This window comes from Quercus robur, chromosome 2 (genome assembly GCF_932294415.1).
Source record: "Quercus robur chromosome 2, dhQueRobu3.1, whole genome shotgun sequence".
Lineage (NCBI taxonomy): Eukaryota > Viridiplantae > Streptophyta > Magnoliopsida > Fagales > Fagaceae > Quercus > Quercus robur.
The window spans coordinates 27,994,868-28,060,306 of record NC_065535.1 but is presented as its reverse complement, the minus strand read 5'-3'; the positions used below and the strand labels follow the sequence as shown (position 1 = coordinate 28,060,306).

Below are 65,439 nucleotides of genomic sequence, written 5' to 3'. Positions count from 1 at the left end.
TTTTTGAGATAGATTCTGCTGTCTGTTCATAGTGATGCCACGTTTCGTATTTAATTTGTTTGTACTGTTTGTTCAATTCTAGATCTTACTGGTAGTTACACATGCTCGCAAGTCGCACCGATAGATCACAAGAAATATTTATTAGTTAGTGTTGGTAACTTTTTGGGATGTAAAAACTATTAGGATATTTATTTAGTGTTGGTAAATTTTTATGTATTTTGGGGTTTTACATGTACCAAGTTTTGGGTAATGAATGCGACAATTGGAACTGGAGAAAGAGCGCTAATCAAGCTTCCAAAGTAAGATTTGTGCAAATCTTTAGCTCAAACCCTATTTGTATTAAAACCATACCTTAATTATAATCTCTAGAGAAGGAAGATGGCATCTAGAATCGAATGAAAACACTGTTTTACCCTAGTGTGTCTTCCAACCCTCACTAAATCGATAAAACCATTGAGATAATAATCAAATCACTCAAAACACAAAGATCATTGTTCGTGTTGTTGGAGCGAGACATTGAAATCATAAAGACTACTAAAAATCTTCAAGTGCCCTTAAAGTAACTGAGAGCTTGATTTAATGGTCAACATCTTAACTTAAGATGACAAATCACTATGAAGACAAAGTATGAGGAAGCGGTTGCAATAAGAAGCTGGAAGCTTATATACAAGTCAGGTTATATGTATTGGAGGTCATGTAAGTCTCAATTGTATCACAATCTATTCATAGTAGATTTGACGAGATTGGGCTAGGTCACAGTGTTTATTTTTTGGGGTTTGATTTTCACTTCATGAACAATTCCTCTTCTTTTTCTTTTTTCTTTGTGTGTTTGTGTGGTTGTTCTTCTTGTGCTTATTCATTGTTTATCGGTATTAATGAATCCAACTAATTAACTACTTGGACTTAATTAGATGAATTGGTAGCAAGTTGTACTTGGGTAGAATATTACTAACAAAAAGTATAATTGTATTAAAAATAAACTATAAAAAATTTTAAACAAATAAATATCTTAATTTTTTTTAGAAAAAAAAAAAAATCCAAACCAACCTTAGACTTAATTAACCCAAACCAACCTTATTTCAACTCTTTAAATTAGCTTAATCATCCATCACACTAATGGAGGTACGATTGATCAACACACAAGGGAACGTTGTTTAAGTAACAATAAGTATGGGAAATAAATTAACAATTTTCATATTTTATTATTCTTGATTTCTTTCTTGCAAGCAATTATGGGCGTTGCCTCAAAATTTGTTACAAATTTATCCATTAAAATTTTGGGTTCTCGAAAATAAGAGGTTTCCTTAAATCCCCTTCCCCTCAAAAGAGATTTGATGATTTAGGTCATTGACTATAGAGGTAAGGAACCTTCTTTTAAAAAAAAAAAAAAATTATTATGGCATTTTTATTTGGTAAACACGTGTTGTTTTACTTTGATTCCATTGAAATGTTTTATTTGTTTTTGATAGACAATTTAGTCATCTATAGAGAAAATGATGGTGTAGTCCATTGACTATGAAGGCAAGGAATTTTTTTTTTTTATTGGCATATGTTGAATTTAATTTTCTTTGAAAATTTCATTATTCTATTGAGATTAAATGTTTTATCTATTTTTGATGACAATTTGGTCATTTATAGAGAAAAATAAAAATTTTCAAAATATTACTATATAGACAATAATAAAGCAATTTTATTATGAGAAAAATTGCCGTCAAGTATAACATAAATGAAACATGCTATTTGGATATTTGTTTGTACATGTATATACTATAGAGTAAACTTGTCACCTTGTATACTTTCAAAAATTGGAATACAATTTTTCTTCAAAATTCATCTTTTATGTATGAAGAGTTGATAAATTTTCATAAAATGTATTTACAATTGATGGTTTACTACAATACAAGATCCATAATAATTTTCACAAATTTTTTAATAGTTTTTTTTTTTTTTTTGAGATGGAATTTTTTAATAGTTATCAATGTTATAAATTATCATTGGACCAACATCACTTATATAAAGAAATTACTTATATCATTTTAATTATGTCAACCATTACAAAAAAAAAATAAAAAATCTATCAAATGGAAAAAAAATTAAAAATAAAAACCATTACAAAAAAATATAAATAAAAATAAAATGTAAAAACTGTCATATTCCAAAACTTATTGAATGTATATTATTATGATTCCCGTGTGAATGATGAAAAACTTGTTGATTCTACAAATAAATGTGATACTTACTAAAAAGATATGCTTACGTAATAATGCAAGAAAAGAGAATACCTACATCCCCATCCATCAAATCCAACACATGGGTAGTATTAGTGGGGCATCGTAAGATAAGGTGCATTAAGAAATTGTTTTATGTTATATCATTTTGTTTTATATCAAAATTTTTCCTAGCTTTACTTTATGTTACATTAATTTTGTTTTATATCAAAAATTTTACTAGATTTATATGGTGTAGAGCCAATGAAACTAACTTTTTGAATTCCACTTACTATTTCAGTAATATTTCAATCCCCTCATCAATTTATACCAATTTTTTATTAGTTGGACCTTATAATAAATCATCCTTAACGAACGTCTTACGATACCCGTTAATATTTCCTTTTCAAGAATACAAAAGGTGGGGGTTTTTCAGTCCCCTCATTAATTTATACCAATTTTTATTAGCTGAATCTCATAATAAATCATCCTTAATGAACATCTTATGATACCTGTTAACCTTTCCCCTTCAAAACTACAAAAAGTGGGGTTGGGATAGGATTGAGAATTAATATCATAGTGGTAAACATTACCAATATATGCTTTTCATAAGGTTTAGGACAAGTAAACACAATCTAAACTTTGGTCCCCCCGTTAACCTTTCCCTTTCAAGAATACAAAAAGTGGGGTTGGAGTAGGATTGAGAATTAAAATCACAGTGGCAAAAATGGCCAATATACGCTTTCGTTAAGGTTTAGGGTACGTAAAGACAATCTAAATCTTTGGCCCCCCTTAACCTTTCCCTTTCAAGAATACAAAAAGTGGGATTATTGTAGGACTAACAATTAAAATCACAATGGCATACATGGCCAATTTATGCTTTCCGCAAAGTTCAGGGCATGTAAACACAATCTAAATCTTTGGCACCCAAAAAAAAAGGGTAAATTACACTAAACTATCCTGAGGTTTGGGCTAATACCAATTAAGTCCACAACTTTTAAAAAGTGACCAACTTAGTCCTTGAACACCATTTAGTCCCTAGATGCTGTTTAAACCCATTAGTTATTCTTAGCATCTCCTCTCTCTTACCTCTTCTCTCCCATTCTCTCTCTCCTTTACTGAATGCCTAGCTCATGCTAAGATCTTTAAGTTTGTAAGAATCACACTACATGGCTACATCGTGTCATAGAACACAAACATACACACATAGCCATATAAAACTTGAAACCCCCAAAAATCTCATATTACAAACACAAATTCATGATCATACATACCAAAAAAAAAAAAAAAAACACTATATTAGACCCATTTTGATACAAAACTTAAATCAGAAAATACCCACAGATTCACAAATGATCATACCCAAAACCCTCATTTAAAACCCAAATGAAAAAAAAGAAAACTCAATCCTAAATTCACCAAAACCCAAACCAATGAAGAATAAGGAGAAAGACTTGCAACCACTAGTGGTGGCCTTGCTGGTGTGATTTTTCACATGTGGCAGTGGTAGGGCTCATGGGTCTCCACCAATTTTTTGACGTTTGGCGCAGAAACCCAAGCCCAAACAAAAGCACAAATACAAACTTTTTTCTTATATTGCTTAGGAACACCAAAGCTAGTGTTGGTAGCACTCAATCAAAGCCTTCAACGAGGAACAATAGCAATAGTGGTAAGGAGAAGCTCGAAAATCCTTAGCCAACTGTCTTCATGGCACTGATGAGAGAGAGAGAGAGAGAGAGAGAGAGAGAGAGAGTACAAGATCTTAATAGCAAAACATGAGTTCGGCCATGGCCAAAGGTTAAGAGAGGAAGTCTTCAGCCGCTTACCGTTGTGGGTGAGAGAAAGAAGAGAGAGTCAGAGAGGGATGAGAGAGAAGAGAGAAGTGGAAAGAGAGAGGAGAGACTGAGAACAACTAACGGGTTTAAACGACGTCTAGAGACTAAATGGTGTTCAAGGACCAAGTTGGTCACTTTTTAAAAGTTGTGGACTTGAGTGGTATTAACCCAAATCTTCGGGTAGTTTAGTAAAATTTACCCAAAAAAAAAAAAAAAAAAAACAATTGCAAATGCAAGTATAGAAGACAATGAATAAATAGGGTAAATAGCTTGATTTTTTTTTTTTTTTTTAAGTAAGCCTTTAAATTAATTATTAAAAGCTTAAGACGTATTGTCATTTGAAGATTTTGATTATTAAGTGGAATGATTTAGCAATTGTTAAATTAATTAAGGAGTCATGTGGTTTTGTATTATTTATTAGTTCTTTATTGGATCAAGCTCTCGCTGGCATATGTTCCTAAAGTTCCTTGCCGGCCAATTTAAATTTATTATTGAGTAAGTCTACTACCACAATCATTTTTAAAATTTTTGCTGCAATTTGTCTACCTGATGAGGTGTAAGTGGTGGAAAAAAAATGGACTCATAATTTCACCACTTATAAGTTGTCACGTGACAAAATTGTAATAAAATTATAAAACTAGTTGTGGTACTGGACTTAATCTTTATAGTATGAAGCAAACTTTCTCGGGATATATTGTTTGTAGAATATAAACAAGAAAACCAATACATGAATTCTAGACGTATGTCTTTGAAATTATATATATATATATATATATATATATATAGAAAGACAAAGGATTTTTTTTATATCTACAAATTATTTTAAATATTTGAAGAATTTTAGATATTTTTACTATAGGTTTTACTATGGCATTTAAGAGCATATTTTAGTAAATTAATTTTACAAAACTTAAAAAAAGAAAAAAAGAATGATCAATCATACATTAACCGAAATCTTTTACTAGAAAAGAGAGAGAGAGGAGAATATATATAAACAAGATGTGATTGAAACCAAATCCAATATTCTATGTACTGTCATATGGTAATCTAGTCATATATATCTCATATCATATGTGTTGTAATGCACCAAAAAAAAAAAAAAAAAATATATATATATATATATATATAACAAATGGTTTTAAAAAAAATGATACGTTTACAACATTTTTATAATAAATTTTAAGTGGCAGATTATTACTGATTATTATTGTTAGAGTAAAAAAATAATTTTAGTGTTAGGTTCAAATTTGAACCAATAATAGGTAACTACTTGTGATTTATTGTAAAAATGTTGTGTTTTTAGTCTACACTATGAGTAGTCGACACGATCGGAAGTCGTGGCAAAATCGGACACGTATCATGTCGGCATAACTCCGTGTGTTATCCACTGGCACTGCTATAAAGATTGATTGGCATTGAGACTTGAGAGAGCCTTAAATATATATATATATATATATATATATATATAGATGTCAGGAGTTGACTGGAGTAATTGGACGGTGCCGTTTCGTTTGAATAAATCGGAGGAGTCGGTACGAGCTGGCCATCCTTCATCAACGACAAGATATATACATAATTATAACGAGTCAGGCTGACACGGATCTAAATTGGATTACAACTACCCAGTAGTCACTAGGCACGTGTTTTAAGAAGAGATGACGTACAGGGAATTCCCTTTTCATGACCTAATCTACATGACATCACTCACCCAAACGTATACCATTTTCCATTTCCTTAAATTCTATAGTGACAAATTATTCCATAAATTTTTTTATAGTTTGTTTGAATAGTTAATCATCATTTATATAAAAATTTATTATTTTTCTTTATTAATCATATTCTGTTATATTACAGTTGTGACAAAAAATTGTAAATTTTTTTTGTAATCCTAGACTTTTTCTTTTATAACCCCTCTAATTTGCCTATTACAAATAATATAATAAGTATCTTCTCCAAATTGCATATTTAAAAGATTCTTTTGTAAAGTATTGACTTTATTATAAGATTTTTGGTATAGACCGTTCTCATCTTAAATCCTTTGTTTAACAATAAGAAGTTTTAACAGTTGAACTAACTTGTTCACCTACTATAATATTATAAATTTGATGTACTTTTTTTTTTATCTAATTTTCTTTTTGGTAAGATTGATGCACCTCATTTTTAAAATTTTCTTATTCAAGGTTCTATTTTAAATTAATATTTAAGGTTCAAATCAGTATCTACCTTTGAAAAATCACTATTCAATTCAATGTCTAAACTCTAAAGTTCACTTTAAAAAAAAGAAAAAAATTCAATGTCTAAAGGGGTAGGTAAAAATCAGAATTTTAGGTCCAACTAACCAGCATTCAGCTAGAAAGAGCAAACTATTTTCAAGGGTGGGGTGGGGGAAAAAAAGAAATGAGTAAGCCAGGTAATGGAAGTCTTTTTTTTGTTTTTTTTTTTCCGATGAACGTAATGGAAGTCTTGTTCACTTGCTATTAATATATTTTATTAACATTATATTGTAGGAACTTCTTTAACTAAGTTTTGACCAATTGTCTAAGTGGCTTTTTGAAAAGTTCCAGTCTCGGATTAATATTTTTAAGAGAACTTTTCCAATGACCAAGTTGGTTTTTAAGCTTAAGGGCACAAAAAGTTATCATGGTTTTCGATAAACGTAACTTCTCAGTTACAACACGTGGAACTTACTCATTTGTGAGATCTATACATTATGTATGTGTATTTTTTTTGGGGTAGAAACATTACATTATGAATGTGTAGATACTTAGGTACACACTCAATTATCAAGTATCAATTATATTGTGATAAGGGGTGGCAATTAGATGGGTTGAGTAAATATTGGGTTGGATCATAAATAGGTTAGATACACAATCACCCATTTATGATCCATATAAATATAAATTAAATATTTATTACCCACCCAAACCATTATAATTTAGATTGGACCCAACCCACCCATATAACTCATTATTAGATTTATATATACTTACAAATACCTAAAACTAGTAAATTACCAAAATATATTCACTAAAAAGGAATTATTACCAAAACACCCACTAATTTTTTTTTTTTAGTAAACCAATATGTTTTCAAAAAATTATGAAAAACAAAAGGAAAATTACCAAAATACCCACAGCTTTTTCACCCACTATTTAGTTTATGAGAAAACTGAGATTCTGAAAGTCTCTTGGTTGGAAAAATGAGAGAGAGAGAGAGAGAGAGAGAGAGAGAGAGAGAGAGAGAGAGAGAGAGAGAGAGAGAGAGAGAGAGAGAGAGAGAGAGAGAGAGAGAGAGAGAGAGAGAAGTTTGGTAGCTAAGAAAATGTGAAGAAAACCCCAAGAAAATCAATGAGAAAGAAGAACAGAGATATTTGACACAAGGGAGTCAATCTTGTACCAGAGGCTGTACCGGTTTGACTAGTGGAACGATATATTTCGATACCGATCAATATCAGTGTACTGTTTCGAGTTTACTGTTATTTTTTATATTTATAAATATATATATATATATATATATGTATGCATGTGTGTGTGTGTACATATATATTATAATAAATATAAAAATTTACCATAAAACATTACTTCAATTCAGAACAAATTATTCATGATTTTAGACTTTAGCATCAATTAAAAGAAAAAAAAAACATAATATAAAAAATAGAAAACTTATTTGTTCATTACATACTAAGAAAACAAATAATACTAATAAGTTTACCATAAAACATTACCTCAATTCAGAACAAATTATTCATGATTTTAGACTTTAGCATCAATTAAAAGAAAAAAAAAAACATAATATAAAAAATAGAAAACTTATTTGTTCATTACATACTAAGAAAACAAATAATACTAATAAGTTAATGCAAGTAAGTTACCATTCTATTCTTACAAAAATTCAAAAATTATAAAACTAAAAAAAAAAAATTTATGTACCGGCCAGTATTACCCGAAATTGACTGATATAGCCAGTACATGGCTGGTACGGCTGGTATTTAAACCGATACAAAATATTGGTGTTTCGATACCGGTATGGTACATACCGGCCAGTATCGGTACGGTATTGACCACATTGGTTTGACGGCTAGGTTTGTAGCTGGGTTAAGTTAGTGTTTTATCTTTTATTTATTTATTTATTTAAATGTGTTAAACTTTAAATTTTACATGGCTTAGTGGGTACCCAATGAATTTAACCATTAAAACTCATTTAAATAATGGGTCTTTTCCCATTTAACCCAAATGTTTAATTGGGTTGAATCAAGACTTATCTAAATTAGACAAGTAATCAATGTGTTAATGGATTTGGATAAAATTTGTCATCCCTTATTTGTGAGTGATGCAAATGGATATTGGGAGCAAGTGTGGGAAAAACCATGGGCAAGTGGCCTCTGTTTTTCTTTTTTATTTTATTTTTATTCGGGGTGCAAATTGATATTGGAACAAAGGCTTTGCTATTAACATTGGAACATCCACAAGCAGACTTAGGGCAGTTAATTAAGAGAATGATTATACACGACTTGGCAGCTGGGTTATAGAAATGTAATTTTGGAAATCGATTCTATTATATTGTGCTAAATGTTATCACCTCTAATAGAAATTGTTTTCTTCCTGTGTTGGCTTTCTTTGATTTTGGATTGTAGTGAATTACTGAGCTGGCCATAGAGGGTGATACCTTGGCACATATACCGTGAGACTAATCAATGTGCCAACGTTTTGATAAAGAGGGAAAGATCACAATCACACACACACTAGTGGAATTGAATAAATTCCAAAGTTTTTTGTTGCAAAATTTTGTATGGGACTTAAGGGGTTAATCTTAGAAGACAGATACATTAACATACCCCCTCCCATGGTTTGTAACAAGTTTAGTTAGTAAATAAAGAATTCCATGTTCAGAGGGCAAAAAAAAAAAGAAAAAGAAAAGAATAATACAGTAGATGTTGTTTTCGAAGTCCATGAGAACGGGTTTTTGTTGTTTATATTTTATTATTTATATATTGAAGAAATTTCAGTGACTTCTATCAAGAAAAGAAAAAAAGAAAAAAGAAAAAAACTTAAAACACGAATCTCCCCTATATAGTTTGTTTTGTGATAGTTACATATCTCTTGTGGTTAACTTGGGTATATTTTAGTGCTAAAAATATAGCATGAGTGAGATGCCTATGATGAATATAACAACAATGAGATATAAAATAAGGGTATAGTACTTCTAATTCTATTAATGTTACTTAAAATCATAGTTATTTTCTCATTTTCTTTAATTACAAAAGTGTCTCAAGGTTTCGGAGCTCTGTATAAAGGCAAATCATACGGAAATATAATTTATCCGTTTTTTTGTTTGAGTACATTTTAAGCTTTCAATTTTTTTTTTTTAATATATAAAAAGAGAGCAACTACTTTTATAGGATAAATTCTTTCAACCAAGAACAAACGATAGGAACTTCACCACACAACACACTTCACGTTTAGGGTTAATTGTACCATATACTAATTTTAATATGATTGATGTTTCTAGAAAAGAAAGGGATCGCATTTCAATTAAAAGAGAGAGAAAGAGAAAGGAATCACATGAATCAAAAACTTTTTGGGTTTATGTCATGTGATATATTCAAAGTTGATTAGCTTAATGTAGAAAAAGAGATTAGAATAAAATTTATACTCGGAAGAAGAGAATTAAAAAAAAAAAGTTGCAACATGATTCACAACTGGAACAAATCATTGCCGTTATATTATTATTATTATTATTATTATTTGTTAAATGATCAAATTGCGAATCAAGTCTGAATTCTGATTGTCGGTACTCAAGGAATTGAAAAGGATGGCCACCTTTTAAGTGCTATGGAAAGATAGATCAACTAATTAATTAAGTACTTTAATTTAAGTTAAAGCCAACCGTGCAACCTTTTTAGCTGTTGTACACAAATCTATAAGTGGAAAGGTAATATTACCTTTGCTGCCGAATGCAATAATTAGAAAGTGTTCCTTTGGCACTCTGCAATGATGAACGTTAGGTGGTTTGACAGCGCTGAGGAAGAAAGAAAATTTATCATATATCTTATATATGTATTTAGCTTCTCACATAAAAGAGGGTGTGAATCTTATAAGTGTGGAGTCTATCTTCATGTAAAAGAATGAATACATATATTTGATAAGTACTATCTCATTTAGAAGAGTTAATTATTTTTATTTGAAAAATAAATTGAATATAATTATCTCAGAGGAAATTATATTTATAAGCATTATAATTTAGAGGTAATAAATTAAATTATATAGTTTCATTCCAAAGGTAATAAGTTCAATTTTGAAATTTCAAAAAGTAATAAATTAAATCCTATAATTTCAAAATTGTAGTACAAATTATGATGCCATTCCATTTAATTGGGTTGAGATTTATTTTTATTTTTTTGAAACTTCATGATTTAATTTATTACTTTTTGAATTTTAAACATTTATTTGTTACATTCTTAAATTAATTATATGTTTAATTAAAAAAAGTTCTAAAAAATTATATCTATAAAAAAATGAGTTTTTAAAATTTTTTCACGTAAGCTAAATAAATTGCAAAATAAGTTCATTCGATCACAAGTTCTATGCATTAGATACATATAAGCAAGGTTATCAAAATCGGGATCTTACGTGGGATCGTGGGAGGAAGGTGGAATCGTGGATCGTATGATCAAATCATAGATCGTAAGATCCTACATTATTTGAGAAAAAAAAACACATTAGTATGTTAAATAATCACATAAATTATACATTCATTCATAAATTTGCATCCATTTGATGCAGGGACGGACCCAGGATTTTAAACTAGTAGGGGCCAGAGTATAAAGAAAAAAAAAATCTAAATAGACATCCATATAGTATTAAAAAATTATAAATCTATAAAATCATTGTTTTGAAATACAATAAGATGCAAACATCTACTAACAAAGACAAAACGAAAAAACAATAATGTTTAAGGTAAAAACTCCTAACCATTGTTTTTCTGCCAAATTTAAAGATATTAATTTTGAGTATTAATGAAAAACAAAACCAAAATTTATCTCATAATTTTGGACATTAAAGAGGTGGAGTCAAATCTTACTGCCTTTCCAAATTTATAAACCCCAGGTTTAGGCATTAAAACCAGAAGTTATTTGGTTGCATTTTTAGAATTTTGAAATTAAATCTAAGGTTTTCAAAGAAAATTTTGCCTAAAGAAAGGTAGTGAATTTCCTAATGGGCGTTAAGGATCCTCCTATGAATGCTCCTTAGGGCCTTCAGTCAAATTTGTTAAATGTTGTTTTCGGGTCAAAAGATCTAATTATCCATATCACATAAAAAAGGAATGCAAGTTTATGATTGAAAAAATCGTAAATTTTATGCCAATCTATATAAAGATATTTAGAATCAATATCTTGAAATGTTCTACCATAGAATGAACAAAGTTTATTGTTCAAAATTTTCCATGTATATATACATGTTGTTTTGACTTTGAAAATAGAGCACGAAAATTGTTCCATTTATACACAAATCTCACCACACGTATTCATGAAAACTTTGGTGGTATCTATATGCTTATGCATCATACTTTCATAAATTGAGCCATAATTTTAATGCTCAGTACAAAATAAATTACATTTTATGCACATACATATTTGTGTTACGTAAACACACTAAGGGATACTATGCTAAAGACTATGCCATAGATACATCAACATATACCGTCCTTAAGTCACAACAAATTTTATACATTTGTGGTTAATAATATTTGTGAATTTCTTACTTGACAATGCTGCTCCCAGTCTAACACTTTGCACAGTAAAAGTACTAGATTATTTAATGTACCTATATTCTTAAGTTTATAAGCTTTAGAATGAGAACTTGTCAAAAAGAAACAGCCAAGAAAGAGATCAAAAAGTCTTAAGTGGAAAAGGGGAATACAACCAAAGATTGTGAAAATTCCTTTGACATCACAAAATGGCGAATCAAGCCCTAGTAGCTTTGAAGCTAATATCAACCCAACAAAGAAAAACTCGTTGAAGAGGAATCAACTTGAAAGGATACCAAAAGTCCAGTACACACATCCAAGTCACTTGTCATGTACACAAAGTGGTTCCAAGCCAAGCATGAATGTTTTGACATCCTTGCAAAGGTGGGCTCAGATATTCAATTTCTAAAAAAGTCTCTAAGGCCGACAGGTAATTAAAACCTTACTCTTCCTCCTATTAACTTTCTAAAACTTAATTATTAAGTGTAATGTATATAGTTTATATTTAAGGCATTGCATAATCTTTGGCATCATCACTCTAAATACCATAATAATATATGGATGTCAAGAAAGAGAAGCCAAATCCTAAGATGATTGTTGGATGTGCTCAAAAGCGGAAAGTGATGGATTGTGTTATTTAATAATTCATCTCTTTTTTCCTTTTAACATTTGCAATGTTGTGTTATTTTGAAAGTTAAATACCCATTGAGCAAGGTCAAAAAGGAGTATATATATCTACCCTCATATAGATTCAAACAGAACGTGTATCAGGGGTTCAACCAATTGGTTGAATTACTCGAAACACTAGTGGACTACCAAGTTTAATAGTAATCTTATGACAAAGGTCAACTACGTGGAAAATAGCCTTAAAAAGATTGCTAAATGTGAGCCTACCAAAGAAAAAAAAATTGTAAAAACAAAGAGAAACCTGTCAAGAATAGGAGTATCCAAAATAATCGACGATCTCTACTGTAGTCTCGACACTTTAAAGAAGCCTATAGTATAGCTTCATTCTTTATACATCATATAATACTTCTTTGTGATTTATATAGAGTACGCTTTATCGAATGACATCAATTATTGTGCAACATGCAATTGCCTATTTGTATATTGTCATTCCTAACGAAATGCAGCTAACTCTATCGAAGTGAGTTGTCTTAAATGACCATGGTGAAAACACTCCCGTCAAAAATAAGATTAAGCCCAAAGAAAGGAAAATACATGTTCAAACCATGATAGACGATTCCTTTGGTCGTTGTCAGATAAGAATTGCACCTTTCATGTCTGAGTAGGAGGCAAACCCTCTGGATATATCTACATCTTCAAATAGCTAGAACAAAATATAGCAACGATACTGCCCAATTCTTGGGCCTTAAGGTCAGATTTAAAATTTTCTTTTTCCTTTTAGCTCATTTGCAACAACGTTTGAAGTTAAGTTTTAGGCATTATGACAAATATCATTATTGCCATATAAAAAACCAGCTATAAATTTAAAATATGATCATAACTGTTTACCATGATAAATATTTTGACTGTTTATCATAATGGAAAATATCATTAAACACATCGAATTCCAACACTCTTTAAGAAGTTTAAACACTTTGTGCCAAGTATTATTTAGTTGCATGAGAATAGGATAATAATTATGAAAACGATTGTTGGAAAGGTAAATTCCTAAATCACAAGATTAGTACAAATATGCACAATTGACACAAAATTCTAGATAATTTCTTGCTAAAGTTAAAAGGCTTGATTAGTAATATCTACTCTAGATAGTGCGACCTATTTTAGACTTTTGATCTCTAACCGATTACAAATGATCTTAAGTTCGTCCGTTTCTTTTGCTATTCTACTATCGTCAAAACAAAGAAAAAAGTGGAAATAGTTGAATTGCCTATAGAGCATGTGCTTCATACATAAAATAAGACAATTTGGTTTGATTGCATGGCATTAAGTGTGGCTTTAATCCTCACTAAGTTTTCATACTCTTACATGAAATGATATTGTTTGGAGGTAAGCTATATCAATTCACCCAAAATTTTGTATAATATGTAAACTTATAAGAGGTTTGCTAGATTACTAGCTTCAGAAATGCAAAAAACAGATATTCCAAATTTTCTAAGGAGATGTCATAATTTGACGAAGAAAAACCCTTAAGAAGAAAATAAAGATATAGCTAAAAGTTGTGAAAATTCCACCACATCACAAATGCCGAGTTTAACTCTTGTAAATTATGGAGTTGTACAAATCCAACGAGGAAGAGCTCTATAAGTAAGAGTTCAATGACAAAGAGTTCGTCAAGAAGACTACAACAATGAAAAGATCAAGGTATGTACAATATAGTATCGAGATTTAAGGTCTTCTATTGAGGTAATTCATTCCTTTCTTTCTTTTTAATTATCCATGAGATTATTTTATTGAAACTAAATAATATCAAGCTTGCATGATTATTACAAATGTGTATGTGGAACATGTTGAAAATGTTGCTATAAAATTGTTACAATTATCACAATCAATACGACTATATTATTAGTCGCATATGTTTCATTGTCATGAATCTGAGAAGTTTTATTAAGTTTCGTAAACTTAAAATGCTAGATGATTGTGTTCACAATATGCTCATGAGTTTAAGTCTCAATAAATTTTCGCTCACCAAAATCTTTTTAAATTGCTTTAAAAATCATATACGGTGCAAGCGCCTAACAAAGACTAGTTTAAAGAAGCATATAGTCAAATAGCTTCAATTTTTATACTTCTCTTTGATTCGTATAGAATGCACTTCATCTTGTATAGCATGCAATTGCACATTACATTGTCATGCAATTAGCACTATTGAAGTGACTTAAGCGTACAATTAAAGAAGAAGGAAGAGGAAATTGCTATTACAAATGGCAATGACCATAGTCATCAAAGCACACCCAAAAAAAAAAAAAAAAAGTTCCAATCATGATAGACCATTCCTCTAGTCGTCAACAAACGAGAATTGTACTTTTCACATTTGAACGGGGGCAAAAATGTGGCCTAGTTTTTATGCCTTCAAAAAATTGAAGCAAAAGAGATGTAGGCTTTAGACATGAAGTATCATGTTGAGCTTAAAAAAAAAAAAAAAAAACAAAATCTTGAAAAGAGAAAAGCTTGTCATCTTAAAAAGGGAAGAGCCTGTCAAGAAGAAGATCGAGGTATGTGACAAAATAATATTGTCACACATTTATCTCTGTCTCTTTTATATTCGTCTATAAAAATTTACACCTAGTAAAGTTTCATGCAAAAATTTATGCATTACTAGACAGATCTCATAAAAGAGGTAAAACTCTAGGATTACAAGGAAATAAGAAAAAGGACCACCTAAGCTATTGGTAACTTATTATTTATATATGAATTGTTCTAAAATTCTTGTTCAACCAAGTCTTGTCAAGTGCATGTGATACTTAATGCAGATATCAGCATGGCCTCAAGAAGGTCCAAAACGACATAGCGTCAAGCAATCTTTCCAACAACAAGTGACAAGATTCTTTAAATGGATGTAAGTTACCAAAAAATGGCTAAGTGATAAGATTCCACCAAGACGGATGTAAATCATTGACGAAACCTAAGTGACAAGATTCCTAAAATGAATGGAAGTCACCAAAAAATGGCTAAGTGATAAGATTCCGCAAAGATGAATGTAAATCACTGACGAAGCCTAAGTGACAAGATTCCTTAAACGGATATAAGTCAAGATTCCTTAAACGGATGTAAGTCACCAAAAAATGGCTAAGTGATAAGATTCCACCAAGACGGAATCACTGACGAAGTCTAAGTGACAAGATTCCTTAAATGGATGTAAGTCACAAAAAAAAAAAGGGACAAGATTTTGCTAGACCATTGTAAATCGCTGACGAAGCCTAAATGACGAAACTCCATAATTAAATGTAATTCACCTAAAAGTGGCCAAGTGACTAAATACCTTTAGACGAGTGTAAGTAGACAAGGATTCTCACACAAATGCAAGTCACACGCAAATCAAGAATATCAAACGTGACAACCAGAAAATGAATGAAAGAAGAAGCATCGAAGTGATAAAAAATGGTCATCCAAAGAAATCACCTCGCTCCTCAATAGTAATAAAAAATGGTCGTCCAAAGAAATCACCTCACTCCTCAGCAGTGATAAAAAATGGTCATCCAAAGAAATCACATCGTTCTTTAGCAGTGATAAAAAATGGTTGTCTAAAGAAATCACCTCGCTCCTCAACAGTAATAAAAAATGGTTGTCCAAAGAAATTACCTTACTCTTTAGCAGTGATAAAAAAATGATCGTCCAAAGCTCACTTTTAAGATCAAGCTTTGATCCCTCGAATGTTCAAAAAGACCTTCAAAAGGCAGATATCAACAGTGATAAAAAGTGGTCGTCTAAAGAAATCACCTCGCTCCTCAGCAGTAATAAAAAATGGTTGTCCAAAGAAATTACCTTACTCTTCAGTAGTGATAAAAAAATGATCGCCCAAAGCTCACTTTCAAGATCAAGCTATGATCCCTCGAACGTCCAAAAAGACCTTCAAAAGGCAGATACTAAGAAGTCGTTGCAAAAATACTATCATTCTTGAAGAAGAAAGTAGTTGAAGATAAAGAAGTCTGAATCTAAACAAGTCAAGAATATTCCTAAAGCCTGACTAGCACAAAGCAAAATTAGACTTGGGAATGGGGGGCTTACTCTTCAGTAGTGATAAAAAAATGATCGTCCAAAGCTCACTTTCAAGATCAAGCTATGATCCCTCGAACGTCCAAAAAGACCTTCAAAAGGCAGATACTAAGAAGTCGTTGCAAAAATACTATCATTCTTGAAGAAGAAAGTAGTTGAAGATAAAGAAGTCTGAATCTAAACAAGTCAAGAATATTCCTAAAGCCTGACTAGCACAAAGCAAAATTAGACTTGGGAATGGGGGGCAATTGATGAGTCCATGAAAATTATTAAGGTCGTTCATCTTAATGGACGGTCATTGCGTCATTAGTAGGCCATCAAAGATAGATGAGTAACCACCCAATACATTCAATAATGATCATCAAATGCCTTAAACCCTCTTATCAAGAAAAAGAACGTTACAATTAGGGTAATAATCACCCTCATTTATGTCCAATAGCTACCTAAGTCACCTATAAAAGGGACAATCTGTCTCACTTGCTAAGGTACGTCAAAAGTTACAACAAAACACTATCTAAATATGAGAAATATGGGGTGATACTAACTTAAGCATCGGAGGCTCCCTCATCGGGCATAACCCGGTGGTCTCTTCGATCTATCTCTCTTTATCTTGCAGGTCCTACAAGATCGTCTAAAGCTCCGGATTTGACGAGTGACCCAATTGACGATTTTGGCTTCATTAGAAGTGTCCAATTTGGTTCAAAACTTTGGTTTTCTCTTTGTGGTGTATTACTTAATTTTGTATGACAAAATTGTAACTATAGCTGTTGGTAGTGGATTTAAAAACATGAATCGCAATAAGGATTCCAACTAGAATGGAGTTCGAACTACGAACTCCTAAGAGTCCACCAATTTGGAAGATGTAACAAGAGAGAGGCCTACTACTTAGGCTAAAGACAAACTTGTGGGATTGCTTGGAGACACTCCAAAAATCAAATCAAAAAAGGAATTCAGAGAGGAAGTCTTCAGAGAAAAGTTGTAGAGGAACAGCAGCTAAAAATGCATACATTTTCCTTTGAAAATTCAATAGTTGGGAGAAGAGGATTTGACTTTGAACGTATCTATTGAAAATACTAAGAAGTGTCAATTAAGTTACAAAACTGTTAAGAATACATACATTTTTTACAAGTCTTAAGTGATATTTATAGGTTTTGTTGGTGGTGGCATAAAGTCAAGAAGATAGCTTGAAAATATACCATCCCCCCAAGCTGGCTAAAGGAACATGATATTAGAACGTTCTTTCCTAATCTCAAGGGTTTAATTTAGTAATTCGTAAGGCCTTATGATATCTATGAGATCCTAAGTTCGAAATCTCTTACTAGCATCCTAAGGCCACTCCAACAGATTTTTCATTATAATAACTCGGTGTGTGTGGTACAGAAAGGACTGCATACATCTAAATGAATGGTCAAATACTTTAAGACATGGGAAGTAATAAATGCAAACGGTTGTTATGATCTTAGCGGAGTTTGGTCCACCAACCTCCAAGTAGGCTTCTTTGATCCAATTCTATTTCGTAGCCTGGCCCCAGACTTGTAAACTCAACCACTCTCGTCGGTCATAGGGTCGTCTGGGTTACATAGTCTTGGGCCAAACCTAGTTGTGTTGAAAATGGACCCCTCGGGCCCGTCTTTACAGGGCTTAAGCATTCTGGTCCTATGGAGCTTTCCCCTCCCCTCTAGTACCTCCTTTTGTCTCAGTCGTCATACCAAGATACTTAATGAATTTGGTTATGTATCAATTTTCATTGTACTTTGAATTTCATATATGCACGCACGTTGCTACGTGGGATGAAAATGACTGGCTGCTTTCCAAGAACGAATGTGTTGAGGAAGGAAGTGCTCCACCTTGCATTCTGGATATGTTATATATTAATGATCGTTTGACAATATTTGTGCTAAACTACATCTACATGCAATGACCTGTCGTTTGCCTTGATAGCCACGGTGACCGCCATTACATGATTTTCCAACTTTTTACTAAGAGAGCAATTAAGGATATTTAGGCCCGTATAGTACCCCATTCAAACACATGTTTTCAATTTTTAAACAATATTACACATATTTTAACATACTTTTTCCACTCACATGTATTTCTACACATATTTTTAAACATTTTTTTAATTTTTAAATACATATACCAAACAACTCTTAACTTGTTAGGATTGAAAGGTTGAGATTTGAAAAGTACGCCAAAGCTTTGGCATACCATCCTAATTGCCAGCTGGTGCTATTGCAGCTGACTAGATATTGATATTTTAGGGTCTAGGACAAATCCTTGAATTTGGTAACAGTTGGCTATATTAATCTAATCAATTATGGTGATTCTCAAAAAGAAAAAAAATCTAATCAATCATGGAACTGTTATTTTAATGCATGCATCTGATTGACAATTTGCTCAACCATATTATATATAAGAGAATTCATTAGGGGGGGATGGGGGCCAAAATTTATATATAAAACCGACTACATGAACTCTTTATCCACACAGAAAAATTCCAAACCCCATCCCACAAACCTATTTTCGAAATGGAGCACCATATGTGTCATTTAAAGGAACTTAGCAGGGATATCTTGGCAGATATCTTTGTTAGAACTGATGGTTCAACCCTGGCTTCTGCTGCCTGTGCTTGTTGTGAACTCCATGATGTTGCCCGAGACCAAAGCTTATGGAGACAGTTATGTCAGGCCACATGGCCATCTACTGCACTTGAAGAAGCCCAACATGTTATTTCATCTTCACCCATTGGTGGTTTTGACAAGTTCTATGCCTACTCTTATCCCCTAATATTACATGCCAAAGGTACCAAACCTATGCCCTTCAAATGTCCAGAACTAAAAACCCATGTTTCCCCTTCTGAACTTGCATCGCTAGTAGATGTCTACTACAGGAAAGAGTGTGTTCTATCTAAAGTATTAGATGGCATACCTGAAGCTATGAATTTTAGCCATGCCAAAGATAGTGAATACAATTGGAACATGAACTCTAACGACTGTTGGAGATGGTACTCAAATTGCCCATTTAAACTAGAGCTGTTGAGCCTTGATTATGACAAATTCACAGGCTTTTACAATGAACTCAGCTATGCCAACAACGAAAACGACAATCATTGCCATGGCCTTGATGCCAATGATGAAGGAAGAGGCTTTCCATCCACATCAGGGGTTGATGATGAAAATTTGAGACATGATTACAGCATGGAGCTGATGGAGAGCCTCAGGTTAAGTTGGGTGCTGCTCGACAAGAAAAACGGCAGAAGTGTTAATCTCTCAAGCTGGAAGCCATTGTTAGTACAGAAAACCTGGCCTTTTCATGGGGTTTATTTGATTCACTTTGGAAGCATTGTAGCAGTAGAGGAGAGCTTGCTGCCTCACAAGTTGTCCAAGTGCATAATAATTGTTAGATGCAAGATGACAGAAGGTGAAGGGTGTCCAAAATGGATGGAAATCAGCATGCAAATGGAGGACTTGACAGGGGCAAGTGTTAGTGGAAGTAAGGGCTTGATGGTCCTGAATCATGCTCTAAACTGCTTGCAGAGTTCAAATCACCTTGAAGTTGAACAGGGTTTTCATCAGTATGAGAAGAAAAGGAGAGAGATGATGAAGAAAAAACAATTCAGAGAAACATTAATTGACAGTTTTTGTGTAACAATTGAGATTACCGTCTTAGTTGTTTTTTGTTACTATTTTTTTAGTTTCTAACATTTCTCTTCCAAATCCAATGCAATCTTATCAGCTCAAAACATTTGTAAAACATCTAAGCTGCACAACAGTTCTATATGGTTCAAGCATTTAAATCTTTAGACAGCAGCAGCAAAATGCTGAGAGTTATAGAGTTTGCATTGAAAAAAAAAATCAAGTACATAAATCAGTACTTAACGTGAAGAAAATTGTCCCCATGATAAAAATCAGAATTGAGATAGCAATACCACACATAATCTCTACCCGTCTATCTATAGTTTCTTTGAAATGAAGCAACTCTGACGTTCTTCAAGAAATCCTCCACTCCAAAATTTTAGTGTGGTGAGCTAAAGAGAGTACTGGTAATAATACCAGTGGCCTCAATGTAGCGATCCACACACCTAGAGATGCAACTACTCTCACTCCCGCTCATGCTAGACCCTGGTTTTGTAATACACTTGTCAAAGCACTTTGTGCTTATTGTCTGCATGAAAAAAGAAAAAATAATCCAAAAATGTCAAAGAAAGTAAAATATAAACTGCAAAAAGAAATTAAGCTAGAAGCTATTCTCTAGTAAGAAATGTCCACAAGCATTTCTCAAATAAGATTTTAAGCTAGAAATTTGCGATGCAGTCAATAAATTAAACGTAATTAGTTAGCAAAGTCCAAAGTAGTTTTTAATCTCTAGCAAGAGATGTCAATTTTTATGTCTTAAATAAGAATTTAGGATAGTAATGTGTGACAGTCAATAAGGTAAACCTAATTAGGTAGCAAAGTAAAAAATAGTTATTAAGTATCAAATGAAGTTTGCAATACTTTATATATTTTGGAGTATATATTTGGTACTCATGAGAGGTTGGGTCTTGGTGCCATGGCAAGTGCCTTCCACAAAAAGTGAAGGGTTACAGGTTTGGGTTGGGGTTCGAGAATCAACCTCTCACTTTGGGGGGGGTTCAAGTTTACTTACTAAAAACCTCCTATAAACCCCACAAAAAGTAGAAGCTTTGTGCAATGTGAACAACCCTGTAAATTAGGTACCTGCACCCTCCATAGCAGCTAAGGCTTCTATAATATAGGAAATACAATTCATCTAATCGAGGCAACATTATAAGATCAATTTGCTAAACCCACATAATCGTAATTGGCCATCCTGTGCACATAAATATGGATGAAATTTTTTTAATGTACAGCTAACATCAGCTAACTTATCAAGTAAAATGGTTAAAATTATACATGTAATTCCCTATGGCATAAATGGCTAAACATAACAAACACTAGGATTTTTTTTCTTTTTAAATTTGTAAGTTACACTATTACACACGCACCCAGTGGATCTTGAACCCACAACCTCACCCTCCACCAAGCACTTATAAGGGGAGAAGGTGCCAATTGAGCTCGAGCTCATCAACAATAAACACTAGGAATTATAAGCTATGAGCGAAGAATTAAAACTGTAAATGCTTATATTGAGAACCTCAATAACCCCAAATCACCAAGCTATTGGAAGATAAAATAATTTCTTTCATATAAATCCATTAGGACTATTAAAATAACGTTGCAGAGTTTACACACGCAATTTAGTGAGCTCAACTTCAAATACAACCTTGCCTTGGAGACTGTCTTGTAGTCCCATTTGTATCAATAAAAAAATATTTTCTTTACATGTTCCATAGACAAAATCTTAAAAAGGATTTTGGAAATGGCTTAAGGAATGTCTTCCCAGGAAGAAACTTTCATGCATGCCTAATTATTTCATGATCGTTCACTTAAAATAAGTATCAACTTTACTGTCAAAAGGGAAATACACTTATTGCATCATTGGAAAGAACTTAATTTTGAAGCTAATCATAAGCTTTTATTACATTCTTCAACTCAATAGCTTAGGAAGTTCAAAATGGGCACATTGCATCTGAGTGATGAATGTCAAAGTCTATTGATTTCATCACGTCTTGAGATTCATTTAGCCAACCAATATAATCTAAGGTAACTCTTCTAGCACTAGCACCTAAGAATTTGCAGTAGATGAGGCTTTAATTGACCCAAAAAAAAAAAAAAAGCTTCAATTTTTACCCAAAAGAGTACAAGAATAAAACAATTAACAAATACCCAGAAGCCAGATAAGGCGTAAGGCTTTACCAATCAGACTAAAAAAGAAGAAGATGATGAAAAGATGGCATCTTGAAGGATTGATAATGAAAAAAGAAGGGAGGGTTTTAGTTTAGTTTACCTCCATGAACTGCTCAATATAAGCCTGAGCTAATTGGGCCTTGAGCTGGTTCTTCAACTGTTCGGATTGGAATTGAGAGTTGGATCCGCTTGACGGCGATGATGAAAACGAATCCATTGCTCTTCTCTGTGTGTGTGTGTGTCTCTCTCTCTCTCAGCCACGCACTGCCACTACTAAACCCTAGACGGAACAAAACCTAGTATAAGTATGTTTCTATGTAAGTATTTGACTTAAACCCCAACTCTGTCAAAAATAAAAATGTAAAAGCCCAAACGCACCGCGATACAAACAGTACAGCGTTACTAACTTTGCTCGGTGCTGGGCCTGGTTTGTCCAACTTGTTCTGGCCCAACTGCTAGAACTACAATAGATCTTTGTGTTTCTTAGGTTTAGGTTTGAGCCTAATCATAATAGGGAATTTTAGGCTGAAATGGGCCCAACTGGGTTGGGTTTTGGACATGGTGAACATCATTTTTTTATTGGATCTTTCGGTTTCCTAAATCCTAAGCCGTATTTATTAAAAGATATGAGCTGCACTTACCAGGGGAAAAGCTGTTTTTTTTTTTTTTTTTTTTCAATGTGAAAAAGGGAAAACATGGTTATGTGTTTGTATGGGTGTAAAAATTGATTCCTTCAAGCGGTGGGTTTACCTTGGTCGTTGGAATCATAGAATTGATTTTAAACATTTAAAAAAAAAAATTATCAAATAACTAGTTCAAAACTAGACCAAATATATTTCCATTGTTAAAATTATAGTTAAATAATTTAATTCACCCTTTCTTCTAGTTTAAGTTTTCAGAAAAATTGATAATGGATAATTTTTAATTTAGTTAATTAATTGTGTATTCCTTCTAAAAACAAGTTTTAAAATTTATGTTTTTTATATGAAAATTTCCGTAAAAACTAGTTTTAAATTGACACATATATTCTCATAAAATTGGTTCAATTTAAATTAAAAAAAAAAACCAAATTAATTTTGAACTAGCTTTCTTTTTGGTTCAAGTGATATAAAACTAAATTAGTTTTATGATTTCCAAGCAACCCTAGACTTTTTTTTTTCCAAGCATCCGTATATAGAGTTTTTGTACAATAGGATGCATGCTAGGAACATTAACGTATTTTTTACGTGTAAAACATGGGTCCATGTGTGTACATTTGACACAATATATAGAGAATGGAACCAAGACATGTTTACATGGCATCAAAAGGATGGCCGTAATTCTCGAAAGTTATCTTTTGCTGTGTATGTCTCTGAATTTTAGTGTAAAGATTTCAGAGATGGCACAATCCAAGAATCGGATACCTATGTTGCTACAAATCTTAAGTACAGATACAATGCATGTTAATGGTTGAATTATTTGCCAAATGCCAGCTATATAAAGATGAATTTGGTTAGCTTAAACTTGTAATAGGTCATCTTGTCCTATAAGGCTCTAGTTTGGCTGTCTAGTTTTAAAACAATTGCCTTTTTTTCCCAATCCAACAGTGTGAGGAAAAAATTTAAGGATGTTCAAGGGCTACCCTTAAAAAAAAAGAGCATTATCTCATCAAATCTTGTGACTTTTGGTATGGGACATACTGACTTGTTCAAATTTTGCATCACATTATATAAAGTTACAAATGCTAGGGTACCTAGTCTCACTTATCATGTTTTGCATTATATATGTAGGTTCTTGCTTCTTTTTGGCTTCATCATGAAGCGGTTAACTATCTACAAGTCTTGAAAACTAGTAATAAATGCAATTATTTATGGGCCCAAATTAATAATTTTCTAGATCTAGAGCTCCCTGTATTGTATTGTTTATCCCTACTAAGTCACTTTCCTTCTCCCCATTGAAGATTAATGTCATGATTATTCAAGTTGGAGAAAATGATTTGAATTACAACTATATATTTGTATTGTCACACCCGGCACAAAGTGGAAACTAGTCAATAACTAGTAACCTTTTTTCTTTGGATTAGTGTATTACTCGAAGACACCGACACAATATCAATATTATCTCATATATCGGATATATTTATCATCTTTTTCATATCATGGATAGTTGTGTAGGATTTAGACTCTTATTCCTACGCAACCAAGTTACTAAACACACAAGATTTTCGGAAAACAAATGTCCTGTTTGATAAGAGATTTATAATAACATTGTTATTGTTTTGTGAAAATACGCGTAAGTGAAAAAGTATATAGAAATACGTGTAATATTATTTAAATATTGAAAATTGTTGTTTAAACAACAATATACCCCCCACCCAAAGTTACTAACAAAAAAATTTAGGAAACTGTTTAGGGATTTGGGGCTTCGGAAATGTGTTAGGGCCTAGAAAAAGTTGTCGAAACAGGGCCTGTTGCAATCCCTATACTAAGGGACCCGACACAGGCAGAGACAACAGAAATGTAAGATAAGATAGCCGCCAACTGGAGGAGGGTAGGGTGTGCTTGGTGGTCCAATTGAGTTTTGAGGGGTTGTGGTCCTGTGCCTCTACAGTCTGCAACAACATGCACCTAAGCTAAGATCAAAAGTACCATAAATCTTACTTTCTTATCTTTCTTTGATTGTTTTTTCATTATTTCATTTTTTTTTTCCTTCCAAAATTCTGTCGGAACCAGGAGCTATTGACTAATTATATGTTGATAAACTTGAACATATATATATACACTGGATTTATATTTTCTACCTCCTCATCCTTTTCTCTCTCTTGAGCTTTCATTTCATTTGTTTCTTGCATTATTCACATCTGTGGTGTTTTTTCAACTGTTATAGTCTTGATTTTTCATTTCTTTTCAGTACTCCATGTATACAGTCCCATGCTCAACTAAGTGGGTAGAATTTTAATTAGAGAGGGTGAAAGAAAGAGGTCCCCAACTCCTAAAAGCTTCGTGAATACAGGGAAGGCAACTCCACAACCAATTGAGATTTTGACCTAAACTGAGTGATGATAATATATATATATATATATATATATATATATATATATATTTATATATAATTTCAAACTAACCCATTTCATTGTTTAAATTAAATATCATAGCATCTTAAGCTATATCTATTACCATATGGCATTTTGTTTATTGTTAGATAAAAAAATAAAAATAAACTCTCTCTAACAATATACAAAATGGACTCTCTCTACTTCAAATGAAAAGGGAATGATCTTGTACCTCAATTTCACTCATTTCAACCTATTCCATTAAGGATTGTCTTATTTCTTACCACTTAATTTGTATATTATCTCCATGTTGTACCTACCGAAAGGAATAATTAAAAGGATAAAAGAGAATATGACCCTATAGCCACAGAGCCCCATCTAAAACGACCCTATTAATTACCACGCAACCCTAACCCCAACCTTCTTTTTAAAGTGGGGAAAAGAAGAATAGAGGATAAGTACTGGTAAGCTGCAAGAGGCTAGACATGGAATCCTACTAAAACCCTATATATGCATATGCAATGTCAATGAGCTTAGACAGGGGTCCAGTAATTACTCCAATTGGTGAGACATCATAGTCCACCTCTCCCATCCCTCTCCACGTTTTACTTAATCCATCCACGTATGCTTAGCTTTTTTTTTTTTTTTTTGTTTTATTAGGTCAGTTCGAATTAAATTTTTTATTTGACGACAAAATACTTTATGACGCCTACACTTGTTCTTTTCCCCTTATCGTGAGTATCCAAAACTCTTCTAATTAAGCTTAATGAAACTCTCTTAGCTGGTTTATTTCTGTTTTAGTATATAACGAGTGAGTAGATTCTCAAGTCAGAAACTCAATTTTCTCTTAAATTAGTGAAACCCATTTCAGTCCAAAGGGGAATTGGCGTAAGCCCTAACAAAAATATATAGAATATTACAACTCAGTTCAGTTTTAATTAAATAAGTACAAGTTTTTGTTAAAGTATAGAAATGGTGAGGATTATGATAATCCACCTCTCAAAGTGGGAAGATCCCTGAGTATATCCAGGGTGGACTACAGATATAGAAAGTTAGAAACAATGAACTATTTTAGTATTGTATAGTACCGTGGCTTAAGTAGTCTCGTGTGTAGTTTTATATTCCTCCAGCCTAAGAAGATATGGACGTTAAGGAGTCAAACAATAACGCTACAGCTAGATCACTTGCTAATTTTCCTATAATATTTGCCACTTGTTTAATGAAATAATAATTGGTATTTTCTATTTCTCTACGTCAAACGGAAGGAAAAAATAACGTGAAAAACGCAAAGACCATTTAAAAAATATATGGCATGGAGTTACAGTCACGCCATTGAGTATATGGGCATTATTAATTTCACTGTTTTAATTCAACACTATGAACCTAAACCCCCTACCTAGATTATATATAATTAAATGCCTAATGATGTCTAACAACTGTAACTATATATGTAAAGTAATTAAGGGGATTTGACCCTCTAAATTAAACCTCACAAATGGGATGGATGTTGTTAGGTCATAAATTCACTAATCAAAATTAGGGATGACAATTTTGCCCTGTCCCACTTAACTCGTCCCTCTCCGCTTTGCCCTGCGTGGGTTTACCCTGCCCTAAAAAGGTGGTGGGGTGAGGATAGGGTAAGATTTTAGCCCCGCATCACGGGACGGAGCAAGGAAGGGTTTAGACTTTTTAGAATCGCCCCGCCTCGCCCCTGCCCGTTCCCGCTCTATGTTGTTAAGGATTATAATTGTAAATTTTTCATACTCTAAAACCCTACTTTTTTTTGGAGAAAAAAAACCCTATTATTTAAACAAACATATCAATATTAGCTTATTTTATTCTATCTAATATGATTCTCTGTCTTTATTTTGTTATGTGTTATACTATGAGTCAGTGGCGGAGCCAGGAATTTAGGTCAGGAGGGGCAAAATTAAAAGACAAGATTGAAAGTAAAAAATTAATCTAAAAAAATTAATCAATATTAATAACAAAATAAATGAACTACTATATGATAATGTAATTGTCATACAAAATTTAACATAAAATGTAAACTTTAATTTATTTTTTTACACCTAGCTTATTTTACTCAATCGCCTTCGACGATTTTTCATATTTTGAAACCGCTACATGATTTCTTCACACTCAATAGTCTTGAATATATCTTTCTCAATATATGTGACTAAATAATCATTCATCCACTGATCTCCTATTCAATTGCGTAATCGATTTTTAATTATGTTCATTGCCGAAAAAGCTCTTTCAACAATAGCTATTGTAACTAGTAAGATCATTGTCAAAGTCACTAATGGATATGAAACATCTTATTTTTTTTTTTAATCACTACCAAGTGAGACCCATGGTTTTATATTATAGTTGTATGTTTTTTTTTTTTTTTTTTTTTTTTTTTTAAGTCTATCAAGCTACTGTGTAATGTGTTTAGACTTCTATCCTATTCAATTTTGAGATTTTTTTTTTTTAATCATTACTAAGTGGGACCCATTGGTTTTATTATATATTAGAATTGTAGTAGGAGGAGAAGTCTCCTGAGCAAAGGTACGGTGAATTGATAATTTTTTTTTTATTTTTTTATTTTTTTGTCTTTTGTGTAAGGGGGACAAATAAGGCATTTTAGGTCCTTATAATATTATTAGTAAAAAAAATTCAATGTTCAGAGGGGGCACATGCCCCCCCTTCCCTCCGCCCCTGCTATGAGTTTTGTTTTTTTTTTGTTTTTTGTTTTTTTTTATTGTCTTGTTAAACACTTGGATATATTATTTAATTTTTAGAATTTAATTTGATAGGATAAATTTAGTTGTAATTTTAAGTATATTTTTATTAATGAAATAGATTTCATTAAAGAAATTGTACTAGTTGCCGGACAAATTAACAAAAAATAGAGTTTTACAGGGTGGGGCGGGGCTTTGCGAGGCTCCAAGGGGCAGGAATGGGGTGAGAAAGTTTTCCTTGTCATGCGGTGCAGGGATGAAAACCCCATCCTTTGACCTCACCCCGCCCCATTGCTATCCCTAGTCAGAATCACATTCCCAATCTTTTTTCTCTAGTTCTTAATGGGGATTTGTGTGATCATGTTTGAGGTGTAATCAATGCTGAATGAATTACTTACAATAACATCACTCAGCTTTTGGAGTTTTTGAGCTTATTTTGGCCGGATATAATCAATTAATTCTTTTTTTTTTCCCTTTTCTATAAAAGTTTTATAACTCAATTAATTCTTTTTGATATTTTAAACAGAGACGTTCAAGGTTCTAATCCTCCTTCTCCTAACAACATGTTTTTGGATGGAGGGTGAGGAGAAGGGAGCAAATAAAAGGAGAGGGAATAGAGTAGTTTATTAAACTTATTTGGATTTTGGGTATTTTATTAAAAAGGGTGGGAAAGGGATTGAGAGAATTTGGAGGGAGTATCTTAAAAAAGAAACAATGACAATTAATTGTCCTTAGAAAAGATAATACTATAATTAAAAATGGAATGTGATGAAATTGAAATGGAAGAAATAAGATCCACTCCATTTCATCAATTTCACTGGAAATGGAGAAGTACATTTCATGGTTGAAATTAATTTGAATCGTGCAATTGATCTATTTTAAATAGAGAGAATTCTAATACAAAATAATGGGAGTTTATTTTAAAGATAAGATTTTATTTTCTGAATTTAACAATATAAAAGGTGCCGTGTGGTAATGGATATACTTTTAGATTTGGATAATTGTACATAAAAAAAATTACATTATTTATATGTTTCATTAGTCAATACAACCATATAGTTATCTTTTTGGAAGGACAGTTAAATTCAATATAATTATATATTTTAATTTAATTGTAAAATCTAATATACTACACTTGGTGAACTGTAATTAAGTTTTATTTTTGTTGAATAGCTATTAAAAAAAAAAAAAAATCCTTCTGCTATGTTCAAGTTTATTATTAATTTATTTAGCTAAGAAATTTAGACCAAAGCTCATCTTTTGTGATAAATTAGTTACCCTCGGTTTTATGGGTTTCTTTCAAATGTTTACCAAAGAAAATTGAAAAGGAAAGATGACCCCTGGAAACGAATGAGAGATTTATTAAAGGAGTGGGGGACAAAGAGAAAGGCATAGTAAGGCTTTTAGTGTCTCCATAGGGGGAAGATGACTAATTGACTATTAAAGACATGTGATTTTTAAATATAAATAAAAGGCTTGATTGTATAAGATGGGAAACGTGGATTTACTTTATGGGACCTTCTTTTTTTTTTTTTTTTTTCTGTATATATATTATTTGTTTTATTTGGCATGGAGCAAATTTTATGTGTACCGAAGAATCCCTTTATCATATCTACTGGCTGCCAGAGAGTTGGCATAATTAACAACTTCCTCCATTCTATTTGCCTAGCTATGTGTCCCACAGTTACCCACAGCCCTTCTTTTTCTTCTTTTTTGTTTTTTGTTTTTTTTTTCCTCAGAGAGGGAGACTTAGTATTTCATTTTAATAATATCTAGGGCATTAATTTCTAATCATGCCACAGCATCAAATTAAATCCTTGAAAACCCATGTTTGTAAAAACAATGAAAAGAATTTCATTATTGTTTTAAGACACGAATCTGCAATTTCAGATAGTATAGCACGGGTACCTGACAAATTATTGTCACAAAACCATGTAAGTTGAGCCACATTAATTAGTTAGTCTTACAATGTGAGAAACAGTTTGAAGAGAAAGTTAAAATTAATGCAGATATATATATATATATATATATATATATATTATAAATATATGGACTACAGCTAAACTTGAATTAATAATTAATTAATTACTAGAACTAGCTTGATTTTTTACTCATATATATTACTAAAATAAGAGAAGTAACGTGTCGTTCTTCCAGGAAGTTTCTTGTTCCAGGAACCCCTATATGACACTCGGGTCCTAATCATAATAATAGTAGTAATTAAGAAAGTAGAGAGAGTTGAATATATAAAGAGAATAATAACATTGTTGGATGGATGGCTCAATTCTTAAACAAGTGGGGGTGTTGTGTTTCGGGATGCGAAAGTTGCAAGCTGGCTCAGAAATCAGGGGTGTGTACTAAGCCCTTTTTTTTCTTCAAGGTCAAAACAACCATACACACACATATAAAATAATTAAGCAACATTAATGAGTAATTAGAATATGTGATTCCCCTTGTTTGATTAGCTCAATACAAACGTAAACGTCACTGTAATCAGGAGAGATGACGAAAGCCACCTCTTACCTTCTACTGAGGTTGGAAGATAATCACTTACTATTAGTATTAAGTATTAAATTAATTAATTATTTTAAGGATAATGTCGCGTAATCTGTTTATAAGTACAATTGGACTCTCTTATCTTATATATTAATATCAATATTAATATAAACAATTAATAATGACTTTTTAGTGTGGTCTCTCACAATTACTCCAAGTGGAAGAGTTTCGAGTTTCGAATCCCCACCACAAGACAGACATGTTAGCATCACAACATTCAAATTATCTAAACAAATTTAATTCCTATTTGTCACGTTTGCATCTGAGAAGTGAGAACTAAGAAAGAGAAACGGGGTTTTAATTTTTTTTAATATTAAATGAGTCGTAGAAATCACAAACAACCAAAAAAGTTGATGAAGGATCATTAATTAAGCATAACGTGGCATTAATTCTTAAACTCCCCTCAAATCAACACTTAATATTGAAGATGAAGATGATGCTGTATTATGTGTTCCATCCATTGTGGTCACGGGTTTGTCCAGGCAAAGCTTACTAGGTTAGGATCCACCGGCCTAGCTCTGCTGGGATCTCTTTAATTTAAATAAATTAAAATCAGTCTAAAAATTTAAAAAGAATAATAATAATAATATAGAAAAGAATATCAGGCCGGAATATATAATTGAAGAAAGCTGGAGGAAAGTGACTAGAGGGAAACCAAACCCTCACATTTAAGTGTCATGTATTAAGGCATCCCCATCTTTGCAACTTGAGTAGGTGATGTTCATCAATTACCTCCTTTGGGGTGGCTATTCAATAACCCACATTCATGTCTACCATTCAGATGCTGCTGCTTGTCAATTTCATGAACATCATTACCATTTTAAAACCAACTGGAAGCTAGTAGGAATCATTATTAATTTCAGTTTTATATCTAAACCTAATTGTAAACCATTGCCAAATTGTTTCGTACTTTAATCCAGGTGCATTGCCCTACTTTCATAACAACTCATGTTCAATTCATATATAAATAAATTAAATATATATATATATATATATATATATATTTTTTGTGAATAAAAATCTTGTATTTCATACCAAATAATGTTCCACTTTATATTTCATAAATCAAATTTTGCCACACGTTTATTTATTTATTTTTTTCCATTTCTTTTTTCTAACAAAGTGACCAAAATGTAAAATGGACATACTGTGATTCAGTATATATATAAACACTAAGCTAAGAGTGAAATATAGGATTTTTATTCATATATTTCCACACAAACTGATTGATGTTTAGGGACTTGAAATCGCATGAAAAGATTTGTAAAATGGACATACTGTGATTCAGTATATATATAAACACTAAGCTAAGAGTGAAATATAGGATTTTTATTCATATATTTCCACACAAACTGATTGATGTTTAGGGGCTTGAAATCACATGAAAAGATTTGTAATTGTTGGGTTAAAAGTTGACCCCAGTTAAATTAATCAATTACTCAAGTTGATTAATTAATCTAGTTACATGCAATATTCAATCAAGACACAACTGCATTGACAATCTAGAGTTAATATAGTGGAAATTAAATTGACATAGCAATATGGTTACAATGGGACAAACATTCACAGAAAAAACCCTAGCTAGTGATTATCTAGGTCACCACTCATGAAGAATTCACCATAAAAGATTGAGGTTACAAGTACATTGAATCTTACCTTATCCTGAAGTACCTAGCTACTGTAGAACCTACTAATCTATTGAAGCTTAGCTCCAACCCAGTTGGATTTCTCTTTTTAGTAGACTTATTTTGTGCACAAATCTCAAATCCGTGGCTAACTCCTATAGCAATGCTTGATTGATGTAGATTGGTGCAAAATTCTTCATAGCAACACGTTCTAATATGAACTAGTAGCAGTTCGATACAAACCCTAAGTACACAAAGTTGCAGCAGCTTCTTAGTATATGTGTCTCCTTTCTGTGTTATGATGGCTAGAGCAAATGTATCTGTTTAGAAATCTCGTAGCTCGATTGGTCGAGAGGTGTTAACCAATGTATTGAGCTTCAGTAAATTGTGATTAGTAAACAAGTATTAAGAGACCCATTTCAATAGTATTCTCAAGTAAAATTTTGAGCTATTTTCTTGTATCTTCGAATATATTTTCAATATATTTTTGAACACTAAAAACTTAAGACTCAAAATATGTAAAAAGTGTATTTTGGAATGTGTTTGCCAATGTCTAAAATTATGATCCTAATAGTAATTATATTATTATGCTAGATCCAATGGACTAGACGTTAGCAACCCATGACAAAAATGTTAAGTTTTGATAAGGTTTTGATGTATATTTATAAGTCCAAGACGAACCAAGATTTACTAAAGAAAAACAACTTTTTATAATCTTACCTACTAGTTCAACTAATCGAGATAAGTACGACTGATTGAGAATCATAGATTCAGTTCTTCAAATTTGACATGATTTATTTAGTTGGTTGTACATGTGGGTTTTTGTAACCCTAATGGAGGGTCTATATAAAAATCCTTTAAATAGGACTTTAAGAGGTTTGGAAAGGCAAAAACGCTTATGCTATTCAGAGAGAAAAACCTAACCTCCACCTATTCAATCCATGAGTTCAGAAGCATATAGAGATCCATCTTCTACTATGTGGAGCCATCTAGGGTTTACTGTGGAGATCAAATCTTCAAAATGTTCTTAGAGTCACAAAAGCAGGAAGCTTGTGTGACATAGTTCACTAGTAGTTTGTGGATTCAGAGTTGTATGTGATTAGTTAGTAAGTACTACATAAGGTAGAAGTAGATTTAAAGTTATGTCTATTATATAAACTTCTATTCTATTTTGTGAATCTGTTTACTCTGTGATTGATAGGTTAAATCCCTCTTGGGTTTATATTGTGGAATTTCTAATCCATTGGTTTTCCCTAGGTAGCCATATTGCTGTGTTATGTATTTTTCGCTACACTTACTATTTTATTGCTTTATTGGTGACACATTTAATATGTGACAATTAACTTGGAATTAATCTAAATTTATTAATGGTTAATTATTTAAAATAGATTAATTCTGTTGTAAAATCAATCAATGTCTAAAAAGCCTAACAGAGTAATTAACCATAATGCGCAAATATTACAATTAATATGGACAATAAGGATTATCAAATGTCTACTGTGGGGTCCAATAATTTGTGGCCTTGGCCCATTTTTACATTGGGGCCTAAGGCCCGAGCCGAGGAAGGGTATAGCCGAGGATGGGTAATAAAAGTCCAAACAGTCTTGAGACACAGCCGAGGATGATTCTATCCTCGGCATATCCGAGGTCCCCCTAGAAGGAAGGGCAAAAACGGTATAGGAACAGTTTGGGAAAAAATCTAAAATATCTATGTCAATAGAGAAGGAGACACTGGATAGTATAACGACCAAGGACAAAGGGAAAGTTGCCATTACTGCCATTCAATACTTTGCACCTGACAGAGTCAAACTGTTCAGCTTTTACAACCACCCCTAACCACTCTGGGTATGGGCTGATGGGACAAGTATCAGTCCTGGAAAGTTGAACCTACACGTGGACGTTGGGAGGGGAGTGAAATCTACTATAAAAGAAAAAAAACAAGCAGTTTAAGAAAGTGGCTGGGAAAAATGGCCAAAAACCAAAACCTCCCAGCCTGCCTCCTGGAGAAAAACTCCTAGTGCGAACACGATTTAACTATGCATGAACACCACGAAAAATCCACTGTCTTGTGACCAGGGCCTAGCCTTTCAAACCCATGCTCTATAAATGATATTGTTTGGGCCTTTTTACGTGCGAACCCAACATTATTACGGGTCGTTACAAATTGTGTCCTTACAATTGGCGCCGTCTGTGGGAAAGGTTTGTGTCTTGGCACAGGTGGTGGGTTGAGATAATCACTCACATCATTTCCAACAGCCGGGTGTAGTGTTTTAGCACAAAGTTCCACTAGGGGCTACATTTCTTCACTAGGGGTTGCGCTGCGTGGCGTCAGTAGCACGGATGGTTCTAGGGGCTTGGCTGAGGAGCTAATCCCCCTAAACCAAGGTCCCGCGCCATAGACGAGGGGTTAATTCCCCCAGTTACTTAAAAATCAAGTTTTGGACAGAACCAAGGTATTGCATGGTCCTCGGACTCAAACCTATGAGGAAACCAACTACTTAAATATCAAGTTTTGGACAGAACCAAGGTATTGCATGGTCCTCGGACTCAAACCTATGGGGAAACCAACTACTTACAAATCAAGCTTTGGACAGAACCAAGGTATTGCATGGTCCTCAGACTCAAACCTATGGAGAAGTCAGCTACTTAAGAAGAATTCTAAGTCGCTCAATCCTCGGACCAAATACCAGAAAAAGTCAAGGCTATGAAAGTTATTAGGAAGATGGCGAAACGCCTTATTACTCAGCAACCAACAGGGGTTGTACATTTTGGGTTATATATCCTCGGATGATTACTTCCTACATGACATCGAGCATTTAGCCATCACCTCGCTCAAGTTTGGGGTATGCAACCCATTTTCAGGTTGGTCTTATTGTACACGATACCTCTAATAAGTTCATAATAACATCTTTTTTCTTAGTAAGGGATTTCGGCCCTAAGTATTGTTTTCTCAGGTCGGCGTTATTATGCCAGACAGCCCTAATAAGCTCATCATAATATCTTTTCCTTTTCTTCTTAGTAAGGATTTCAGCCCTAAGTATCATTTGTTCAATTCGGTATTATTATGTCGGATAGTTTCAATAAGCACAGAGCAAGATCTTTTTATTAACTGGGATTTCGACCCTAAGCATCGTTCAGAGTATAGAAATAGAAAAGAAGTCACAAAGTAGTACGTCTATTCACGACATAACCATTTCAAAAAGAAGAGATAGATTATACGAAATAAAGCAATGATGACTTTTATTAATATAAAGAGGTATTACAGCGTACAATGAAGGGCTTAAACAAGCCTATATAGAAAATGAGTTACAAAAACAATAAAAAAAAAAGCAACAAACAAACAGCCAGAAATCTTTTTAAGCTCTACTCCCAAGTCTTTCCAAATTCTGCTCCAGTAGCACCCATATTGAGAGGAGGACCTTCCTTGGTGGGAGAGGAGAAGAAGAGGAAGAAGGAAAAGCACCAGGATGGATCTGGTGATGGGAAAGAAGAAGAAGGGGAGGCAAAAGGAGGCACCAGTGAAGGAAGAGAGGAAGAAGTAGGGATACTTTGTCCCTGCGTCAGTCTTGACTCCTAACACGTTGGTGCCATGTTAGCTATGCTCATAAGAGAGTGGCTGGTACTGATAATGGGTGACCCCAGCTCAGTCGCCCCAAAAGTTTGACGCAACGAGCCCCTGCTTCGGATTTTGGCTGAAAGGAGGATGAGAAGTATCTTGAGTCTCTGCCATCCCTGCCCTGACCGAGCCATTTTGAGCTTGACAAGAACGTAGCATTTCTGGGAAGGGAATGGTCTCATCATTCCCGCTCCTCTCTCGAACATATCACAATTCAAGGTGTAAGCGAGCGGATAAGGGAAACTCTGGGGGAGGCTAAGGGTTTTCAGACTTTAAAAGGATTGAAAGGTCTCTGTGTAAGGGAGGTAGCCTCCTGCTTTCCTTCTTATATGAAAGGCAAAACAGGAGGCATTTAATCTGTTCAAATTTCCAGGGAAATCTGTAAACGAAAATATGCCCACTCCACTTCCCCACGCCATCAATAACCGTCGAATTTAAATGGTCTCGAAAAGGGAAATCATTAAAGGCGCATTTCGGATAATGAAGCGGCAGGAACGCATCATGAATGAATTCAAAGGAATGTCTCGTAGCCTGGTATGTTTCCTGGATAGATGAAGAGACACCCACATTGATGAAGGGCAGAGCTAAACGAGCCGTAATAAAGGCTTAGCACTATCAAAATCCTCCTCTCCGACCAAGAGGTCGGACAGCAGGGTTTTGAGGGGCTATTGTGGGGTCCAATAATTTGTGGCCCTGACCCATTTTTACATTGGGGCCCAAGGCCCGAGCCGAGGAAGGGTATAGTCGAGGATGGGTAATAAAAGTCCAAACAGTCTTGAGACACAGCCGAGGATGATTCTGTCCTCGGCATATCCGAGGTCCCCTTGGAAGGAAGGGCAAAAACGGTATAGGAACAGTTTGGGAAAAAATCTAAAATATCTATGTCAATAGAGAAGGAGACACTGGATAGTATAACGACCAAGGACAAAGGGAAAGCTGTCTTTACTGTCATTCAATACTCTGCACCTGACAGAGTCAAACTGTTCAGTTTTTACAACCACCCCAACCACTCTTGGTATGGGCTGATGGGGCAAGTATCAGTCCTGGAAAGTTGAACCTACACGTGGACGTTGGGAGGAGAGTGAAATCTACTATAAAAGAAAAAAAAACAAGCAGTCTAAGAAAGTGGCTGAGAAAAATGGACAAAAACCAGAGCCTCCTAGCCCGCCTCCTGGAGAAAAACTCCTAGCGCGAACACGATTTAACTATGCATGAACACCACGAAAAATCCACTGTCTTATGACCAGGGCCTAGCCTTTCAAACCCATGCTCTATAAATGATATTGTTTGGGCCTTTTTACGTGCGAACCTAACATTATTACGGGTCTTTACAAATTGTGTCCTTACATGTACGTACGACTGAACTAGTTTTGCCATCATTTCCCTACCTCTCATTTTCAAGCGAAACAATTGGTGCCTAAGTTCTCCACTCATGCCTCACATAGCCACGTTGTTAATTAAGCTGGTTTGTGTATTTGAGCAAACAAGATTATATATGTTGATTTTGCCGTCTAGGATAAGTGAAGGTGTTTAATTTGTGGGATCTTGAATGGCCTGCATGCTTGTCTATATTATGGTCTATACCAATCCATGTAAACATGTAAACATTGAATCAGAAAATTATCCAATCCTTTTGGGGTAAGATTCTCTCTATTCCTATGAATGGTGGATTCTACACGAGAGACTCATTGTTATACAAGATAAGGGGAGTATTTCTATGAACTTGGCCCCTCTCTCCCAAAGAAGATATAGATGATGACAACTAATTAATATATATGTATCCGTATAGGTGAAATTAGCAAACTTAGATAATGGTTAGCTGAGTTCAAGACAAGGGAGTCAATCTTGTACTGGAAGCTATACTGGTTTGACCAGTGGAGCGATATATTTCGGTACTGGTCAATACTAGTGTACCGTTTTGGGTTTACCGTTATTTATATATATATATATATATATATATATATATTATAATAAATATAGGAGTTTACCATAAAATATTACCTCAATTCAAAATAAATTATTCATGGTTTTAGACCTTAGCATTAACATAAAGAGAAAAAAAAAAAAAAAAAAACACAATATAAAAAACAAAAAGCTTAATTGTTCATTGCATACTAAAAAACAAATAATACTAATAAGTTACCATTCTGCCCTTACAAAAATTCAAAAATTACAAAACTAAAAAAAAAAAAAAAGCTTTTTTTGTGTACCAATCGGTAGGCCTGGTATTGGCCGGTACGCCTGGTATATGACCGGTATGCCCAATATTTAAACCGGTATAAAACGTTTGCATTTCGATGGTCTGGTGTCAACTTCAAGAGCCAAAGTCAAACATTTTAGAATGGAAATCAAAGGGACCCGCACCTTAAATTGCAGGGAAAATTAAACAAGTGTCACTTACGTTCTTGTTACATTACATAACACCTTTCTTTTGTGAGGAAATAAGAAGGCCAATTTTGATGGTCCCAATTAATTGATTAGCTCTGTAAAGCTTTATTTTAATTCTTTATATGGGTGTGTGGAATAAAGAGTGGGGGTTAATTAGCAACACAACTATGTGATATTAACTCTTCAATACCTCTAAACATTATAAATGATCATATGAAAGTTGGAAAACAAAAACAAAAAAAGGGTACAATGCTACATGATGGAGATTCAATGAAAATAGTGCAAATTAAATTTCGTTAAGTTTATCTTTTCGTAAAAGGCATACGGCAGTGAGTCATTACTCTTATACAAAAATGGAGAGGGCTACGATATAAATGGACCTAATACGCATTATAAAAAAATGGACTTAATACGACTGAAAGTTATTGAAGATAGAGTGAAAAAGAGTCAAGACACTACTAATTGTAATGCAAAAAATCCTTTTTCAACCGATTGGTTGTCACTAGAGGGATGGTCCGTACAGAATAATTGAAAGCAAGTCAAAACCCTTACATACCATAAATTAAAAGTTGTTCTATGATCACAACAAAATTTCATAATATTTTTTACAAGAATGAAAACAATATTTTTACAATAATTTTATAATAAATCTTAAGTAACAAGTTGTTATTGATGGGTGAAAAAATAGTATTAGCAGTGAGTCCACATTAAAACTAATAATAACTTATCGCATAGAATTTATTATGAAAATATTATAGAAAACGTTACTCTTAATAAATAGTACCTCATTTCTTTTGGGAGAAAAACGGTACTTCATTTCATTTCGAGCCAACCACCAGCAAGCCCAAATATAAAAGAAAAAAGCAGCCATTGGAGTTGAAAAGAAAACTCCAAAATTAAGAAGGATGAAAAAGAAAAAAGAAAAATGGTCCTCTCCAATCCTAGTTGTGGAATTCAATTACAGGCTCGGGGCCTCTAAAACAGCTGTCTTTTTGGGCCTTATCACAAAAAACTATAGTATTTCACTATTCAATTCAATAATTTTAAACTTAACAAAAAAGAAAAAAAGAAATAGAAATAAGAAAAGAGTGTGAATAACACCCAGGATGATGATAGTGACAAGCTCACATGAACCCAACCAGATATTACATGGGGTCCCTACGTATACTTTTTTTTCTTTCCATCTCTCTCTTTCTCTCTACAATCAAAGAATATATATAAATATATATATTCAAGAAAGAAAATAAATAGAGAAAGAAAGAATGGGAAATTTGCCTAACTTGAGAAAGTTCCAGTGAGGCACCCCCGGCACTCTAAGAAAATCACACCCCCACCCATTAGCTTAGTATAATTTAATTATTTTTTATAAAAAAAAAAATTCTAATAATAATAATCAAACGCACACTCTCTCTTTCTCTCTCTCTATCTCTCACAAACGAAACTAGTCTCTCCCTTCCCAAGGTCAACAGCAAGAAGAATTTTACACTCCTTTGAAACGTCCATGGGGTATCTTAATTTAGCTTCGTGTTAGTGAGTCTTCTTGGTCAAACAAGAATGCACCGACCGTCATTGTTTTGAGAGCTACCCTTCTCTCTCTCTTTGGTCTCTCTCTCAGCCTCAGCTTTTTTTATACTTAATCCTAATAACCCTAGGTAACATCAAACCAAATTTTCTTCTTTCTTCTTTTTTCTTCTTTTTGTTTTTTAAATTGAAGAAGAAAGAACAAACTATAGTTGGTCCGACCGTGTTGCTGTGCCCTCATAGGACTTTACTAGTTACAATCCCCATCTGGGTCGTTTTTCTTTTCTTTTTTTTCTACAATCGAACCTTAGCCTTAAAATTTTTAGGATCAGCTCTTTTTTTATTGTAGATCCAGCAAGAAGAGTTGAAATTGGAGGGTGTAAAAGATGAATTTCGGAGCACATAGAGAAGGGTTTTGTGAAGAAGCTGAGCATATGGTGATGATGAGAGGTAAGCTTCCTTTCTCTTACTCTTCTTCTTCTTCCCATGACGCTTCCGATGTGAAGCAACAGCTTGAGCTCATGGAATCCTCTCCTAGAAATGAGGATGACCTTGATGAGGTGAGACAAAATGGGCTTGCTCCTACTGGAGCTGTAGTAACTGGAAGTGGAAGCACAAGTGGTACTAGTTCTAGCACTGGTATGATGATGATGATGATGGAAAGAGAGCACATGTTCGACAAGGTTGTGACTCCAAGCGATGTGGGAAAACTCAATCGGTTAGTCATTCCTAAACAGCACGCCGAGAAGTATTTCCCACTTGATTCTTCAACAAACGAGAAGGGTCTCCTCTTGAACTTTGAAGACAGAAATGGAAAGCCTTGGCGTTTCCGTTACTCTTACTGGAACAGTAGCCAAAGCTATGTTATGACTAAAGGTTGGAGCCGTTTTGTGAAGGAGAAGAAGCTTGATGCCGGTGACATAGTTTCGTTTCAGCGTGGCGTTGGTGAGCCTGGTAAAGATCGTCTTTTCATTGATTGGAGGCGTCGACCTGATGCACCTGATCCCAATCTTTCACTTCCTCTTCCTCTTCATCATCACCATCATTTTCCCTCTTATCATCACCAAGCATGGAGTCCTTTGCAAATGCGGCCGCCACCTGGGGACCGGGTTCATATTCCACACCACCTTAATTACAATAACAACCTCAATCTTCATCATCATCCTCATCCTCATCCTTATAGGAACACTACTCCTTATTGTAATGTGGTGAATCCATACTGTTCCGGCTCACTGGTTTATCTGAGATCAGCGGCCACTGTGTCACAACAACAACATCATCAGCAACAGCAACAACAGCAGCAGCATCAACAGCAACAACTAGTGCAGATGCGAAGTGGGGTTGAGACACCTATGGTATTTGAGTCAGTGCCGGTTGTACAAGGAAAAGTAGCAGCCAAGAAATTGAGGTTATTTGGTGTGAACATGGAGTGTCCCATATCGGAAACAGATGAATGTGACATATTGTCCTCCACCACAATAGCTCATACTAGTATGCCTTCACAGCCTTCAACACTACTTTCTTCTTCGTCTCAGTCTCCTCTCCAATTAAGGCTCTACAATGGCACACCACTGCCAACTGTTCCTACCGACTTTCTCAATAAAGGCAAGGCTTCCATGTCCTTTGATTTCGATATCTAAGCTAGCTTGCTTAGACTAAAGCACAAAGAAGATCTTCAAAAGACAAAAAGAGCTAGTGAGTTAATTAGCCTAATGTTGTAATTGGGGTTTCAATATTACTTGTTTCTTACTGCTCATGTTGGACCAACAAAATGCACAATGCTAGTGAATCAAGATGTAACCACACAGTTGGGATTTTTCAGGCTTGAAGGTTTGAGGTTTTATGAAGATTTAGCTAGCATAAGGCAAGAGAGGCAATATTGGAGATAGAGAAGCCACTATTTTCAACTGTCTTCTTTTTTTATTAACTTTGTGTAAAAGTATTTATGATACATTGAAGAAAAACTGAAAACATATATATAGATAAATATTATATATTGGATGAGAAGAGGTAGATTATCACTACTATTTCCCCAAGATTTCATGTTCTCCTTTTGGTAGCACCTCCTTTCCCCAATATGTATCCTTAGCCATGGCATTCCATGGTTTACCTCTGAATTAGTTCCAAATATCTTCAATTTTCTTTGGCTACTAACTATACTCTCTCTCTCTCTCTATTATATATATATATATATATATATATATATGTTGTTCATCAAAAAGTATATATGTTGTTTGAGCAGATAACTACTTTTGTTGAACTGCTAGCTGATGAAGCCAGTGAACGAAGTGCAAGGTCCCTGATGGAATGGAAGTTTTGTTTGTATTTAATCTTGGTAGGTTGTTGTTCTTGTCGTTGCTTCGTTGGGCACGCCACGCAGGTTTTGCAGGAAAAGATTTCAGAGCCTTAAAAAGGTAGGATAACTATCTTTGTTCTTTATTTATATTGCTTCTATCTTTATTGCAGTTATATCATACCTGCTTGTTTTATATGAATAGCCTTTCAACCAAAAAAAAAAAAAAAAAAAAAAACCTGCTTGTTTACCAGCTATCATTTTAAAAAAAGAAAAAGAAAAAAGAAAAAAAAAAGAAAAAAAAAAAAGAAAAGAAAAAAAAAAAAAACTAATGCAAGTCTCATACTGACCCCTTTCCCCTACTAAATTCACTGTGCACTTCCAAGTTCTTCTAGGAAACGATTCCTTCACTGTTTTTGCCCCCACATGAATCAAGAAGTTTTCTTCTTTCAATAGAGTTGGAAGTGATTTTGATGTTAGAAAAGACAACTACACTGTCTAAGCAGAGACTAGCATTCCTGCTGCTAACCAAAGTTTACTTGCATTATTAGTACTCAACAATCTCATTGCATAATCAACACGAGAACTTAGAGGTAACAGTAGAGAAATTGTACATGGTATATCTAAGTTTATATTATAGACTAGCGTTCCCATGTATAGTCTAGTCATTCTCTTTTGTTTTTGTTTTTGTTTTTTCTTTTGTTTGTTTGTTTTTTTTTTTTTTTCATCATTTATATTAATAAACAATTAAATTTTACACGCTAACCATTAACCTATCATAATACTCCTCATTTTTCCAAACTTGAGATCAACTATAAACAAAATATATGATACTAAACGTTAAACATAGATATAGGCACGTTTTTCATTATCATCATCATCATCATTATAATTTTTTATATCTTTAAAATGTGTATGTATATCCTTTGCAAATTAGGTTATACATGTTGCTGTGGGTGCTAGTAGTCAGAAATCAAACAGTTAAGCAGCAAAATTTTCCAATAACTTTCCAAGGGCTATAGTTTTTGTCAACCTTTGTAGAACCATCGAAATGATTTTAATTATTGATACTTGAACCAATAGCCACCTTAAATGTTCCTTCACATGTTGCATTTCTGTGCCACCGAATTTACTTTTGATCTAATTATATGGTGTACATAATGAAGCAATAGTATGCGATTTAATTTAACAGTCCATGACAATATAATAAGTTAGAAGCTAGTTTTGGTCATAACTATACGTAGCTATTACTCATCCCAACATGTTCATAAAAAAAAAAAACATGTTGCATCCCACGCATTATGCTTAAACGTAAGATCAAATTGGCAATATATAGAAACAGTTCTGTTACAAGCATGACACAATGATTAGAAAGTATGTGGTTCATGTCTTGTAATAAGAACCTTCAAAAACTCCCCTTTTTCTTTTCACTGAAAACTCCTCTTCTTTAATCTATGTTACCAATTTCCTTACCATAATTCAAAACTCAAAAGTTTGAATCATACCTTGCTTTAGTTTGCAACCAATCTGGAAACAACTCAACTCAAATTGTTTCACCGTAAGAAGTTACTAACTTGAGTTTTGTTAATCTATATCTAGTCACTTTGCAATTTGAACGCACTTAGAGAATATCTACAACAACAAGAACCAAATTTAGTCCCAAAATTCTGTGGTCAGTTATAGATTCTCAATAGTACGTAGTTAAGGATGACCACACATATTCTCTTCTAACTTAATTAGCACATCCTCATGCCTATTGTAACTATCTTAAAAAAAAAAAAAATTCTGAAAAATGAAATTTGAATTGCTTCTTTATAAAGCAAATGCACCTTAGTTGTATTGTCTAGTTTATTATCATCAAAAAGCATCAATTAAGTTCATGTTAACTTCTTGTGTAATGCTGTGATAATGCTCAAGAGCCAATAATAATGGTGCACTAAAAGGAACAAGAATATCTGAGGATAATCCTATAAAATTTTCCCTTCTTTTTCTTCTTAAGAGAGAAAGAACTTTAAAATGTTTGGTTTTTATACAAAGTGAAGAAGGGAAAAATAGGGGAATACACGAGATTAATTAGCAAAGCGGTTATAAAATCTATTTCTCCAAAGGTGAAACTTCATATTTATTCATTGAACCACTGTATCATTTTGAGATGTCTTCCTTCTGTTTAAGGAGACGAGTTTACTACTGTTTCTTACTTCTACTTTCCATTCAATCTCAAGTGTTACAATCTAAGAATTCATACTGGTTAAAAACTTGAGTTTACAATTTCTCACGTATATATAGTAATGGTAAGTTACATATCCACCACTCTAGTAGAGTAGATATAATAATCTGCTTATCACTTTTTTAACTGATTCTCTGCTCCAGAAATTTGGTTGTTTATAACACATAAGACCCACCTTCAGGTAAAGGTGATGTACTCATTTACATTGCAAAATAAGCTCACTTCCACCATGCATGTTTTATAGAGTAGTGAACATTAAACCTGGCGTTTACCAAAAAAAAAAAAACATTAAACCTGGTGTTAACCTCTCTAGTTTTACGTGGCTGAAAGGGCATCACTTATATAAAGAGATTGTGCTGGTTTTATTCTTTCAATCTTTCTTTCTTTTTTCTAGGAGATTGTGCTGGTTTTATTCTTTCTATCTTTCTTTCTTTTTTCTTGGAAAAAAAATTTGACTGTTAGATTTATTTAAATACTGTTCCCCCACACCTGAATCTAGGCCTAAGGGCTAAATAGAGATACTAGTACCTGCTGAAGACATTGCTAATTGTATACCTAAAGGTTACTAGATGCATTAATAGGTATCAATTAATGTGTCTTAATTAGGTCTAGTTCTCCTCTTTGATGAATACTTATTTTTGTGTCATGTTCTAACAGTACATACGTACTGCCCAATATATATAGCCTGTTATCTAAATTAATTTGCAACAAAATGTTCTTTAATCTTTATCTAGCTAGGGTATTCTTTATTATGATTTATATGATATTGTGCTGTTATGCCATGGTGTCTCCGACTAACTGAGTTGAGACTAATCCCTACAGGTATGTACATGCCACATTTAAACGATGTTCATCTATAACCTCGAGGAGATAGAGTTAAACTGATAGCATGAATCATTGCCTCAACCTACCTTTAATTACATGTGTGAATTCATTTTAGCGAATCAGTCTCACATGCATGCATCAATCTCTCGTGGGAAATGATCTTGTTTCATGAATTTAAGAGGGATACTTGCTCTTGCTCAGAATTTCTCTTACTCTCTCTCTCTCTCTCTCTCTCTCTGGGTAAATTTAGAATAGTGAATTTCATTGTTTAAACCATGAAATTATGTTTTTGGGAAAAGTATGTTCCTAGTCTATAGGCGCTCTTTATATGTTATCTTAGAAAGAAGCTTTGCACTACTCTGAATTCCATTGCATAGCTATTTGTGTGGTGTATCTTGTTAAATGAGATGAATATATATATATATATATATATATGGCTAATATCTTTTTTTGGTTTATTATATGGCTAATACTTAATTTTCGTTTGATGAACTTATCTCTATCTGTTTATATTGTTTATTCTTAAAATATGGTTGTACCAAAAAAAAAAAAAAACGAGTCTTTTAAAAGTTGTACCTTGAAAATAAATAAAATTAGTTAATGAAAATCTCCTCATCCAAACGAGCACTAGCATGAAATACTTAACCATTTATTATATGTTTTTTCTTTTTTGTTTTGTTTTTTGTTTTGTTTCAGTACACCAGAAATATATTTATAACATTGCACACAATTTTTAACCAACTCAACATTGTTATTGCAGTTTGGAGGCTGTGCTCGAGTAACAATGGATATATACGAACATTTTCCTTGATCGTATTAAGGAAATACTTTTCTCTATTTCAAATCAAATGGAGAGATTTGCAAAGTGAAGATTTAGTTTTTATATGTATACACAAATGTACTTATAGTATAGTGTCATTCACAATTACATTCAACCAAATAAGAAATATAATCACATAAAACAAATAAATATATATATAATACCCACAAAAAAGAAATATAATAATTAATTTAAAATGGTGTGCACTGTATACACATTTAAATTTACAAAATATTAAATCTTAGAAGAAGGGTCTTTTTCAATTTGCTTTAAAATGGAAAGGATCTTCTATTTAGCTAGCAAATGGTTTAGATTTAGAAAATCGAATATTTCCTCAATTTTTTATTGGATTATATCTTCAATAAGGATGTTTATCCCACATTAAAATGGAAAGGATCTTAGAAGAAGGGTCTTTTTCAATTTGCTTTGAAATGGAAAGGATCTTCTATTTAGCTAGCAAATGGTTTAGATTTAGAAAATTGAGGAAATAATATTTCCTCAATTTTTTATTGGATTATATCTTCAATAAGGATGTTTATCTCACATTGGTTGTGCGTGTCTAGTTTCTGCTGTTTATAACCCCAGTCTATAATTACAAAAATTAGACCCTTTTGTAGCTGTAACCTTTGTAGTTGTAGTTTGATTATGTAATGTATTATAAAGTTGGTTTAAAATACTAGTATTACTATTTCCATGTGTGTTCTAATATGTATTACTTTTTACTTTAAAAAAATAGGGATGTTTATCCTACATTGGTTATGTGTGTCTAGTATCCGTTATTTATAACCTTAGTCTACAATTACAAATATTAGACCATTTTGTAGTTGTACTTTGGTTATGTTATATATTATAAACCTGGTTTAAAACACTAGTATTACTATTTTTGTGTGTGTTATAATATATATTACTATTTACTAAAAAAAAAAATCTTCAAATTCATTCCATAATTTTAGTAATTACTACATGTCACTGCAAATCACCACAAAAAGTAATCTACGATAAATCTGTCTTCCTTATTTTCATTTATTTATTTATTCTTTAAATGGTTGCCTTTCATCCACATCGCCATGCTTGGAAGAGGCCTCTTCCTAGAAAAATTGCAATTAATCTTTCATTAAAACTTAAATTTACTGATATTAAATGATAAAAGCTAGGGGTGTCAATTTGGGTTAGCGTGTTGGGTTCCTGTCGTGTTAAGATAAGGGTATTCGACTGAATGGATCAACCCTAATCCGACCCATTTAATAATCATGTCATAATCCTTCAACCCTAACCCGACCTGTTAATAAGGCAGGTTGACCTGACCCAACCCATTTTACACCCTTAATAAATAAGTCATGTTAGGCTGATATGAATGTAACACAACCCATTTCAACCTGTATAATATTAAATATAACATCCATCTAGAAATAATTTAGGGTTTGTAGGGTTTAGAGATCTAGGATTTGTAAAGTTTCAATTTCCAATTATATCCCTTGTAAGTTTTTGTAATTACTCACTTTTCTTTTTAAATTTAAAATATATGTTGGATATAAAAGGTATTTGACAAATCTAAAATAAAATAAATATTTATTTGTTATACGAGTTAAACAGGTTGTGTTAAGTGGGTCATTTCAGGTTGACACAAATAAATTGGCGTGTCAAACGTGTCTATTGCGGGTTACGCAGGTTGACCCACTTATAACATGTTTCTTATCGTGTCACTTTTGAGTTGACCCATTTATGACCCAAACCCATTAAGGCCAAACCCATTAAGGCCAAACCCTAACCCGGAAAAACCCATGTCGGGTTCGTGTCGGGTTCGCTGGTTGGGTCGAACATTGACACCCCTAATAAAAGCTCCATTTTTCCTTGTTTTTTGGTTCCCTTGTCTTTGAACCAACTTCACCATGTAATTTGAGGAAGGACTTGTAAATTAATAATTTCTAAATTGAAAATCACCAACATAAGTCAGTCCCAAATTCCCAACTGACTTGCTTAATCATCTTTTATCTTTGATTTCTTAACACACCTACACCAATGTCATTAACTAATTTTGGAAGTCTATTAATTCTCGGCTTAGTCAGGATGGGTTCTAGGATTATTTATTTATTTGTTTATAGTTATATATATATATATATATATATATTTAGAGAGTTTTCAACTTATGACGTCTGTTTCTGATGATAGCTCTTTATCATTAGACTAAGATACTAATAAGTTTTTGGTAATTATATTATTCAACAAAATTTCCTCATTCCTTGGAGGACAAGCATTAATGATGAATGACTACTAAGGGGGAATAGTTTTTTTTCTTAGAAAGTGATTTATTATTTATTTAAAAATAATCTATTTCATGATTCAGATTAAATTAATATTACATTAATGGTAAGTTCTATTTTGCTGTGGAGGAGAAAGAAAAGTAGTAAGAATATTCATGGGCACAATCTCTAAATCTGACTACATTATATTCGTATCTTTGATTAGCATGGAAACATGGCATAAGACAAAAGCTTTTTTTTTTTTTTTTTTTTTTCTTTTTATTCCCTCTCACAATGGAAATGTGAGTTGTAGGTCAATAGAGAACAACGTAAATAATCATCCAAATGTATTTAGGAAAACAAAATTTGTGGGACAAAGGTCGCAGATATTGTGGACTAAAAAAAAGTTGTAGAAAAAAAAAAGACCCAGTAGTCCATGGTATTTTGGTTTGTGTCAAATGAGCAACATTGGGGGTGTGTCCTTTCAGTAGTAAGAGTAAGCTTTAGCTATTCCTTTCAATAGTAAAAATAAGCTTTAGCTAAGTTAGGGACACATAAAAATGTACAATTTTGTATTACAATTCGTCATGTGGTGAGTTGTCAGTGATGGAAGTGTGACGGTGGGCTATGTAAGGAACACTTTCACCACTCACAACACACAAAGTTATAAATTTTTATGGGTCTAAGGGCACATATTAACAAATCCATTTTTAGAAAATTTTTATTAGAATTTGAAAAAATTGTCAAAATTTTTTATATTTTCGAAAAACTTTTTCTAAAATTGGTTTATTATTGTGTGTCATAACACACATTAGTAAAATCCAATTTTTATACCTCCCTAGCATTACTTTTAGCTAATTCTTGTCATTCAAGTTTGTCATCCTTTTTCTCAAAAAAAAAAAAAAAAAGTTTGTCATCCTTCACAAGGACAACCCACTGCCAATACTTAATGCTAGCCTCATAAATAAATATTACATAAAATAGACTGATCGATGATCATTTGCAAAAATATACTGTACACAATTTGTAAGAGATGGGACCCCAAGCCTCCAGTGTGTACACTCATATATATATATATATATATATATATATAGCATCTAGAATCTAGTTGTAGACTGTCATCCACAGAGGCATCATCAGCGTCTAGTAGAGCTAGAGTCAGCATTAAGATGATGGGGCTCCGTATAGACTAAGGAACAGACCAGACAAGCATAACGAAATCTTGCACAAATAACCCCCATATACTCTACACTGATCTCTATCTAGCTACTCTTTCAGTGAGTTTGCAATTGGAAACTGCTCTGATCCCTCTTCTATTACTGCATGCTTTTCTGCCCTTTTCGCCCTATCACATTCACGTGCATTATTTTACATTTCTCAATCACATTTATTTACTACTACTACTACTACAAAATTTTGAACCAGTCCCATCCTTTCTAAATGGGTTTGATTAAAAAACTGCAGGCTGTATCTATTTTCATTTTTTTTTTTTTAATGGATTGGTAACATTATAAAAGTGTATTGACCTAAAACCACATGATGACTACAAGACTGAAGAAAAATATAATTGTACTATAATCCATTTGAATATTATTTGCAGCTAATTACTTAACTTAAAGTATATTAATTGATACTGTAATTTTTTATGCATGTGGTAGTTATTCTGGCATTATGAGTTGAAAAAAATAAACAGGATGACATTGATATTTCAGGTCCCAAAGCTTTGTGTGTGAGTGTAGGGAAGTAAGTGACAAAAAAAACTAAGGTGGTAGCTAAATGGCGAAGGATATTAAATAAAGTAATGAAAGAAACAAGATTCGTATACCCTGAACAGATGGAGAGATGTATGGTGTGTCCCCACTCTATATATATAAAAAGTCTGAGTGTGTATAGATTTTAGGGTTACTAGGCGTAATCAATGACGACAATAAAAGAAGAAGCCCCTATTAAATTATTATACAAAAGAAAAGTAGTTTTCATATTCATTCGTTTAATTTTCTTCTTCTTCTTCTCTCTCTCTCTCTCTCTCTCTATCTTCTAAGGAAGACTTTGGCTCCGTAGGACGCGTGCAATCTACTCACAAAGTCTCACTCTGTAGACTGCATGGACCACGTTGATATTTCTTTGGTTTTAATGCACCACATTCCCGTGATACCTTCTCTCTCTCACCCTCTTTGGCTCTATTATTTTGGTAGATTTCTTTTATGGTGAAAATAAAAAGATGAAAAAAAAAACAAAAAAAAACAAATACAAACTTCAAAGAGAGAGAGAGACGTGGCATGAGGCATATGGCATGCTTTTTTTTCTTTTCCTCATTTATACCACTAAACATTCCATGTACCCAAAAGTAAAAAAATGGACATGTAATACAAAGATGTTAAAGATAGAATTAAAGGCTGAGAAGAGGGCTGTTTACACTTTTGATTTCGTTATAATATTCAGACACTGTCACGCAGAAAGCAACTGGAAAAAGAGGATATGTAGAAGAAGATAGAAGAAGAAGAAGCAGCAGCAACAGCAGGAGTGGAAAAAAGAAAAAGAAAAAATAAAAAAAAATAAAAGAAAAGAAGAGAAAAAAAGCTGGTGGGGCTGCTCAGTGTACAGTGTACATTGATATCATGTGACAGAGCATTAACAATGACAGTGCAAAGGGTGGCAGCCGATCCCAGAAAACAACCGTAATTATGGTGAAATATAAGGGTCCGGATGATAGCTACATGTCATGGTGTGCACACCCTTTTATTTACAACAGCCGTAAAGATATATATTTATAATACTTATCCATTTTACCCAAAAACAAAATATATACTGTTATACTATACAACAATGCTATAGCTACTGGCAACAATTTTATTTTTTTATTTTTTTATTTTTTATTATTATTATTATTTTTTTTGTGACAAGTTTGCATCAGTTTCATATTTATCATTTTTATTATACATTAGTCACAATCAAATGAGTTCTAATTAGCTCAATTAGTAAAGTCTTTGATAATTGAATAAGAGATTTGAAGTTCAATTCACGTCTATATCAAAAACTAATTGGTGTCTTGGTCTGATAATAAAAACTAAAAAGATTTGTTATGTCATTAGACTTGAGAAAATATTAAAGTTACTATCAATTGATATTTTTACCGTATGATAATTAATATGATTAATAAACTTTAACAACATAATAAATGAACGTATAAATAATGATAATTGACATAAATAACATATCAATTTATAAAATTTATAATATTTTGACATCAAACCATTCTTAGATTTTTTATATTGTATTGAATGCTACAATATTCTGTCTCATACAGTAGCAAAAAAGAAAGAATAGAAAATAAAAATGGGGGGACAGGGTGTGAGAGTAAGTGGGCCTGACTGCAAAATATTCTGACCCACCTGGATGGAATGGGATAGAGATATGGGGTGGCATATAGGGATGGGGCAGCTCTGGAATTTTTCCTGACCCAATGCCCTCCCTCATTTATTGCCGGATAACTAGATTCATGCTAAGGTATCCAAACTGCACCATATGCATTACACTGCCTCAGTTTCCCATTCCCCTTTCTTTCCACTATTACTATTACTTCAAATCCTTTCGACCACAACACCCCCCCCCCCCCCCCCCCCCCGCTTTTGTCTTTACTCTAATTCCCTTCTTTCCTTTCTATCTTCATTTCTCTTTCATTATTTCACCTACTTGCCTTCTTTCCCCTTTTCTTTTGCTTTCTCTTTTCATCATTTATGTGTTAACATTATAATTTTGGTTTCATGTAATTATGGAAGGTAGGGTGGACCATATAGGACCATGTGAACCATATGGAGAGAGAGAGAGAGAGAGAGAATGTGTAAACTTTGGTTGGGGTTGAACTGCATTCCTAAATGACAAAAACATATTTCACATTTTAGTTTTTGGCTATGTAGACCCGATAGTATAAATGGTGAATACTTGCAACCACTTGAGGGGTCGTAGTAAAAGGATACCAAATTGTCCAAGTTACATTACAGGTCCCCACTTCCATGAATGGTCACTTTTTTGTCTTGGTGGATGAATGATTACATGGGCTGTCCAAGTACTTCCAACTGGCTATTCTTTCATCTAAGCCAGTATTGTGTCATGTGGTGCCACTCGGTGAATGGGAGTTAACTAACATTTCCATTCACTTTCTTTCTATATCCTTCCTAAACATCCCGCACATATATAAATGTAACTGTGAAGAGCATATAATATAATATATAGAATGTGTTTCCCTAACATCTTGCTCATTAAACTTCTATCATAATTGGACTCTCTTTCTTTCTAAAGTTTGAAGGTTTATAGGTGAGCATTTATAGGATAAAAAGTTTGTCATACAAAAAATATTATAGAACAAACGCACAAAGAAGAGGCCTACCACAAGGATTTTTAACTCCCAGAAGTTGCACATTTGTAGCTCATACTAACCAAGTTCAATCCACATTTCCCACGAGTGCTTATTTTGGTATAATTTATTTGACTTTAAAAATATGGTAGATAAAATCATAAAAGTATCTTAAAAAAAGTAAAACTTCAACAAAAATATTTATTAAAAAAAAAAAAAGAGTAAAACTTAAAAAATTACCCAGCTTCTTTAGGGTAAGCTTATTTTCGTTGTCCCATGGCTTGACTCATAAAGTAGAAAGAACAAACAGTGAAGAGGATTTGTCTTCCCAATCAGGGCTAAAAAACATGAGTGAAGAAAAAGAAAAAGAAAGGGCATTACGTGTTCTCATTTAAGTACTCATCCCAGGCCTGACCCAAAACTTTAATTGGGCTCCTGCTTTAAGAAAACTACAGCCCACTGACCTAAAACAACGAGTCCTAACCCACCAAGAAATAAGGATGGCTCAGGTGGGCCGAACGGAGAGACGACTGACCAGCCCATAACCAGGTCTGATCTCAAACATATTCATTTAAATTTCATTAAGGAATATGAATATTGGGGGGGGGGGGGGGGGGGGGGGGGCTTTTAATTAGAGGTGTCATTTTGTTTTAAATACACAATAATAAGTAGTAGTGGACTTTAATTTCCATATTTTATTTAGTTAGTGGATGATGTGACTGTTTTTCATTAAAATAAAAGAAAATTCCAGTTAAAAAAGCACTGAAGGTAAGCCAAACTCATATTATGGCATACAGCGTAAAAGATTAGCATCAAACACTAGCTGAGCCATTGCTTTTTTTTTTTTTTTTTTTTTTTTTTTTTTTTTTTAGAGTTTAAACTTATGACGTTCACTTCTGTGATAGAATTTAAACCTATGCCACATTAGCTGAGCCATTACATTACATGCACTAAACTCGATTATTGTCATTCATACAACACAACCAGTTGGAGCCAATCCAGAACTTGAAGAGAGATAAAACTACACATTTACTTATTAGATAGTTTTATTGCTTTGATGGAATTATATATTAAGCAATAAAACTAACATTGTAGTATCTATCGTTTGTAATTAAAAAGGTACTAATATGATAAATACATATATTAATGATTTTAAGTGGCACATTAATTATTTAAGTATAGCCTAATGAAATTTGAATTCATTTTTCTTAGATTTATATGAGAAACGATTTATTTGAAATATGATATTCTTGTTCAAATTTAGTTGCTTTTACAACAATTGAAGCAGAATCCAACAAAAAACAAAAAAACTAATAGCATTCTTGAGTATGCATGTAACATGTAGTTTATCTATATCAACCATTATATCATGCAATTTTCAAATTTGTAAACATATATAGTATGATTAAATCACTACATCACTAAGCTCTTTTGGATATATATTACTGTCAATTTCTTTAAGACCTTTGTTGAGGGTCATTTGTGAGAAGCCAAGTAGAAAGAAGAAAAGCCCAACAACAAGGGAAGCAAAGAATTGGCAAGCAGATGGCAAAACCATTAGGCCCAAGCGACAGGATAATGGATCACAGGCCCATGAAATAAACAAATGGGTCTTAAAGAGGCAAGTGAGCTTAAAGAAGCCCAAAAAGAGAGAAATAGCATCCCATGGACAGTGTATAATGTAGAAAAGTGAGAAAGGGTCGCCGCAAGCCCAAAGTAATATAAACTAAGAAAGTAAGGGGTTTATGGCAAGCCCATGAACCCCAAGGATGAGAATAAGGTAATTGGGCTAGGGAAGCCCAATGAAGTTAGTAAAAGCCCATGAGAATGCAGAATTAGTAAAAGGGCCAAGGAAGCCCAAAGAAAGCAAGTGGGCTAAGGATGCCCAAAAGAAAGACAAAAGGAACACAGGAGCCCATAAGTAAGAAAAAACCAGTGGCCATACCAAGCCACTGGGGGAAAGAGTAAACGGCTGGCCTTAAGAGGCCCAGCAGGATTGAGTCATTACAACAGGAATAATAGAACAATATGGCAGGAAATGAGAGAAATCAAGAAGTGGGCCAAAGAAATATAAGGTCCATCATCAAATAAGGCCCAGCTCCTAAGAGGAGCAGGAAATCAAAAAGCAGTCCACATAAAAGGTCAAAGAAAACGGACGGCAAGCTATGCAGGCAAGCCTCCAGACCACGGTAGACAAATGGGTAGCAGGCAGATTTTGGACACATATGGAAGGAAGGCATGCGCAAGGCCTAGGCATCACCAGCCTGTACCCAGCCAATATAGAGCATGGTGAGATCAGGGGTCAGAGATTCAGAGGGCATGGTTTGGTGGTGGGGAGAGGGGAAAAATCTATTTTTGAGATTCCGGCTCAGGCTCTTTCGGGGAGGTGTCTTGCTGGGATAACTTACTACCCAAAAGAAGCAAGTTGAGTTGGAACCACTAGGTGCATGCCATGAGGGATAGGGAGAGAGAAAGAACCTAGACCGTAGCAAGAAAAGGTGCCATGCTAGACAAGCAAACAAAATACCCTTCTTTGTCTGGTGATGGGGGGTGGGACACAGACAGAACAGTGATGGTCGGCCAGTACACCCAGACCAGACAAATGAGGTTAAGGGCTAAAACAATAAAATCCGATCACGGTAGGCACTATAAAAAGAGGGTCTTGCCGTGAACAGAAGGGGGAGTAACAACGGGAACCTTAACTGAGAAATAGGAATTTGAAGAGAAAAACCAAGAAATAGAAAAAGAAACGAGTGGGAAGGAAAGAAAGAAAACAACCAGAAAGAAAATAAAGTGAGAATTAGAACGGCAGGCATGCATCGATAGATCGATTCCTTCTCTCCCTCATGAAATCCTGCTCTCTGTGAAAACCACAAGGAGCCTCTGTGCATAAACCACTCAAGTCCGTTTCCCTCAGGGCAATTAATCTCCACGGCAGGACTTTTCCTGAGAGATTAATTGCGTTAAGAAGGAACGTTCTTTCCTCTCTGGCTTTGCTCCTGCGGACCAGACTTTAGTTGATTTCTTAACATTTTGATTAACCCATACATATTTATACTTGTTTACTTTTGTTCTGTTCTTTTCCTTCTGTAAAAATGATTATTATTGCTGCTGTAATTGTGTTTGAGGGTTGTTTGGTCATTTCCCACTGAGTGGCCAAATATTTTATTCATTATTATGTCTATCTGTCACAACTTGTCTGAAACAGTTCTGCCTGCCGTAAGCACGTTCCTGGCAAACCTGACCTAGTTTGCACACAAGCCGGACCAACTTAAGTTGCAGCTGGACCCGTCCCAACTCCCTTATCCAGAAAACTTGGGCCTAGTGCTGTAGGAAGCAGCCCAACACCACTAGCATAGCCCACCACTTTACAACATTCTCTTCTTTCCCTGTGTGTATTAAAATATTTAGTATTCTCAAAAAAAAAAAAAAAAAAAAAAACCAAAAAATCACTACATCACTTTTATTGTCTTTCTATTTTTTTTTTCTATAAAATATAACACCATTACAATTTTTTTTATAAGGAAAATTATTGAAATATTTGAGGAAATTAAAAACAATTAATAATCTTTAATGCGCCAAAGAATGAAATAATATTTGTGGGGCCCAATAGTCTATGGGCCCGGCTCGCTCGCTTATGGGGAGTCCACAGGTCATCAAGCTAAAAGAGGCCAGGGCCTAAGCCCAAAAATAGTGAGCCCGATGTGGTTCAAAGATACGTCCGAGGACCGCTCAGTCCTCGGAAAGCCCAGAACCCCATCGACAAGAATGGGATACAGGCAAACTTGAAAGATCAGAAAATATCTCACGGAAATAGTCCTTAATACCCTTCATTGACATGACATCGCCCCAAACAAAGCCGGATTTTTAGGCTTTATGGACCATCTCCCACGATTCAGGGATTAGACTGATGGGACAGATATCTGCCCTGGAAAGATCGACCCTACACGTGGACGAAGGACGACGCACGTAGGCTAGTATAAAAGCGAATGTTATGCGCCCAAAAAAGGGGGGGGGACTCCCATCTAGCTTCGGGAGAAAGACTGGATGAAAGAGAATGTCTGGATAGCACACGCCGGACACCCCATAAAAACCCTCCGACGGGTAATCGGGGACAGCACCTTCGCTCCTCGGACATGATCCGAGGAGCCAAATCCTCATAGATACAAGACTGATGGGCCTGAATATCCAGCCCAAAGCTCTATCGCACATCGATTCACCTATAGTCCGGCCCGAAATGTCGCCCTGTGACCCAACGCTGGCCTTTCAAGCCCACTCTCTACAAATTTTATTGTGAGAGACTTTCCCTGTGTGAGCCCAACACCGATGTCGGGCCGTTAAAGATTTTGTGTCCCTACAATATTCTTTTTCGAAAACGTAAGCAGTAAAGCAATACATACCATTAAGAACAAAAATAATTTGCAAATGAATACATACCAATTATAAATTCTTGTAACCAAATAGTAAAAAAGTATTCAATTGATTCTGATCTTATAAATCAAGAATAGTTGTGATCTTTATATTCACCAATGCAAGTCCCATTAATTCTTTTTTTTTTCTTGAATTAGGTATTATTATTTAACTTGTAGCAATCGTTTAGAACAATGAAGTATATACCACATTCAGAATAGTCATTTGGAGGTAATAAAATTTTATTAGATTAGTCATTTGGGGGTAATGAAATTTTATTACTTTTGAACATGATCCACATTTTTCTTCATCCAACAAAGTTTCTTCAATTTCCTTCTTCATTTTCTGTCCCTCTTAATCATATCTACAGTCGCTTGTGGGAATCACGAGCCACTCTTCATGATTACGGTCTGGTTAACAAGAAGCATAAAAATGAGGTAAATAAACAAGATGGTTTTTGTTTTATTAAGAGAGTACAATAGATTTGTCCAAGATGAAGAGTGTAAGAGAGAATGTAAACCTTGGTTGTGGTTGAACTGAATTCCTAATGCATATAATACAAGGTTAAGGGAGAATTTAAAGTATAAAAAGTTGGTTATATTGTATAGGAAAAAATTGAACAAACGCACACAAAGAGGCCCACCACAAGGATTTAAAATTAACAAGCCAAGCCCAATAAACTAAGCTTAGCTCGCCTTGCATGCTGGTTGGCTCCACTTCATTCAAGCTACACTTTCCATTTCATTGTGTCTTCGAAAAGACAGCACTCCCACAGGTTGCACATCTTAATTGATTTATTTGACTCAGAAAACATTTTAGATTAAAGTATCTAGAAAAAACATATCTTCCACAAAATATCTAAAAGAAAAAGGTAAAACTTTAAATAAATAAAAAAGTATCTAAAAGAAAAGGTAAAACTTTTATTAAAAAAAAAAGGTATACCAGCTAAAGCTTTAGAGGTTATTTTTTTTATTTTTAATTTTTTTTTTTTTTTCATAACAGCTAAATATCAACTGTCATAAAGAATAATTGAAAGTAAAGGATTTGTCTTCCCATTCAGGTCTAATGTCATCCATTCATTAAGGAATATGAATACTGTAGCATACATCATAGCAGATTAACATTAAACACTTGTAAGATGTTGTTCAAGTCCAAAAAACAATTTGAGTTGTTATTTTTTCCACAATGGCTAAACCATTACATGCACCAAATTCGATTAATGTTATTCACACAAGCTGGAGCCATTCCCAGAACTTGCAAATCAAGTCATTCTTCATACATATTACAGTTAACTAGTTACATCATCACAAGATATTAACTCTGGCCTCTGCGACAAACTTGTCACCATTAAACTAAAAACTAATGGTGTTGCAGTTCAAGTTCAACTCCCATCTTCTTTTACAGCCTCCCATCTTGTCACTAATAAAAACTCCAAAAGTTTGTCACCTCTCCAAGATCCTGAAGGAACAAACTTTACAAGATGAGGTTTCAGCCAGATTTTTGTCTGACATAGACTGGACAGTGTTGAGACATGCATGACTTATGAAACTCCTTGTATAAATTTGAGGCCTTCATCTTAAAATAGATGACCCATGCCCAAATGTAAGCTATGACATCTTTAAACAAACCGCTTATACAATTCGCACATACAAGTGCAGTATTTGTAGTTTTGGCATTCAAAAACAAGCGCCAGTGCTTGCCGCAATACAAACTCCCACAATCTCCAAAATCAAATAGCTTTCCCGACATCTTGTTTTTCTGCCCAAGCTCTTCTAGCACCTGACAGAGCAAAAAAAAAGGGTCACATTACAAAATGAGAAAAAGGTCAAGAGTAAGGAAAAGTACCCACCTTAGTTTTTGATCGATTTGCATCCATCCATCCCATCAAATTTCCTGCTTAAAGCATGAGTTTTATATTTCAGGGCACATATTGTGGCTTCAGCCTCAAGCCATAAGTTCCTATACACTAAAGCTTGTGGATGCACCTCTTCCTCAATCTGATGGTTTTCTCTCATTCCCTTTGTAACAACCTGCAACTTGGCAAAGATTTGGTTTCACTGCAAGCTGATTATAAACACTAAGGCTCCCCTCCCCTTTTTCACAAATGAGAGAGAGAGAGAGAGAGAGAGAGAGAGAGAGAGAGAGAGAGAGAGTACAGAGGAATACATCAAGCCCCAATTTAATAATTCTCAGCATAATGACAACCAAACCTGGATGATATCATTGCCCTTCTCAGTGCCTACATCACTGTTTGAACAAAATGAATTCAGGCCTCCCTCATTGAACATAGTATAATAACTCTTTGGCCCCTCACGGAAATTCTGATTGCCAGACTCATGTGGAACAGCCATTGTCTTTGTCCATGCTAGTTTAAGTTCCATGCTGGAGTGCTGAAAAGGATATTATTCAGGTTCTTATAACCCAACAAATGTGTGCTTGTGTGCATATGAATAACTTCCCCCCCCCCCCCCCCCCCCCTCCTCTCTCTAGCATTAGTAATAACAGAAATGATGATGATGATAATATTCATTTCTTTTGATCATGTTGAGTCAGAAATCTATCCGCTAATCAAAACTAGCATATCTTTGGAAACAACAGCTAAACCACAAAAAAAGAAAAGAAAAAAAGAAAAGAAAGTTATAGTCCTCAAAGAATGAAACAAATCAAATCTGCTGGTATAATTCTGATGAATCATGCTAGTACAATTCCAAAATGCATAAAATGCACATTCAATAAGAATCTTCTTACATGCCAGAGAAATTTAGTAAGAAAGTGTACTTCTAGTGTAGAACTAAAAGCATGAAAGGGCTAAGTCTCATTCTAGCTAGGCAAAAACCCTTAAATCCATAAGGGACTATTTGAATCCACAAGAAAGAACTTTGGAATCCACTAGAAACAAGGAAAATCTCCATTTTATTGAAATGTGGATTGTTATTTTTGTTTATAGGCTTGCAGGTCAATTTAAGGGCTCCAGAAAACTTATTTTACAAGTAAAAAATTACTAAACAAATCCTAAATAAATACAATACCATACAAGGGCCCTTAACTAGGAAACCCCTTAAACAACTAAAAATAAGGACCTAAATCTCTAAAATCTAAAATTTAGAAAATATATAAAAATATAAAAAATAAAAATAAAAATAACAAATGATAAAAATAGACCCGTGTTCTATCGTACATCAACTTTAAAGGAAGGCAAGGTTCATTCTTGTTGTCTGATTCACCCACAACATTCTTCAAAAAAGATCACAACAATCAATCAAACCAACACACACACCTGCCATACCTTGCAGTGTTCTGTTGTTTTATAAGGATAGGAAGGAATGCCTGTTTGAGTTGTTTCAGGCATTGGTGTCTTTTGTCCAACCCTATTTGTGGTAAACACATAAAGATTGTTGATTATATGCTGAATTATGTCGCGGTCATGCTCATTCAATGAATGTAAACTATTTGAACAATTGTGTACAAGCAACTCTGACAGATCCTGCATGGCATTAATCACTATCTGAACATCTATTTTAGGAGGTGTAGACAAAGACTTAGATACGTCCTGACGTGTTTCAGTTACATCAGTATGAAGAGCAACTTGGGAAGATGGTGGACTGAGGACATGTTCATTTGCAAGAACAGGCACCACTGTTGAATCACTATGCACATCATCTTTGATTCCTTGAGAAGAGTCTTCAACATTTGCCCCAGTGACAAGCCTTCCATTATATGTACAGTCTTTCACAAGAGATGGCAGAACCATGTGAGCAGAATCGAGCAAAGCACTAGTTCTTGAGTTATTGAACAGAGTAAATTCCTTTTTTGCTTCATAGATGTCATCAGAGCATTGAGTGTCAATTCCACCGCTTGATTCATAAGGATGTGATCCCACTTTGGCATAATCCATATTTCTATGTTGTCTTGGTGATACATAAACAGTTGAAGTTTCACCCTTCTGGAAAGATAAGAAATCACTACTACCACATTCATTTTCATGGCAGTCTAGGCTTCCTTTAACATTACTAGGGAAAAAATGAGGTGCCAGAGGATTTAAACTGTAACTTGTTTCTAGCTCCTTTTCAAGACATTGTGAACTCAGAGACCCAGAAACACTGAATGGAGATCGACAAGAAGCCAGGGTACCTTTCCAACAGGGTGAATCCAAATCAGAGTCATTCTCATCCAGCACCTTAGAAGAACTTTCAACAGTAACACCAGCTTTTATCACATGAGGTTGCAGAATCGAATCATCAGGGATATTGGTAGAAGTAGTTTGTATCTCAGATGTTGCTGTGAGTAAGGAATCCACACCATTAACAACGATAGGCTTGTTACTTTTTTGTTCATTACCTTTTTCCATCAAGCTTTTATCTTGGTAGACCTCTTTGCATTTGGCATTCAGCAGGACATGCGGCTTGTTTAGGTTTAATGGAGTACAACCAGTAGAATTCTCATTGTTGTTGAGTGCATTAAAGCCCACAAAATCCGCATTCACTGACAGAATGGGATTAAAGGGTGAAACAGTTCTGCTAGTGTATGGTGATCCAAAGGATTGAGCTGGCAATGGATTTGTTTTTGGTAGAGAAAAAGTATGTTCAGATGAGGAAGAATCAAGTCGTGGGAAGGATCCCTTGTATGAAGCAGCATTCAACTTAGAACTGCTCGATGTCACTACTGGCATTGTACATGACTGCTGACCTTCAGGAATATTTTGGAGTGTTGCAGTAGAGCACAAATCTGATGATGTTGAAAACTTAAAAGAGACGGGCCTAGAACTTTGCTCAGGAAAAAAGTCAGCATTTACTTGCTCTGTGCCAATAGATTTGATTTGATTATCTCCTCCTAAGATCATACCAGTTAATTTTCCATGAATATTGCCAGAAGTTTCACCACAATGCTTCAACCCTTCAGCAGCATGCTTTCCTGCACAAAAACATCTCATAAATGCAAGTCTTATTGTGGCTCTCACAATCAAAAAATATAGTTATCATTTTTGAGTACTCTTTGTGTATTGTTTTTCCTTCCTATCATCGAGTTCTCCGGTTCAAAATGAAGCATCACATCGCAAGGCTTTCAAGAAACTCACATTTAAACTTACAGTCAAACAAAATTTTTAATCATGTAGAAGAAGAAAAGCGCATGATGTCTAACATATTAAAATTTCATAATGCATTGATCTCCAGGGATACAAATTATATTGAAATTATTTTATTTTTCTAATAGAATTATTGAACATGACCATTAAAGGCAACTCTTCCAGGAATCTCCATATACAAGTAGCCATATAGTCCATAGCTTTCTTTTTTCATTCCAATGCTAACAAATATTCATCTATGGAAAGTTTTTAGGAAATACTGTGTTTTTCCAGGTCTCTCCAATGTACGTGTCATTTTTCTAGTAATTTCTAACTTTCAGAAAGATATAAGTCAAAATGAAGGCGTATTATTGTATATACATATTTAACATAATGAAAAACTAATTGTCCCATCAGATCGTAAGACCTAGTTCTAGGTGTTTATGACCTGTTTTCTTTCTATTCCATCTTCTGGTACATAAATCTAAAGACAGAGTTTTCCTCCAAGCCAGTTGGGAGGAATCTCCTCCAACCAATTATGTGGAAATTTATAAAACCATTCAAGCATATTAAATCACATAACTCATTAAATAGCTCAGAAGTACATGTGGATGGTCTCTTGAATTGCCACATTGTGGATTGGAGGAATTTTCCTCCAAACCTGTTTGTAGGCAAACCGTACCCTAAATGATCTAGTACCATGAACATTATTTTTTCTTGGTATTTACTCTCACCTAATTCTACTAGCCTACCTTCTAATTGCACGTGTTCATAAAGCAAGGACCCCACAAGTGAAATGGTCGTGATACTTGGTTCAAATACAAGCAAGATAGAAGTAGAAGTATAAAAAATATTCTCATATAAGAGATGCAGAGTCTGAGAATTAAAGATATACAATCAACATGGGTACGCATTCCAAAACTTTATAAGAAAAGCATTTATTAATCAAATAGAAACAGATGTTGTACTGAAGCTACAATGCAGAAAAAATTAAAATTGTTATTTGCATCAGTAACATACCAACTAAAGAAAATGATTTAATATTAAATGAATAAAAAGACTACAGACCTTAACTTTTCAAGACACCACTAAGTTAGGTACATTAAGGCAGAATACAGCAACTAAAAACCATGAATCTTCAAAACATTATCAAAATACAATATTATAGAGTTCAGATATAAGAATAAGAATCAGAAAGTCTAATACAAATCACATGCAATATTGCTATGAAACTCTCCAAGTAAAAGAAAGATACCTTGCTTTAGCAGCAAGCTCTGACAGGCCATTGAATCTTCCTTCCAAAAGAAAGTCCCTTTATGATCACTTGTCTTGTCCTGTTCCGTATTAAATGGCAAATCAAGATCATCGGCCCTTTGGCCAACATGGCTCAAACCTGATAAATTCTGGTTGTAACTAGGCATGGAAAATTCGGTTAATGGCATTGCATCAAAGTCTGACTCATAGGGTACAGCAGACTCAATATTTCCTTGCAATGCCAATGATAAGTGCTGTGGATAATAAGATTGGGCATCAAAATCACAACCTGGGGTATTATCATAAGGGAAAGCTGGGGGACACATATCAGACTGATGGCCATAAAATCCATAAGCATCCAGGGGCACATTGTGCATGGAATCTCCTTCCAAATTGAGATCAGAAACGGAACCCAGAAAGGAAAAAGAAAGGTCAGAACTTTGAGAATCGCCTAGTGAAGGTGAAGAAGGTTGCTGGCATGAGTTAGCCAACAAATTCAAAGTGGTTTGGGGATTGAAGGGCTGAGCTAAAGGTGACAAACGGGATGACAAAGTCAAAGACAAGCCTCTATCTCCCTGACCCTCCATTTTTGTTTCAGAAGCTGAAAACAAAACCAACCCAGTTGATCATAAACAAAAATCTAACATAACCACAGACCTAAACTCAAGCTCAATAAAAGAAAATTTGTCAAAATTGGTTCTTTACAGCAGCAAACAAGTTTAAAAAGAACCAAAGTCCTTTTTCTTATCTTTTGTGTGTCCAAAGAACTGGGATTCATTGCACGGCATATAACACACACAGTACTCAAGATAATTTTTTTAAAAAAAATCAAATAGCACTAACATATAATCATCATCAATAATGGTGTAAAATCCAATAATTATAGTAACAATCATATGTGATATATGCATGTGTCAAAACTCAAAAGAGTGAAATGAGATAAGACAGAAGGAAGAGATTTTTCTGAACATACCAAGCAAAGATAAGAATGAAAACTTTACAAGTAAAGTGTTTGCTCCAAATTTTAAGGTTTTAGTTTAAAGTGGCTCTTCCTCTACCTTTGATGCTTTGAGTTTGAGGTTTTAAACTCTTTGTTCAAAGTCTGGACAAACTAGAGTTTTAGTAAAGAAGAGGAACCAACAATCACGTTTTTTTTTTTTTTTTTTTTTAGGTTTCTCAAAAAAAAAAAAAAAAAAAAACGAAAAAAAATCACGTTTTTTCTTTTTTGCATCCGTACCCTTTCTTCTTTGTTTCTTTCTATTAGGGGACCCTCTACATTTTGTGTATATATTTGTACTCTATATATAAAAAAAAAGGACAGTCATGCTTATATTTCTTAATTAAATTCGTATATTAGATTTAATTATTCCTGAAAAATATAATACCTTTTATATTACATTGGTCAATATAGCTATGAGTTTGAATCTAATTAAGAAATTTAAAAAATTGTATCTAAATTTTTTGTTATCAGATTTTTTTTCAATGGAGAAGCAAATTGGAATGCTTGATTTCCTATTTCATCTTGTTGAATTTTCAGAATATTTAAATATATTTTTTTCACTAATTTCAATTGATGTGCCTTTGGCATTAATGAGGTATTGTTTATATATATATATAGAAAATGAGGTATTGTTAAAAAAGAAAGGTGATGGGAAATCGTGATAGTGCTAAAAGGAAGATAAAACAAGTGTTTACAATTTAGTGATAAATTATAACAAGTGTTTATAATTTAAAACTTTTCATTTTACTCCCATAAGATTAGTTTTGTTATACAGTCATTATTTATTATTTATTTTTTGCAAAATAAAATTCTAAACTGAATGGTAAAATAAGTTGGTAAAAATAATTTTTGACAAACACACACTTAATCTAAAGATAAATGAGAAAATTAATTCCTCTTTTGTCTACCAATTTACATTTCCCAACTTTTTCCTTGGGCTTACATTGGGGTTTCATCCATGAGAGTTTTTTCTTCTTCCTTTGAAATAAATATTTTAGTAGACCCATGTATAAAATCCAAAAGAGTGTCACCAAGTATCACCTCAAAACACTAAATCACTAATAGATTTAAAAAAAAAAAAAATTGGTAGGATTCAAATAAGATCAATTATTCAAGGATTAATAAAATTTATCAATCTATCTAACTGGAAACCACAATTCAAACTTTAAATTCATATTTGTAGAATCAAATTAAGCTCTAAAATCTGTATCCT

The 65,439-nt window shown here is 33.7% G+C and overlaps 4 protein-coding genes across 5 annotated transcripts; 2 read left to right on the top strand and 2 right to left on the bottom strand.

Moving 5' to 3' along the window:
• Positions 1-18,874: 18,874 nt before the first annotated feature.
• Positions 18,875-20,289, top strand: LOC126713170 (probable F-box protein At2g36090). The gene has a single exon (XM_050412848.1). The coding sequence runs from the start codon at positions 19,000-19,002 to the stop codon at positions 20,170-20,172; it is 1,173 nt and encodes a 390-aa protein (XP_050268805.1). The 5' UTR covers positions 18,875-18,999; the 3' UTR covers positions 20,173-20,289.
• On the bottom strand, positions 20,290-22,586 carry LOC126713171 (mitochondrial import inner membrane translocase subunit Tim13). Its single transcript, XM_050412849.1, has 2 exons — positions 22,379-22,586; positions 20,290-20,635 (listed from the first exon to the last, which is right to left on the bottom strand). Exons 1-2 carry the CDS (start codon positions 22,493-22,495, stop codon positions 20,486-20,488), a joined length of 267 nt encoding a protein of 88 aa, XP_050268806.1. The 5' UTR covers positions 22,496-22,586; the 3' UTR covers positions 20,290-20,485.
• Positions 22,587-39,604: 17,018 nt separating this feature from the next.
• LOC126713169 (B3 domain-containing protein Os03g0120900-like) lies at positions 39,605-41,777 on the top strand. Its single transcript, XM_050412847.1, has one exon. The coding sequence runs from the start codon at positions 40,128-40,130 to the stop codon at positions 41,379-41,381; it is 1,254 nt and encodes a 417-aa protein (XP_050268804.1). The 5' UTR covers positions 39,605-40,127; the 3' UTR covers positions 41,382-41,777.
• A 16,229-nt stretch (positions 41,778-58,006) lies between these two features.
• LOC126713168 (uncharacterized) lies at positions 58,007-64,356 on the bottom strand. 2 transcript variants are annotated; one of them, XM_050412845.1, is made up of 6 exons: positions 64,200-64,356; positions 63,228-63,827; positions 60,188-61,821; positions 59,121-59,300; positions 58,760-58,940; positions 58,007-58,689 (listed from the first exon to the last, which is right to left on the bottom strand). In XM_050412845.1, exons 2-5 carry the CDS (start codon positions 63,811-63,813, stop codon positions 58,761-58,763), a joined length of 2,580 nt encoding a protein of 859 aa, XP_050268802.1. In that variant the 5' UTR covers positions 63,814-63,827; positions 64,200-64,356; the 3' UTR covers positions 58,007-58,689; position 58,760. The 2 variants fall into 2 exon arrangements, with proteins under 2 accessions (XP_050268802.1, XP_050268803.1); XM_050412846.1 differs by having other exon boundaries at positions 60,197-61,821.
• Between the last annotated feature and the right edge of the window lie 1,083 nt (positions 64,357-65,439).

Bases quoted from the DNA above. Each gene is read 5' to 3' on its own strand.
- LOC126713170 (XM_050412848.1), top strand. From the start codon at position 19,000: ATGGAGCACCATATGTGTCATTTAAAGGAACTTAGCAGGGATATCTTG.
- LOC126713169 (XM_050412847.1), top strand. From the start codon at position 40,128: ATGAATTTCGGAGCACATAGAGAAGGGTTTTGTGAAGAAGCTGAGCAT.
- LOC126713171 (XM_050412849.1), bottom strand. From the start codon at position 22,495: ATGGATTCGTTTTCATCATCGCCGTCAAGCGGATCCAACTCTCAATTC. The intron at 20,636-22,378 runs GTAAACTAAACT...TTTTTCATGCAG, and splicing joins ATATTGAGCAGTTCATGGAG to ACAATAAGCACAAAGTGCTT.
- LOC126713168 (XM_050412845.1), bottom strand. From the start codon at position 63,813: ATGGAGGGTCAGGGAGATAGAGGCTTGTCTTTGACTTTGTCATCCCGT. The intron at 59,301-60,187 runs GTGTGTGTGTTG...TATCCTTTTCAG, and splicing joins AACACTGCAAGGTATGGCAG to CACTCCAGCATGGAACTTAA. The intron at 58,941-59,120 runs GTTTGGTTGTCA...GCCAAGTTGCAG, and splicing joins AGGGCAATGATATCATCCAG to GTTGTTACAAAGGGAATGAG.